This window comes from Canis lupus, chromosome 17 (assembly GCF_011100685.1).
Source record: "Canis lupus familiaris isolate Mischka breed German Shepherd chromosome 17, alternate assembly UU_Cfam_GSD_1.0, whole genome shotgun sequence".
In the NCBI taxonomy this organism is placed as follows: Eukaryota; Metazoa; Chordata; class Mammalia; order Carnivora; family Canidae; genus Canis; species Canis lupus.
Window position 1 is genome coordinate 30,092,693 of NC_049238.1, and position 72,089 is coordinate 30,164,781.

Genomic DNA, 72,089 nt, shown 5'->3' on the forward strand with positions numbered 1-72,089 from the left:
TATACTCACCTATTATTTTCCCCAAGTATATACAATATAACTGTAAAATAATGAGACAAAAAAAAGTGACAGGCATACTAAAACCTTACACTAACAAGTTTAGAATGTAGTCATTCTGTTGGTATAATAATAACAGTTAATATTTATTGATTGTTTTTTAAGTGTGGGCAACTTTTATAAAACTTTTATTGGCATTATCTGAATTAATACTCAGAGCAAGTAGTTGGCAAAGTAAGCCCTATGTGGGCCAAAGCCAGACTACCGTCTGTGTTTGTATAGTCTTATTGAGACCCTGTAATGTCCATTCACTTATGCATTGTCTACAACTACTTTCACACTAGAAAACAAATAATTTCAACAGAGACTGTATGAACTGCCTAAGGAATTATAATCTGTTCCTTTATAGAACAAGTCAGCTGATCCTTGGAAAACAACCCTGTGAAGTAAATACTATTATCCCCATTTTTTTTTTTTAATTTATGATAGTCACAGAGAGAGAGAGAGAGAGGCAGAGACATAGGCAGAGGGAGAAGCAGGCTCCATGCACTGGGAGCCCAACGTGGGATTTGATCCCGGGTCTCCAGGATCGTGCCCTGGGCCAAAGGCAGGCGCCAAACTGCTGCGCCATGCAGGGATTCCCCTATTATCCCCATTTGACTCCAAGGTCACATACTGGTATTTTCAGGGTGGTGAGTCAAACCCAAATCTGTCTGAATATTACGTTATAATCTTTTTAGATATTTCTACAGCAGAGAACACAGGCCCTAGAGCCAGACTATTTGGATTCAAATGAGACTCCACCACTTAGAAGCTGCAAATTGGTCTTTTTGTTTAACTGCCCTGTGTTTTAGATTTCTCCACAACTCTTCAGGTTGTTAATAGATGTTGCCGGTCATCATTGACATCAGCACAGCCCTTGGACCCCAGCATGCGTGTTCCAGGCCCTGTACTTCAGGGCCTCCCATGCTTTGGAGTGACTTTCTCAACATTTTCAAAGTTTTCCTCAGGTATCTGGGAAAAACTGGGATGGCTATATTATCTGGTCAGGATCCTAGGATCAATATCCTTATGGATTCTTGTTCCCATTTCTCCCTCTTGGGGGGTTCTTTGATCTTTACTCCCTATACACCATGTGGAATCAACCAGATGCCCCAAAGAGCTCCAGGACTCTTATCTATGGGATCATTCTGGGAGGGTGGCCTGACAAGCAATTGCTACCAGCATAGCCCAGTCTGTCTTTGTTGAGACTTCACGAGATTGAACCACCATACAAGGGCAGACACACTGATTTTGATAACTTTCAAGTAGGAGACACCAGTTCAGGGCTCCAGAGTACCCATGGCATACTGCCAACTCTTGGGCTGCCACATGTTGCGTGTATGTGTCAGCTCTCACTCCCCATGTTCCAATATATAGCAGCCTCTGGTCTGTAGCACCCCAGGATAGTAAACATGGCAGCATACATCCTTAATTTTGCTCACCTCTCATCATAGGCACCAGAATGGTCAAATCTCCTCCCTGAGTGGTCCTCCAGAGGTGGCTATGTCATTCTCTTCTGACAGCTTTTAAGCCATTGCTCTGTAATGGCAGCAGACTCTTCTGATGGATGCCCTCTCTAGGTGCCAATCAATGTGTTGACAATGAAATCTTGTTTTAGCCGTTTTGGTGAGAGACAGATATTCCTTGCACAAATGGGACTACTCTTCTTTGTCTACTCACAACTCCTTCTCCCCCCCTCCCCTCCCACTGGTGGTGGAAAGCAGAGGTGGTGTCAGCATTAAAAGAAATCACATTCTAGGAATTCAGTGATTACCCAAAGGAGTTCAGGAGAAGATAAGGTTAGAAAAATGTGCTGTTCTATGTCTATTGTATACAGTTTTAAATAGTGAATTTCACATGATGAGAAAGTAAATTAACATTTGATATTTCCCTTCATACTCCGGGTGAGACTGCCAGAGTACAGTCATTATTCTCAAAGCCAGTTGAGAGTCACTGGGAACTGAGATTCATGTGTGGCAAGATAGATGGGGCATCATGAGTGATGATAGATCAGCATTAAATAAAGGGTCCTAGGGAAATGCAAAGGCAAGAAGATCTATGTTGTTTCAATACAAACATATTCTGAAGAACCATGGTGTGAGTGATAACGATGCTGTTACCCTTTCCTCCCAGTGGGAAAAGTGAAATTAGCACATCTAATGCTAAAGAACAGAAATAGATGGTTCTGGCATCTGCACAGGAAACACTGGTACTTAGGCACTATAAATAATCCTCACACACGCTGACTGGACAAGAAACAAATATGAATAATAATCTGTTATTCTAAATCTCCATTGATAAACCTTATGTGTCACATAGGTCCACCATTTTGTATACATTTTAAAAATCAAATTGTTTGTATACACAGGAGCCCCACAAAAATATATTTATCCAGGGACCCATAGTCTAGGGACAGTCCTGCCTACGATCACCTTATTTTCTTTCCAATTAAGTCACTCTTGATTCCATTTGTAGTTTCTCTTACATCTTTTCAGGTTTGTGCTTTCCTGTATATATTCTGCTCATTTAAGCTGCTCTTTCTTGTCTCCCTTGGAAAAATCAACTTAGGCTTTGTAGTATTGTGTACTCCTTGCTTTCTTTTCAAGCAATTTGCCACCCTGTCCCTCTGTCTCTTTGATCATCTGCCTTTGCCTGTCAGCCGTTCTCTGTCTCTCTCTGTCACACACACTCGCACGCACGCTCTACCCGTACACACCACATCATGCAGGCATGCACACAACTAATGAACATAATGCTTTGATGTGTAGGCAGTGCCATGAACTTACAGTGGTTAGTACTCTGCATTGTGATGTGCAGGCAGCATATTTTTATGGGATTTGTTCTTGCTTTAGGAACTGTGAAACTCATGAAATAAAGGGCTTCTATTTGATACAGGAGAGTCCAGGGTTACTTACCCTCATCCTCAGCTCTAGCGTTGGGACAATGAGGTCATCCATAGCATGCTAAGAATGCCAAGATGTCAGGATGGCACAAATGGGAATTCTTTTAGATGCCCTGTTGTGTGCTTCAGTCTGTGGTTAGAAGTTGGCTCTGTAAATCTTTACTGGCCTGTGGATCAAGTGTCCTGTGACTTGTGACAGCTGCAGTGTTGGGGGAGATAAGGGATGCTATGTGTAATTCATGGCTGTGTCTACATTTTCACTATAGAAAGCTAGTGAACTAAAATCACATTTTGTGGCATTTAAAGATATTTGGATAGTCCAAGATCCAATTTTTGCTTCTTACCAGGAGACAATACAATCAATTTTACACATTGTTTCTCTTTGTTATTATGGATAATTTATATGTCTTTATTCCTAGCACTCTCTGGCTGTCCTAGAAACAGCCAATGCCACCAATTAGGACATAAAATCAGTTGCTGCTGACTCCCTGTCCTATTATGTGTTCATGCATCAGCAGGGAAGGGCACTTGAAATGCATTTGCTTCAGCACATTTAGATAATGTATGGTAAAGGTGACAGCTTTTTTTTTTTTCTTTTTTGCCAACTTGCACATTAGTGTCTCTTAAGTGGCAGATTAAAATTTTCATAAAGCACTAACGCTGATTAAAAATGTTTGTTTAGGCTTGTTCCGGACTGTAAGTGCCCACAGGCTCCAAATCACATTCTTGTCCTTCTTTAAACCAACAACATTTTAAAACCTTGCTATAATGGTTCTGTCTTATTGTAGCAAACAATAATACGTTTTTATAGGGCTATATCCCTTTATACGATAGATAACAAAAATGTGTAAATATGAAAAAACAATCCATTTTTCCACTTGCGGAAACATTTGCAAGTATATATATTCTTTTAAAAGTCTTAGTTCTGCTAATCTATAGCTCATTTTAATACAATAGAGACATGCATCATACCTTGTTTTCTTTTTCTCAGAAACTCTTTTTCAGAATTTATGGCATGGCTCTCATCTAGTTAAGGTTCCTGATAAGTCTTAACTTTCTGTGGAATAATAATAAAAAAATTCTTTGTCAAGCATTGATTTTAGTTGTCTACTTCTTATCCATTTATTCATTCTTTCATCTTTTCCTTCATTGAACAATAGCTCCTGCACCTGGCCAGGGGTCAAGTGTGAGGATGGTATCATCTCTTCACAAAGATGGACTCAGCTAGAATATTGTGGAAGTCCTGCAGAAAGAGGCCTGTCCAAAGTGCGATGGGTCAAGAAGGAGAGAGTGGCTGACCAGCAGGGTTTCTCACTCAGGCATCACAGAAAAGGTGCCAGTGGGTTTGGAATAGAGGAGGAGCTCCTGCCAAGGCACAGAGGCTGAGAGGTTTGGTATTTGGGGAGGTCTGTGGTAGTTGATATGACAGAAGCCAGGAGTATAAGTGAGGTTGGTTCATCACATCTTCAAAGAGAAGATAGGTGGGTGCCTAAGACCTCAAATCCTGTGCTAGACCCTGTTACCAGTCCCCAGCAAAGGGATATGCTGTTACCTACCATCCAGGGCTTTAGCCCTCACACCAATCTGGCCCCCCATACCTGTGGGATGAGCCTTGTGGGACATGTAAGGACCCCCTGCCTCCTCTAATCTCAAGACCAGTAGCCGGTGAGAGATGTCCCTGGCTTCTTTCTACTGGACTCGACCTGGTTCCTGATTGACTCTCTAGGACAGGGAAGAAAGATGATGCTTCTCTACAATCATGAGACCCCAGACACGTTTATCCCACCAGCATCTAGGAAGGAAAGAGAAGTGATCTAAATTTTAAGAAAGTTGAACTTCAAAGATATTTATTTATTTATTTATTTATTTATTTATTTATTTGAAAGAGAAAGAGTACATGAGCAGGGGGGAGGGGCAAAGGGGGAGGAGACAGAAGAAATTGCAAGCAGATTCTGCGCTGAGTGCAGAGCCCACCAAGGAGCTCGATCTCATTACTCCTAGATCTTGACCTGAGCTAAAACCAAAAGTTGGAGGCTTAACTTACTGAACCACCCAGGTGCTGTAAGGAAGTTGAGCTTTAAAGGAAGAACTTCTGAATGAAGAACTACCCCTCACCCTCAGAAGCCAGGATGTTTGTCTTCTAAACTTAACCCTTAGCAGCATAGATCCAATTTTTACCTCCTTGAATATGGCTTAGGGTGTTGTGGAGGGGGGTAAGCATTAGACTTTGATTTGTGAAATTTGGGTTTTTATGTACAGGTTCGGCTACTCACACAGTGAGTTCACGGAGAGCCTTACATGCCTGCTTAGGAGTTTGGACTTTATATGGTAAGAGGGAGTCTCTGAAGGTTGTTAACTTGCAACTTTATGGGTTTAGATTTTCATTTGAAGAAGTCTAAAAGATTTTTTTTAATATTGAAAAACACTTTGAAAACTTGCCACCAGCAAAATAACATGAAACCATTGACAAGGGTCAATATGAAAACAGGGAAATCGTTAGGAGCTGTTGCTATAACAGAAGCAAGGGAAGATGAGGAACCGAACAAAGTTAGTGGCTATAAGAATGGAGAAAAGAGGTTGGATGTGAGAATTATTAAAAGGGTGGAAGGAGAGGATTGTAGGAAGGAGTCAACTCCCATATTTTTGTCTTGAGCAGCTAGATGGCTGGTGGTATCATTCACTAGGGTGGGAGAAGGGGAGGAAAGCATATTGTTAGTGATGGTGAGCTCCGTGTGTTTGCAGGACAAACAAGTGGAGGTGTGCAGTGCTCAGGTGGGTATTCAGGTATGAAGCCCAACTGGGCAGGAGATATAAACCTGGGAGTCATCAGTAAGTAGCTGGTAGTTGAAGCTATTCCATAAACAGAGGGACAAAGAGAAGGACAGGATGACCCCCAGGGGAACAGTAGCGACAGTGTGACTGATCGATCTAGCACAGCCACTAACTCAGGAAAGGAATGGTGAGCCCTGGCCCTGCTGGGGCGACCTGCTCCTCCTAGGGAATCCCAAGGAGGCTGGACAAATTGAAAGCATAGCTCCTGGCTGGACTCACTAATGCTACTGCCAAACAAACTCAGATAAACTCACTGCAAGAGAAGCCAATAACTCAAGAGGTGAGGGTTTGGAAAGGAGAAAGGGAGAAATTTATTTCAGGTGTCAGCAGCCCGGGCAGGTGGCAGGAGCAAGTTTTAACCACAAATCTCTGCCTGCAAGATGGACACTTCTCTAGAGTTTTATAGGAGAGGTTCAGGGGGGTAATTGCAAAAGAACAGGCAGAGAGTGCTCTAGAGGGCAGTAGGTGTTCAACTCATGATCTTGAGCAGAGAAGCAGACGTGTGGTGTGTGGGCTTCTAGGCATTGTGTTGCTTTCAGAACTTTACTGGTCTGGTGGTCAGAATGTTCTGGTCATTGCAAAACATTAATTGTCTCAAGAAAACTCAATGAGAAATAAGCACAGTGACTTTTAGGGCACAAGTGAAGCGGTCTTGTCTATTTCTGGTTTTGGCTGTTGAGCTCTATAGTGCTCACTGAAGACTCACTGAAGAAGGCTCACTGAAGACAGGGCAGGTCACGGAAGAGGGACCAGAAAGGACCCAGAGTGGAATGGAGGGAGTAGGGAGGAGGACAATCAGGGGTCCAGTTGAGTCAAACGCTGCAGAAAAGGAAGGGAGGTGGGAACAGGAAACACCTGTGACTTTAGGAACAGAGTTCATTGGTGACTGGGTTGAAGCCGCTTGGGTGGAGTGTGGTGGTGGAAGCCACAGGAGAGGGCTTCAGTGACCATGAAGTGAGGAATGGAGACAAGAGTGCAAACTACCCTCTTGAGGCTGTGAGAATGAATCACAGGTTTGAGGTGGGGCTGATTGGTTTTCAGAGTGAGAATTTAGCATACTCTCCAACCCACTTTCTCCAGTGGTCAATAACATCGATGAGCTGTTTCGGCCATGGGCAGTCACAGGCAGACTCCGTTCTGCTTCTCCTGTCATCAGATGGAAGGCTTTTTGCTCTTTTCTTCAACTCACTGTGCTCAACTCCTGGGCTCCCTTTCCTGATATGGCTCCCTGAACCCTGTTACAGGTGAAGGGTTTGTGTGTCCCTACTGCCCCTACCACCACATAGCAATCAGGCCTCCCTTGGTGTGGCATTCAGTTATCTCTCTAGAGCTACCTTTCTCTTTCATCTGCTTGTGCCATACATGGGTCTCAGGTCTTAGAGTCCTATGAAGAGCTCAGGGTGGTCGTATAGTCAGAGGAGCCAGTGGGATGACAAATTCTCTGGGGTGGGACTTCCCATAGTGCCACTCTTGGGTGTTCACAGGTTACCAGGGTGTGAGGCATTGAACCCATGGCACCTGTGGTAGGTGGGGCCTGCTCAGCTGTATAGTCCTTTCATTTCCCCAGGATGTCCTTCAAATGCCTCCATCTCCTTTGTGTGCCATGATGTGGGGAGCACTGCGTCGAAGGGCTCCACCTCCAGCACACCGGCTGTCTCTTTGCCAGTGGAGGGTAGTTACCATTCCCTCACGTCACCCCTCAGTTTCAGTGAGCTCTCTGGCCTCTTCCTAGATTTGGTCTCTGCAGAGAAGCAAAGGGAGGTCTATTTAAGTTTGCCTGCATCTGGGTGGGGAGGAAGGAGGAACAAGGAACACGTCTTTGGCAAAGAGCTACTGAAGAGTATGTCCCTATCAACAACTGAGTGCCCCTCTGAGGTCTTCTCTGCTTTCCTTTTGTTGTTGTCTGGATGACAGGGATAATCTGGCCCCTGCCCACATCAAATACTGCCTAGGCTGGAAACAAGCCTCAAAACATGTTTTAAATCCTTCATTTCTCTCCATCTCTCCCAAATCTGCCCACCAAGCATACACTTGACTTACATTACATAGCAACAATCAATTGTGAGTGACAGTGACCCTCCTGAAGGTAGCAGACTTGGCCCCCATGGGCCCAGGAATCACACCTGTGTCTGATTAGACACTGTGTTACCCATCTAAACATGTGGCACATGAAAGCAGCTTTCTCTCGTGCACTTGTAGGGGGATGCTTCCTGGAAATGGTAATGCAGGACCAGACTTTGTTCCTACTGATCTCCTGCCTGGAATGTTCTCTCCTCACCCTTGCTCACTGCCAGCCAGAGCACCACTAAATCAGTATAAAATCCTAGTCTTACGGTGGAGACTGAGGTCCAGGGAGGTGGGGTTATCTTGGCCTTATCCCCTTAAAGAAGCAGTCTTAAAGGCTGTCTTCTTTGTTAACTCTCTATTGGTCTGCTTGGACCACCATAACAAAATGCCATATACTGGGTGGCTTAAACAACAGGAAATAATGTTCTCACTGTTCTGGAGGCTTAAAAGTCCAAGATCAGGGTGCTGGTGGGGTTGTTTTCTCTGAAGGCCTCTCTTCTTGCCTTGCAGATGGTATCTTCTTGTTGTGTCTTCACATGGCCTTTGCCCTGTGTATGGGGTGGGGGGAGAGGTGGTGGGGGAAGAGATCTTTCTCTCATCCTCTTCTTGTAAATCTTCCAGCCCCAGCAGGCTAGTATCCATCCTTATGGCCTCATTTAACCTTAATTATCTAGCCAAGACCCTATTTTTCAAATAGTCACACGGGGATTAAGACTTCAACATATGAATTTAAGGGGAAACACAACTCAGTCCATAGCATTCTCTGTCCTTAACATACTCCATTTTTCTGTCTTCTGTCCAGTGCTTCAGTATTACATTCATTTCCTACGCTGCTTTAACAAATTACTACCAACTTGGTGGCCTAAACAACAGAAATGTTTTCTCTTACAGTTCTAGAGGCTAGGAATGAAAGTATCCCTGGGCTGAAATCAAACAGTCAGCAGGATCACACTCCTTCTGGATGCTCTAAGGTCTAAGGGAGACTCTGTTCCATGACTCTTCCAGCTTGTGCTGCCAACTAGCATTTCTTGACTTGTGGTCATACCACCCCAATCTCTGTCTCTGTAGTCACATTGTTTCTTCTTCTTCTGTATGTCAAATTTTCATCTCTTTCTTATAAGGACAATTTTGATTGCATTTAGGGACCACCTGGATAATCCAGGCTAACTCCCCATCTCAAGACCCTTAACTTAATCATATCTGTAAAGATCCCTTTTCCAAATAAGGTAACATTTTCAGTGATTAGGGTTCCAGGGATTAGGACTGGATATCTTTGTGGTAATTATTCAGCCTACCTCAGATATAGGAACATTTGGTGTTTTCATAGGGGAGTCCATCTAGAGATGAGCCCTTGTTGGAAGGGCAAGAGACCCAATCATGTCTTTCTTGAGCATGTCCAGGCGAGGTCACACCCTACAAAGCATCCTCCAGACAGCTGGCTCTGTCGTCTCCCACGGCATTCTCATAGGATCGAAGGGAGGGCTGGGAACTGGGATCCGGGGGCTGGGGAGTCTCCCTGGAGAGGAAACACTCAGATGATCAGGTGTAGGAAGGAGGGTGTCTTCTCTGAAACCTCATTTCACAACTGCTTAGAAGGGTGGGCTATTTCACTTGTTGCACTTTGTTTACCTCTGGTTCAAGTAATCTCTGAGAGTGAGGTCTCCATCAGGAAGACCCTGCTTCCTCTCCTCTTACACAATAGAGTCTGCCCCCCAACCCCCCCCCCGCCCCGCCTCAGTTCTCCTTTCAGGACACAATTTCCCCTCTCAATTACCTAAAACACCTGATCAGTTTTCAATGTGCTTATGAAGTCCAGAGAGCCAACTGTGTTGAAAATTAGCAATTTTAATAACAGTGAAGCCACCACTTTATTATTATTTTAAAGAAGGGGATTACTGCAGAGTGAATCTTCACAAACAGTGCTTTATTTGGTCACAGGACCAAATGGTCCGCTATGAGGGTGGGAGAACTTTATTGGTTGCTAATCTAATACCTCAGCTTGTGTTTGTCTGCTTTTCCTCCTGGCCATTTATGGAAAAAAAAATCTGAGACCAGAACACTATAAATGTTTTCCTTCTTGTTTCTAGTCCCATCCCAATTTCATTTTCATGCAATGAGAGTAGGGGTTAGAAGATAATTAGCAATTTTCTTATCCTACTTTTAACAACGCCTCTGCTTACTTTACAAAGAGATGTTTGAACGTTACTGCTTACTCTGAAAAATTCAATATGTAATTTTAATGTTTCAGGCTTTTCAAAATTTCATTGTGTTTCTGGAGCATTGCTAATGGTTTACCTCAGAATGCAGAAAAACTATTATGAAGGAGAGTTTACGAGAAAATCATAATCTCCTTAAGGAAGCCATGCTAAAATGCCAGTGTTTAGGGCAAGAGGGGAAAGGCAGAGGGAAGATCAGACAGTGATTCAGAAATATCAACTCTTGGCATCAAGACATTAATGTCTTGTATCCTGTAGGGTGAATGGAAACATGTAACTCACTGAGAGCTTTACTTTAATCTCTTCCTGTACTATCTAATTTTGTGTTGATTCAAAATTAGATTTAATTGCAGTGGTTGCATTTACTCCTCTGGCACCAGGGAGACCAGCCAATTATAACCTTTATTATCTCTTCTGGTGAAGGCCACATTTGGTGAAAGGTAAGTATCTTGGAAAAGCTTATCTCCCCAACCCCCTTTTATTAGATTTCAGGCAAAATTCTGCATTAAGTGAACTCATTCTTCATGCTTTACCAGGTTTCTCTTAACTCTTTGTCTCCCTTGCCCCAGCCCATTTGCTAGAGGCTTGTGTTCCTGGGGTAGATGTCTGATAAGCAAGTTCACATCCCATTGTTAAAGGGTTTAAGCTGCTGATTCTCCAGGGAATATTCTAAGGGGACCCCATGCCTAGCATAATGTCTTATCCAAAAGAACCCATCTCCATTGGTGGATTTTCTGGCGTGGGGTAGCTACATAAAGGAGAAATTGTTTTGATCAGGATTATCTTTCTGGGGCCACTCAAGTTCTTCCTACTTGACTTACAAACAACTCTGGTCATGGGTACAGAGACAACACATCCTTTGGGGATTTGAATTCACATTTCTTGTGACTCAAATTAAAGACAGAATTTTCCATGGAAACACTACCTCAAGGGTGTCTTTGTTCAAGACCCAAATGTAATGGAAAGATCTTCCCACTTCCCACTGGTGGTTATTTGTGGTGTAAATGTTGGGGACTTGATGCTGTGCTTAGATGACGCTTTTCTTGATGTGCCTTGTAGGATAAGGGCTAATCCAATGAGTGGATGCCATCATTCCTGAGGGGGGAGTGGCCCAGAAGTCACCACTGGGAAGAGACACATACTCAGGCAGGAAGGCGGAGTCTGGAAGTCCAGGACTCCTGCCTGTTTCTGAACCTCATTTTGTGAATGTGGACTTCAAGGAATTTGTGAGAACGTCAAGGGCTATTTGCTTCTGCTCCATTGAGCTTGTTTTCCTTTCAGCTGAGACTCTTCAATGGCATTTAGACTTTTCTTTCTATTTTCCAAGGACCTTTATCCCTTAATCTTGGGGATGTTCAATCAGAAATTGCAACCCAGCTGGGAAAAGATGGTTGAGGGGGGGCTTGAAGAAGCAACCCGGAGGTTCTGCCGGTGGGAGAGCTGCCTAAGTTGGTTCAGTCCAGGGAGTGTCCTTGCTTCATCTGGTGCTGTTTCAGGAGATTCTTTGCGCCTCTTGCTTTTTCTATCATCATGAGTGACTTTAACTGAATACTCATTGGCTTCACAATTGAAGTGTCCCCAGGCTGGCCTTTGGGTTAACTGGACATGAACTTTCATCTTTCATAAGATGGTGGCTTATTGTAGATAAATTTTTAACCTTAGGAGCCAACTGTTCAGTAATCTCAAAGTCTTCTTACTGCACTGGGAGACCATTCTCAGGCATGGATGCAATTCTTTCAGGCACACCAGCATTTTCTACTTCAATACCTGTTCCTGGACTGTTTTGAGTAGAAAACTTCCTAGGATGTTAATGTATTCTTCCTCCTGAGTATTCTTCACCTCCTGAAAAACAAATCTCACTATTTGGGGCCTTTTCTTCCATGAAGCCATCCAGGTCTTTCCCTCCCCAGAACTCAGAGGTCTTTTTTTCCCAATGATCTTTTGGCAGTGAATCACATATGCCTTATTGACTTACTCCAGTAATTGTTTTATGGCAAGCATAATACTCACTTTACTTATTTTGATGTATGGCAGGCATCTCTGTCTGTGCAAGGAGACTCTGGAATATTAACTGTATTCAGCAAAGTGGCTTCAATTTGGGCAGATGTTTTCATGTATCTATCACCAGTATTTATCTACTTTCTATAAAAGAAATTTGGCTGAACTTCAAAGTATAATTATTGATCTCTCTTGGAAGCCAATGGAAGTGAATTCACTATCAGATTTTTTTTTAAATACAAATGGAGGACAATTAAATGCAGTACATTACAGTTGTCCCACTTTATCCACAGGGGATACATTTCAAGAACCCCTGCGGATGCCTAAAACCACAGATAGTACCAAACTCTATGTATACTGTTTTCCTGTACATCCATACCTTAGTTTGTAAATTAAGCAGAGTACAATTAACAACAACAATAATAAAAGAGAGCAATTATAACAATATACTGTAATAAAAGTTATGTGAATGTGGTCTCTCTCAAAATACCTTGTGTTATAGTTACTCTTCTTGGGATGTTTGGTGATAAAATGCCTACATAATGAGATGAAGTAAGGTGAGTAGGCATTGTGACACATGGCATTAGGCTACTATTGACCTTCTGGCAATTGGTCAGGAGGATCATCTGCTTCCAGTCCGGATGGCTGTGAGTAACTGAAACCACAGATAACGGGGACTATTGTAGTGAAACAGACTTCCCTGTGTTATACATCTCTTCAGAGAACAAGCATGGTTCCCATTCTTCCACGTGACTTTCTTTGCAGCATTTTACCACAAAATGATGACTCTCTTACAACTCAAGTAAGAAATGTTTAGGCCTATTTCTTAATAATCACTTGCTCCAAGAATAAGAATTCCACATTCTCAGATGAAAGACTGGATGGATGAAATCGTGTGCTATCCCAACAAAGCATGCAGCTTTCCAGGTATCATCAGATGAAACAAATATGTCAATCAAGCAACCAATGAGGGAGATCATCTTCTTCCCTAGAAAATAATTATATTGCTTAGCCATATGTAAGTTAATGTCTGAATATCATTCTGGGTATTGTGACATTTTCAAGTCCCATACAGCCAAATAAACCAGAAGGCTACCTATCTGAGTCAATGCTGGCGTATCATTTAGCATATGGAAACTTCTCTTATTTTGCTGGATCTGGCCCTAAAGTATGGGTGGAGACACAGGGCGATGGCCAATAACCTAATTATGTATATGGTTTATTGACTTGTCCAAAAGAAAATAAGTCAATCATTCATATTAGTCCGGTAAACTAATTCTGAAGTCTGAGGATTTTATTAGAACTGATAAATTAGGTACTAGGTTGGCAATGGTTTCCCAAAGAGAAACTCTTATTGGGGAGAAACCATCACGTCAACTTGTTTTATTGTTTGTATGTTTCACGGCAAAATGATTCAGTCTCACTAGGTTTCACATTAAGAGGAGTGGAGCCATCCCAGAATGTATATTTAGTTGTCTGTTTAAGAACACTTATCAAGTTAATGGATTCATGACTTCCTCCATTCCATGACTTCAAGTATTTCGTGGGTCAGGAGACTTGAAAAATTTAACTTTGAATAATATAAAAAAGACTGTGATTCTGGAGATCTGAGTTTCTGTTTTACCGGTTTAGTCTACTGTGTTTGTTGACAGTGAGCTAACTCACTAAAATGTGCTAAGTAATGACTTTATATCCATGAAGAGCTAAGTTACCCTGATGTTTTGATTTTTTTAACCAAATAATTTGAGGCAAAAATAATATATTGTGTCCTTTGTTAGGTCTCATTGCCCAAGGAAAAGATTACCTTCAAGAATCTTGCCTACAACATAAAGGGTCTTACTTTGACTAACTGCAAGATCTCCTTTCTGGTTGTTGGATCACAGATGGCTCCCCATTCTGAGTTTGCAAATAAAGTGCATCTTGATAAGTTAGGTTAAAAGTGGTAGAATGTTCGTAGATGAGAACATCAATTCAGCTCTCAGCAGGTGCAAGTTCAAAGTGCCTTTTTGCCGAAAGCCACCACCAGCTCTGCACCTGCTCCTTGGAGAAGGAACCAAGTATTAGGAGGGTTGCCATGGGAGAAATGACTTAACAAAATCATAAGCCGGATATGGCTGTTTCCTCTCTAGTAGGCGCATGTGTGCCCTCTCTGTTACACCCAACCCAGGAGACTGCATGTGAAAGTTGTCACAGAAAGAATAAAGGCTAAATATCTGCGAGGATGCACTGTTACTTTGAGTCTATCAGACAAACCCAAGCAGAGGAAATGTGCACAAATTCTGCTTCACCTAATAATCTTTTCCTTGAGGTCATGCTGCAGGTGAAGAGTAAACAGAATAAATCTGACTGATAATGAAATGAGGAAAGTGTTGAAAGGGTCTGGCTGACAGAAAATGAGCACTGGAAAATCACAGGATAGAATTGCAGCTGGGAAGTCAAGGCAGGTACTCTGGTGCTCCAGGGAAACTGGTTTCCTCTTCTACTTGGTCCTGTGTTTCTCTCCAAGTTCAGAGGTTGTTCCAGATGATTGGATGATACAATTGTCCCAAATCAGGTGGGACAATCACTGACGTGTTTGGGTGAGGAAGTAACTTCAGGGATACAGAATTCTAGGAGAAGCGAAAGTTATTATGTCCAAGTGTTTGACTTTGAAGGGGGCAGGGGTTGTTGACAGCAGGACAGGAAGTGCTGTGTACATTTCCTGTTCTTGTTTCCTTAGCCGACATCCTTGGGCATCTCTCCTCCTTGGCGAGGCGGTGGGGGAGGGGGAAGTGTTCTCTACTGCCCTGTTTTTAGTTTTCTTAATCTTGTTTAGGACACCTGCAGCAAGGAAACATCTGTCCAACAGGGATGGGTCTAGGGTTGCAAGAGTGCTATACAGTGTGTTAAAGTAAGGTTAAGAGATTCACAGAAATGAGTTTTGAGAGGCTGGCATCAGTGTTGACTTCAAACAGAAATCTGACCTCACATGTCATGTTTATTCTTCCTAACACTGAAGGGCTTCAGGAATCTCACACCTTTGGGAAATAATCAAAATTACAGAGTGGATGGCAATCACCTCTTATTATAAAGGCTCACGTACACTTTAGAAAAGCAATTTTTCTAGTCGTGGACTTAAGGAAAATATTACTATTCTCTTATGTTTTTATTACTATAAACAAGCAATTTCATTTCAACATTTACTCTTTATTGTGTTGCATGAAGTACCTATGTAATGCAAGTATGTACTGTACTAAAATACCTATATTTCCAAATAACATTATATGGTGTAGCCCACAGTCTCTGCAGAAGCATCATGAGTAGCCTGTGCCTTTATACTTTACAATCCATTGCTGGGTGCTGTGAAAAGTATGCTGACAGATGAAGAAAAAGAAATAAAGCTAAGTATGAATACACTTTTCCAAACATATACATACACAGCTTACAATGGAGCCCCAATGGTAACAAGTCATATGACAACATTGGATGTAATATCTATAAAATGTAGACTCTGCAATAAAAAGCCAAAGGCACATAAAAATATATTTTAACTTTAAAAATAACTTAGTTACAGTAATACTTTGCTTGTGTCTTACCAACATGTAGCTGACAGTCAAAATTTCGCGATATAGATATAATATATAGGGATATATAAGAGCTACAAGAAAATCCCCCAAACCCATAAGGTTGTTCAAATGTGAAAACAGAGAACAGTTTTAACACGGAAGAATTTGCTACTGTGAGCCCAAATAATGTAATATAGAAAAGAGTCTAGAAAAAAAGGCCTAGGCGTTAAATAAATGGACTTCTTCTTGCTCAGAAAATGCTGGAGTACTGCCAAGTTCTTTAATGTGATTTGTGCAGCCCTTCATAGCTAGTGCCAAATCCTGGCCAAGCCAGAGTTCTCACATGTCTGGAAACAAACAACAAAAGAAGTGAGCTGAACATATGCAAAACCTGCCGAAAGTGGGTTCTGACCCACTCCCTTCCTTTCTGCCAGGATAGTTTGTTTTTGCAAACAGGGCATTAACAGGTACAAAAAATACTTCATTGGAACATTATTTTAGAAAACCCATCACACACAACTGCAAACATAGCCGGGGAAGCTCTTGTCTTCGACTGCGGTTAGTTTTGTTTTTATTTTTTGATACCTTTTTACCCCACAGGCCAAGAGTTGGCGCTGTTACTTATTTTTATCCATGACATTCAGCACCTCATCCAAAAACGAGGGCCCCAGGTCGAGCTGCAGGGAGAGGAGGGAACCTGTGAGATCAGAGAGGGACTCCTCTGACTTGGTCTTCTTGACGAGCTCGCACGCGGCCGAATGCTCAAACATGTCCTCGGCCGACCAGTCGGGGTACTGTTCCGAGAGGCTGGAGGAGTGGCTGTCCCTGCCCTGGCTGGACTGTGACGCCGACCCGCTGGAACCCCACGAGACGTCGCCCTGGTGGCCCGTCCCATTCTCCAACAGGCTGCTTTTCTCCGGAGCCTTTTCCTCCACGACGGGCTCACAGCTAAGCCGGGGCAGCTTTGCTGGCCCAAAGGACTCCTGTTTGGAATTAAATGTCACTGGCGACAGCAGGGGCAACATGAGTGCTTGGGACCCCCCAATGGTAGGTAGGGAGATGGCGTTTTTGAGCACTGGGGAGGGCGTTTCCGTGAACATGGAGTCGGACGTGCTGTTGGCCCGGAAGAACTCGCTGTGCCCCGGAAACTGACCTGCGCGCGCTTTCTCCTGGTTTCCGGGCAACAGCTCGTAGTTCCCTTGCAGGAAGGAGATGTCACCAAAGACGTCGTGCTGGCCCTCTTTGCCGATGTGGATGGTGTGGCGGAAGTCTCCAAGCGGGGGGCTAATCATATCGGGGGACAAAATGTCCCTCAGTTTAAATTTCTTGCCTTTTTTGTTATTGGCAGCTTTTAGGTAAATTGGGGTCTTGGCTGGCATTTTGAAATTTGAGGACGTCTACTGTGCCAAAGGGAGAAGGGCCACTTTCTTCACGAATGCTGCGTTTCCAGAATTCCTTTTTTGATAAAATCTGTCACATCATTTTTCTCAAGTAGCTTCCAGAAGTGGCTCTGCAAGGACACTGGGGTTTAAGACGCCTTCCTGACGCTATAGCCAAGTGGGGCGTCCTGGAGAGCCAGGTACATCATCCAACCCCTTCCACGTTGGGGAGAAATCTGGAAAGGAAACCAAAGTGGGTTATAGTTAGCTGGCCAGTCAGGGTTTACCGGGGCCACCTTCTTCACAAGAGCGTGCAAAAATGGCATGACCAGTTCTATCTAGAGCCAAGCTTTATTATTATCTTTTCCCTCTATTGAGTAGGATAAAAACTTTCATTGTAGGGTCTTTTTTTTTTTTTTTTCATTGTAGGGTCTTTTATGAAGGGTCCACTAATCTTAGTCTTATTTAGGGGGAGAAAAGAAAAAAAAGGAAAGAAAGAGATTTAAAAACCTCCTACCTATGACGTCAGCACTGTCTAAACATGGCCATGGACACAATTTTCTGCACGTGTCTGAGACTTTTGATTTTTCCTCTATTAGAAGAACTGCTGTCAGCACGTGACCAGATTGATTTCAGCTCCTTACATGCAAGTGGATTTGCTTTAAAAATGTGTTTTCGCTTTCGTTTGGCGTTCACACCAGCAAAACTGATAATATTTTGTTGTTGAGTTCCGTGTCTAAGTAAAATTAATGCAACAGAGTAAACAGTCCTATGGAAAGGGGCTGGAAATATTTACTAAGTGACAGGGGTCAACAAAGTCTTAGCGAACTGCATTCTTACAAATGAGAAAAGAGGGATTCGTGATTCAGAAAATCACCCTTTCTCAATCACCTGTGGCCAGTAAATAGAAGGGCTGCAGCTGGAATCAAGTTGTGGCACAGAGAACTGGGCTGTAAAGGGTTTCAGGACTTGAGGCATTCTGAGATGGAAAGAAAGGAACAAAACGGTTTCTTTGCAAAGAAAACAAAACAAAACAAAACAGTGTGATCATCTGTAACAGGTTGGGCTTCACTTGGGAACTTTGGAACTTTTACTGATAAAGCTTGTATCCTCTCCCTGGTCGTATGCCTCTCCCCTGGGGGAGGCAGAAGCTCAAGGTAACCTCCATGATGTAGCTCCTGAAGTTAACGCCTTTGGAAGCACAACCTGGGACCCGCTTCTAAGGTACAGAATATGGCAAAGGATGGGATACCCCCCACCCCCGCCCCGACTCCTGCCATGGTCAGGTTACATTACAAAAGAAGCCATCTTAGCAGACTGGAGAAAGACTCCTTTTACTGGCCTTGAAAAGGTAAGCTGCCATGCTGAGGGAGGGCCAACAGAGAGGATTCTGCCAACAACCTGAGGGACCCGGAAGTGGATTTTCCCCCCAGCTGAGCCTCTGATGAGACTGCAGCCCTGACAGCTGGCTCACAGCCCAATGAGATCCTGGTGCTAAGCCCTGCCTGGACTCCCACCCCACAGAAACTGGAGGACAGTAACTAGGTGGTTTTATAAGCCACGAAGTTTGTGGTAATGTGTTACCAGCATGGAAAACTTGCACGTGCTACTTATACCATCAGAAGTGCTAAGCTAGGCAGCGTGGGGCTCCAGGTTCTCATCTTACAGATGAGAAACTCTTCTCTTAAAAATAAGCTTCTAGGGGATCCCTGGGTGGCTCAGCGGTTTGGCGCCTGCCCTTGGCCCAGGGTGCAATCCTGGAGTCCCGGGATCGGGTCCCACGTCGGGCTCCCGGCATGGAGCCTGCTTCTCCCTCCTCCTGTGTGTCTCTCTCTCTCTATCACAAATAAATAAATAAATTAAAAAAAAAAAAAAAAAAGCTTCTAACGCTTCAGTCACATCAGCTGACGTGGGGAAGTTAAAACCTTTCCCGCTGCGGGAATTCCTGAGGTGGCTTGACGGAGACCTCTCCCATCGGGCTCTCTCCCACTGGCAGCCGAGCAAATAAATAAATAAATGCTCTGAGGGCTGAGTCGGGTGGCGGCTTGAAGAGAGTCAACCACGTTGGCTCTGTAGCAGCTGGAGGCTGTATGTATTTGTTCCATACTTCTCTCCTTCTGGCGAGAGTTTTAAATTCATCTCCCCATGGCAGGTGGGAAGAACTGTGCCCCGGCACCCACCAACCAGGTACCAACTAGCTCTGTTTGAGAAGTGGCTTGCACCCAGGCCCGACAAGGAAGAGAACAATGAGCCGGAGGAGAGCTAGAGCTTCGTGTGTGGGGAGGAGGCCCAGGCCGCCTGAGGGAGTTTGCACCCAGAGGGAGCTAACTTTGAAGCTGCCACCCAGGACCACACACTTGCCATCTCTCTTTCTCTTTGGTCCCAGCTAAGGCCCTGGCTCAAACAGGCTCCTTGAGGTGCTGCTGCTGTGGCCGCATAAAGGTGCCCTGAAGTTTTGCTTCCTATGTGAAGTTAGGATCCCATGGCGACATTGTGTTACTAACAGAGATGCTTGATAACGAAGAAGGGGAAATCCTGGTGTAAAGAGCCAGGCCAGTAGGTCCGGATGTTCTCTCAATTTTAACTCAAATTTGGGTCTGGTGGCAGTCACAAGTGTTACAAATCCAAAACCTAGGAGCCCAACATCAGAACTTCCTGTTAAGTGTATAACAGCCAGTTACACCCTTAACCAGCTACTCAGGGTGGCAGGTGCCGCCTTCCTGCGCCTCTGGGCACAGCACAGTGGAGGACAGCCTGCAGGAGACATCAAGACACGGAGCCCACATAAGGAGGGACAGCTGCCTTCTGGACTGGTGTCCACAGCACACTCAGCCAGGAGGACAGCTGCCATGGAAAGATACAGTGTGCCCACAGCAGCTCAGGGGCAGGGGAGGGCTGCTCGTGCTCAGCTGGTGGAGCCAGGGTTAGAGGCCAGAAACTGAGGCAGGACACTTCAAACTATGCAGAAAAAGAAAAATGTCATGAAGATGCAGCCAGAGGCCGGTTCTCTGCCCTGCTGGCTGGATCACTCACACACATAGCCCTTCACTTGAACACTGGGTGAGCTGGAGAGAAGGGAGAGGAAGCACTTGCACCCGGAAGGCTCAGGGGAGGAACACCCAGCCCCTCCTCCCTGCCTGCCTGGCCACGGCCACTGCAGGCCCTTCGCCAGAGGCTGGCTTGGCCTGGTCACCTGGTCAAAGCTGGGTTTTAGGTCAGTGGCATGGACACAAAGGTGGAAAGGAAGTGTCAAAAAGGAATGAAAAGGGCTAGTGAGTGAAAGCTCCATAAGCTGCAGGCAGGGAGTCTGGAGTGCAAGAAGGGAGAAGATACCGTAAAAGGCATTTTTCTTTCTCTAAATATTTACATAGTGTTTACTGCCTGACAGGGATGTAGGCTTCTAGGACTTTGCAAATAATAATTTGTATTGAATTTCTACTATGTGCCAGTGCTATGAGCTCCCAAATACTCTAGAAATTTGTTTTTTTTAAAGGAATTTTGGACAAAAATGTCAGTTTTACAACTTTAGATGAATTGCTATTTGCGATGTAATGCTGGGGAGTGGAGCTCTGACCCCAGGCCTCTATCCTATCTATCCTCTTCCAGCTCAGGGGCAACTGTGCTTGATCCCACAAATAATCTAATAGGGAGGATTTCTTACATTGGCTGCTTCCTCCCCTCCTTTTTAGATATTTTGGGCTCCTGGGCTCATGAGCTGATGTACATCAGTGCCCCTTTCCCTTTCTGGCCTATTCTTTCCACATCTTCTTTCCCATTGTCAGTGCAGAGACCTAATGGGCAGTTTCTCCACTGGTGACGATGTGGTGTGTCCTGGGGAGGGGACATGCATGCTCCTGGGAACCACCAACACTGAATATTACTGAGAGCATCTCTGCCTTCTGGGCCCTGTTCCCACCTTGGATGCACACTAGCTCATGCATGAGAACCCACGAGGCTGCTACTATTAAAATCTCCATTTTACAAATGAGTCACTGAGGTACACAAGATGAGCCCTGAGTCACTTTGCCAAGGCTACATGGCTATAAAACACTAAGCTAAGTGGCCGGTCTCCAGAGTCTAAGGTCCCAACACTTAATGAGCACACTGGCTGGAAGTTCAGTCAGCTCCCAAATTAAGAAGGGGGTACATTCCAAAGCCTGTTCGAGATACAAATGTGTGATAACACATGGGGCTGATAAGGGTGGGGTCAGGCTTTGCACATACCAATGGTGGGAGCCCCAACAGACCCCACCCAGGTAGAAGGTGGCTTGGTAAGATCTATCAAAGCTGCAGGGCACCTGCATGCCTCAACTGATTAAGTGTCTGCCTTTGACTCATGATCCTGGGATCCTTGGGATCGAGTCCTGCCTGCACTGAGCTCTTTCTTCTCCTTCAGTGGGGAGCCTTCTTCTCCCTCTCCCTCTGACTGCTGCTCCCCCTGCTTGTGCTCTGTCAAATAAAATCTTTAATTAAAAAAAAAAAACAACCCAAACTGCAAATCCTAGGCCTTCAACACCGGAATTCCACTTTCAGATTTATCTAACTTACATAGATGGGAAAGAATACATGTACGAGATTGTCAATCTAGGAACTTAAAATAGTCTGGAGTTGGAAACAACCTAATTGTCCACTGACAGAGGACTGGTTACACCAAATTAAGGTGCATCCAATACAAATGAATATTATACAGGTCTTCAAAAGGATGAAGCAGCTTTTTGTATGCTGATATAGAAAGAACTCAAGATATCTACCTTTAAAGGAAAACCAGAGAGCTGCTGAAGTACATAGATATACTTGTCTCGGCTTGTATGTCTGTAAAATCTCTCTGGAAGCATACACAGGAAACTAATAATGGTGTGGCCCACAGGGAAGAGTGATGGAATACGACAGGCAAGGGCGGGAGAGAAACTTCTCGCTATTATGATTTTGGGTTTTTGAACCATGTGAATGAATTAGCAATTAGCTATTTAAAAAAATGTGCTGCTTAGGGCTCAGGCTGCACCTTGGAGCTAATCTTATATATATAGGTCCCAAAATGCCTACTGAATCTGAGTTATTGGATCATAATGCAAACACTTCTGTGGAGGTTGTGTCCAAAAGCCAAAATCTAGGGTGGCAGCGTGTGGATGTGACCTCATAAAAGGCCTGACCTTATCTCACCGGAGCGTGGCCAAAGGACAGATCACCTCTTCCTGCAGGGACCAGGCATTCATGTAAGAGGCAGCACACTGGTGTTATCTTGCAGAATGAACAAGATCTCACAAAAGAAGGATTTTTCATCAGAAATGAGAAAAAGCAAGAGGCAAGAGACATAAGGATGCAGCAAGTGTCCATGTGGAAGGAAGCAAGGGCAAGAAGAGGTACTGGGGCGTACAGCTCCTGTTCAATGGTGGCTAGTGATGCACTGCTCTATGATGGGACGGTCCTACATGCCCAACACGAAATCCTGTTCCTGCTCACCATTTTCGGAAAAGGAGACCTGGGCTCTAGGAGGCTGCTGGCAGCTGACCCATGTGGCAGTAGACGGAGCAAGGATGAATCCCAGTGGGAAAGCCCGAGTTAGGGTGACACCTGAGAGGCTTTGCCTTCTGCCTCAAAGGAAGCGGGGATTGCTTGTTGTAGGATGGGGTGGGAGAGAGGAAGGAAGGGCTAATCGGCCAGCTGTGAACTCCTCAACCAGAATCAGTGAGCTGGCCCTCTAGGGTGTCCCACAGGCCAAATGAAGAGAATTGCTAGCCTTTCCCTATCAGTCCCGACCCTCCCAACCACCATGAACACTTAGTACAGAACCACCCACAGGATGCTGCCCACCCACACCTGGGGATTCTCCTGGGATTGCCATCATTCCTCAACTCCCACTGTCTTCCTCAAATCCAAAGACAGAAAGTGAGAGAAAAGGCAGAAAGGCAAGAAGGAAAAAGAGAGGAAGATGGAAAGAAATCTTCCCATGTGTAGCCTTTTCACAAAAACCCTCCTCTGGACCCTGAAATCTGAATGTTCAATGATTGATAATCCCTTTCTCTGAGTTCTTGGATCACTCTTTACTCCTCCCCCCCTTTAGATGACACTTGAGATAATATTCATCTGGGAAATTAGAGCCCTTAGAAAACAAAGGTCCTAGTCCCTGGGCACTGGAAGAGGACAGATTTGCCAACAAAAGAGGTCAAACTTGTCACCTCTATCAAGGTGAGAGAGAATGTCTGGCAGATGTGGAGGCATGGAGTCCAGCTGCAAATGCACAGGCCCCCACTTAAATGGATTTATGAGAGCTCCAAGGGTGCCAGGATACAAAAGGACTTGAGGCGAAGTTGAAGTCATGGTCTTGATAAGAATAGCAGAGTGTCAGCCCGTCCTTCCGGCACTAGACTAGCCCATTCCATTTTCTGGTAACTGAATGAAACATAAGTGATAGTGATAATAGAAATCATCCCAGCAGTGATAATTCAATGAAAAAAAAACCCCCAAACCTGAAGCGGCCCTTTGATTCATTTCCTTACCATCCTTTTGGTAAACAGAATGATGCCCAAAAAACCAAAGCAGGGCAGGGGCCAGGAGATGGGGAAAAACAGGGTTTGTTAAGAAGTGACACATGAAAAAATCAGTTCCTGAATCACTTAAGAGTTGACTGGACTGGCAACTCATCTGAAAAGAACAAAGAGGTTTAGATTTTTAAAATTCCATTTATTTTAAGAAAGGAATGTTTGGTTTGTCTACTAATTGTTTTTAGAGTAATTCTTAGTGGAGAGAGAGGGTAAAAAAGTTCTTGCATCCTGCAAAAAAGGTTGCAGTGCTAATTTGAAACACACATGTACAAAAACAGGGACAGGTAGGGGGGTGGGGAAGGAAGCTATCCCAAGGGACCTTTGGGCTTTTTCCTTTCTTCTACTTTCGGGAAGTGATTATGTGTGCAGACTTCCCCTTTCTTGCTTAGCTGTCACATCCTTTAAGGACATTCTAGCTTCTGATCACTTTTCGCTTTGCCTCCCGTCTTCCTAGCATTCAGACACAGCACTGCCACACCACCTGGGCCCCAAGCAAAAATATGAAATGGGTCCTCCTTCAAGTCTGAACCATCAGCCCCAGTGACGGATGGTGATTCAGTTAAGAACCTCCCTGCTCCCAACCATCTTTGGGGTATTTCTCTCTGCTGCCAACAAGAAGATAACTCTACTGTAATAAGCCCTGGAAAACTGTATTTGACCTTGGACTCCACACAATATTTATTCATTGATTTTTTAAAAGATTTCTTATTTTAGAGAAAGCTGGGGGGAGGGGCAGAAGGCGAGGGAGAGAAGGTCCCAAGCAGACTCCGCACTGAGTGAGAAGCCCAACACGGGGTTGGGTCTCAGAACCCTGAGATCTCGACCTGAGATGAAACCAAGAGTCAGACACTCAACTGAATGAGCCACTCAGGAGCCCCTGAACTCCACACTTTAGAAGGAAGAAAGGTTACTTGAAACATGTTTCTGTATGTTCTGAGGAGTCCAACATGGAGACAAAGAACTTGATCATGACATGTGAGAAGCTGAAGGAGGGGAGCAGCTGAAAGAAAACTCAGATGGAGGGAAAACAAATCTTTAGGAATCTGAAGGATTAATTTAACTTGTTCTCTGAGGCCCTAGGATTACTGGGCAGAAGCTATAAGGATGTAAATTTTGGCTTCTCCAAAGGAGAAGTGGCTCCACAGTGGCTGTGGGATGTGTGACCAAGTCTGAGGACGTGGCAGGGAGCAGCCCTGATCCTAAGCTGCCTCTGGGGGCACGGCGGTCGGTGTTTTGTCCCTGCTCATTCTCAGTCTCCAAACCGGGAAAACTATCACCGCTCATTTCTTCATGGACTCCTGTCACATTCACCTGTGAAAACGCTTACACACTTTACCTAGAAGACTTTCCATTTGAAGATGGCCATGTTATTACTAATTGAGGGACAACGAGCCAAACTTCTGGATCAGAAACAGTAAAGTTACCACAGTGTAGGCACTCATGCCAGTCCTTTTGCAAACCTCTGTAAGACAGCTTCTCTGAATCAGACAAAGAATTTGAAATTCATGGAAAAAAATAAAGTCATAGCGTTAAGAAGTTTCACATTGAACTTCAATCAATATCTATGATGGAAAAAAATGTTACCAGAGAACACCCAATAAACAGCATCCTGAGGGGATGCTTTTCATATTTTTAGTCCATTTACTCCACCCAGGAGAAGATAAGAAGATGCCATTTCTATTTTTAGATTCTTATCCTCTCCCCTATCATCCAAACTGAGGAGGACATAGCTAGATGCTACAGACTGTGAAACTCTATGAGCTCCACCCCCAGCTGCTCAACTTTCATGAAAATGAACTTATAGCCAGACTGAGCAGGCTCTATTTTGTGGACCCACTCAAAAAGTCTAATGCATCTCACCTTCGCTTATTTATAAATGGACTTCTCTTCTCGTTTATGATTCAGCAACAGCTTGTATTTATTTTGCTTTTACGACCTGCTTTGTAGAAACCCACAAAACACCATATGGGAGATTCACTACTAATTTGTGTACACACCTCACATTTATAGGATCTAATTGAACTGGTTGAAAGATTTTTTAGAAGCAAAATTGGAAGACGGCACATCAACCTCACAAGTCTGCACTTTTGAAGATAGGCCATCAAACACCCTTTCTCCCTATTAAACTTGGTTATTGGGGAGGACTCGATATGGGAATGGATTCCTGGCAGTTGGAGCAAGGCAGGAGGACAGGTTCTCTCAAGATGCCTAGCTCACTTATCACTAGTTTTACATGGAGCACAGTGTCAGGCTTCATCCGATGGACCAAGGTAGACACTGTAGTTTGGTGGATGTGAATCAAATGACCCCATTACCATGAACTGCCTGCATGGTTCCATAACTAATGCATCCCACCTGATCTGCGAAGCTCAACGACATTATCAATACTGAAAGAGAACTTGACCCCAGAGTTTCGGCCTCTTGATTACTCTATTTCCCTAACAGGGTGAAAGGACAGATATAGGATTTTCCATGTCATTCTCTCAGCCTGCTCGGACCCTTGATAATCATTCATTTTCACCGGATGGGCTGAAACATGGCTTCTCCACATCATACCAGCACTGGGTGTATTTGGAAGCTGGCAGTGGCCATTCCCTTCTCCACCCACTTCCAAGGCAGGCTCTCCTGTGTTATTTGTACATAAATAGCTGTACACAAATATTTGTTCAATAAATGAATGAACATTCCCCTCCCCCCACCACACCAGATTGAGTGCTCTTCTATGGACACTAATTGGTTCTTCTCTTTTTGCCTCCCACTACACAGAGCACACGGTAAACATTAAGTCAAGAAGTTTTAAAATCCATAACCCCTGCTACCCTTCCCTCATGAATGATGAGGTGGTCTGCTCCCAGGTGCCAACAACCAGTCCAAGCCTATAGGGGATCCTCTAGGAAGCAGCAAGTTTGAAATGCCTGTTTCTCAAAGGAATTTATACTTGTGATAGGAGTGGCTAACCTCTGAGTGTTTGCCATGGACCAGGTAGGTATCAGAACACATCTCTTAGGAAGCAATCTTAGACTATGCCCATATAACAGCTAAAGCCGTGGAGGAGCTAGAATTTTTGCCACCATCGGGCTCCAAAGTCTGTGCTCTTCATTGCTGCTGGTTGGCTAATGTGACGATTTGCATGCAAGTGAGTTTATTTTATTTTATTTTTTAAATTTTTATTTATTTATGATAGTCACACAGAGAGAGAGAGAGGCAGAGACACAGGCAGAGAGAGAAGCAGGCTCCATGCACCGGGAGCCTGACGTGGGATTCGATCCCGGATCTCCAGGATCACGCCCTGGGCCAAAGGCAGGCGCCAAACCGCTGCGCCACCCAGGGATCCCTGCAAGTGAGTTTAGAATGGGATGGCCACTGCAGGTTACCTGCCTTGAGGTCTGACAGGATGAAGAAGAAATGATACACTGTGATCTCAACACTAACAAGAGGCAGGGATAATAACTTCTTCACCTTGTCGGGAGCCAAGAATGAATAAAATGGTCCTAGACAGCAGCCAATAGAATTTTGTCAAAAAGAATCTCAAAAGGAATTTGACTTGATGTAAAAAAACAAACAAACAAAAGATTAAAATTTTGCAGTAATAAAAGCCCCCTGAGGCTCAGGGAAAAAAAACAAACATCCTGTTCTAGAAAATAGTGTTCAGTGCTGTTAATTCTTTTCCCAGAGGAAGCACGTGCACCGGGCCTCACAAAACCACCATGTGGCTTTCACTGGGGACAATGGCTCCCTTCCCTCACTGGGGACACTTCACTTCCCCCGTAGCTTTCTGAAACTAAGAACCCTGTGTTCCTTACATGGAATGTCCTCCCACCTTCTTACCATCAACCCCTACTCATAACATCCCCCAAGGTCCGCTTTTAGTCACTTCCTTCCCAGAGAAATTCTCTAACTCCCCTCACGCAATCCAGGCTCAGTACTGCACTGGCCAAGGTTTTCTTAGGACTCCTATGTTATTATTTTTTTGTTTTCTGGTTTTGTGATTTTATGTCTGTTATCTCCAAGTAGGTGCTAAGCTCAGTAAGAATAATATAGACAAAGGTACTATGAGTAAAAGCTACTGTTGATAAAAATCTCTTCTTTACGACAGATCCCCTACAGAGCCTCCTCCTGGCCTATGAATACCAGAAGGCCTCATATTTTATTGAATAAAAGCCCTTTGAGTACTCCCTCCATCCATCCGCTAGACCCCAGGTCTGCAAATTATAGTCAACGTGCCAAATCCAGACCTTGGCCTGTTTGTGTAAATAAAGTTTTATTAGAACACATGCATGCCGATTCATTTATACATTGTCTATAGTTCAGTAGTTCTCAACTGAGGGTGCTATAACATCCCCCACCCAGGTGTCATTTGGCAATGTACAGAGATATTTTTGATTCTCATGACTGGGGGGTGCTGGTGCTATTGACATATAATGGGTGGGGCTAGCGGTGATGCTAAACATTCTACAATGCACAGGACAGCCCTCCAAACAAACAATTGTATGGCTTTAATTCTCAGTAGTGCTGGGGTTGGGAAACCCTAGCAGAGATGCTTTCAAATGACAAGGTCAGAGTTGAGTAGTTATGACAGACTATGTGACCTTCTAGGTCTAAAATATGAACTTACCCCTCAGCGAAAGTCTGAGCCCCTACCTTAGATATGGCATTTCCACAGGGTTGGATGGTTGTTGTCGATCCCCCCAACCCTCAACAATTCCCCCTGTAATCACAACCATGCACGTGGCTTCAACTTTCCCCTCTAACAATAACTTCCACATCAGTGTCTTTAGCCCACATAACTTAACTCTCAAGTTAACTACTCAAGGTAGCTCTGTAGACCAGGGCCAGCCGATGACAAGATTTTAAAGAAATCAAAAGTGAGCTACTGGAAACCTTTGACAATGCTGTAACAATCAACACGGCCAGTGGATTTTTCTCCTTGGATAGGCTCCCGACAAGTTTGGGAGCTGTGTAGCATTTGGCTCACAGGGGAGCTGGTTGTGTGCCCAAGGGCTTACTGTGCACACTAGTATCAGTAGACAGTGGACTGGAAATTAGAAAATACATACTAAAAAAAACCCTGCTCCTTCACAAATAGCATCAGGCTTTTCTCCCCTAGTTTTTTTAGACTTCACCTGGCTCCCCCCAGGCACTTCCTGTTCAACCCAGCCCACAGGCTGTACCATCTTTCCTCCTGCCTACCCTGGTATAGGCCTCCTGTACTGTCCTCTCAGTAAAGGGCAGGAAGTCACCCAACTCCAAAACCCGGTTGTCACCCCTACTTCTTCCCCTGCCGTGTTCTTCACATCAAGGCCCACTGATATCTCCCATCGCCAATCCCACTGTCTCAGCCTTTTCTAGCCCTCGAGATCACTCTCCAGCATAAGGGTATTGGCCTCCCCATCTGTCTCCTGCCTCCAACCTTGTCTCCTAGAGTTAGCCAGCTACTGTGCCCAAGTGACCTAATCACTCTCAGTCTTCAACCCAGGCCCACCCAACAGCCTGGTTATAAAATGACTCCTGTGAGGCTGGGTTTTGCAGTCTGGGTCCTGCCCACCCCTGCAGCTCATATTTCCCACTAGCTCCCCATGGCCTCTCTTATACCTTGCTTATACCTCAAACCCACCAAATGTCACATTATACTGTAATCACTACTGAGTCTCCTACGAGGCTGCCTTCTTTGGGAGAGAGACAACTAGATTTAATTCAGAGTTGGCACTGAACAAATGTTTGTTGAATGAACAAATAGGAGAGTTTGAAAGAGACTGCCTTGCACTTCCTTCCCTGCCCAGCCTGCTGAAAATGCATGATGGAGTCTTTCTATGAGTCCTACGGGAAAATAAATAAATAAAATCATTAAACAATGGAGCAGTGGCCTCTTGTGCAAAGGCTTTCTTTCCTTGTTTCCACCTGTAAGACATTTTAACCTTTCTCTATCCATGTAGGCTAAGAATCTCACAGCCTATCACTGCAAGCCCCAGTAATTCTGCAGGCTTTTAGAGATCTTTGGGATTAAGGCAAAGAATATTTGTTATCATGCTGTTTGAGAGGGAAAGGGCTTCTATCCTTGACTGCAATGTGCAAATAGCGTCTCAGAGAAACGGGCAAGACTCAAGAATAAATTGACAATATGTTTCCCTGAATGCAGACTCGCTAGTTATATGGAGGCCCTGGAGAAACTATGAGCTCGCTCTCCTGACCTTTCTTTTCAAAAGGAAATGGGTTAAGGGGGAAAATTTGGATCATTTGGCCCAAGAGGTACAAAGAAACCTGACAAAAGTATGATGGACATTCTACAGGAAAGGATTGCTTTAAGTATTAACTGGGACTAGCACAGAGAGCACATAAGAAAAATACTTATTGAATGAATGAATATCCTGGCAAACAAAACAGCAGACAGGGCTCTCTCACTGTGGTTCTAGCCTGAGGGGAGAAGACAGCTGGCCTAAAACTTGCTGCCAAGCTTGCATGATCCTTCTAGAACTCCAGACACACATGGGTGCCAGCTATCTGCTCTGGAAATTGAGACAATTACTCCAAGCCTGCTTCTCTTACAGGTGCCTACCAGAGCTGAGTGCTGCACAACACAAACCATCATCTTCATACCAAATGAAAAGCCAGAGCATCCCCTGAAATTCAAATGAAGTAGGCGAAGCATGCTATTGACAAAAAACCAACTTTCATTTTCTCCTTAAATGCTATCCGCAGCAGTCAGCAATAAAATGGTTTGTGTGTCCACCCTGTGAACCATCTCCACCACTGGAAGGGGTCCCCACCACCAGCCTGCTCCGAGGATCATTTCTTCCTCTGATGTGGGGCTGGCCTCTCCTATAAGCGTACAAGCAAGCGTCCTTTCCTCTCCAGAGGCAACTCTCTCTGTCTTGAGAACAAGTGGGGACTTCCTGGAGTTGGGAAAATGGATCAAGCGTTACTGATCAGATAAAGAAAACTGCTCAGGGCCTCTAGCTATTTTCTTTAAATGTCTAGTAAACTGTCAGGTGAGAGGGAATCTGGAGGGTCCCAAGGAAAGAACAAGGCATGTGATGCAAGTTCATAGCGAGGCCAGGTGGGGCTGTGTCTGAGGAAGGAGTCTAAAACAACTCGAGTTAATCAGCTTGAAGAAAGGGAGAGGCTTTCCCCGCTGAGTCTGAGATCTGAGTCAGGATTCCAGGGGTGGGGGGCGGGGGGAGGACGCATTCCTGCCCGGGGAAGTTAGGGTAGCTGGCCCGGAGGCCACACTCCTAACTTAAAGGAGCCGTCCCTGGCCAGGGTGTGCCAGCTACGCTGACATACAGGCTGACATACAGGCTGAGACAATCAGAGACTTGTGTGTGAGATTTATCTGTCCTCAGTATTACAGATGAGGTACTTTACGACAGGGGTTCTTCACGGCGTAGGGCCAACTTCTACCCCTCCTTTCCTCCTCTTTCACAAAAAAAAAAGAAAGAAAGAAAGAAAGAAAGAAAGAAAGAAAGAAAGAAAGAAAGAAAGAAAGAAAGAAAGAAAAAAGAAAGATCTAAAATCTGTTAATATACCAGGTTTATATTTTCTTTCTTTGCTTTGGGTAGAAAAAAGAAGTTTGAGGGAGACTGGGCCAAGAAGGAGGACTCGTGTTTTCTGTCATTCAACTCTTGGGGCCTGAGTTTCATCTTGTCAGAACGAGAGGGTGGCCTGAAACAAGGACCCCTTCCATCTATGAGATGTTGTTAGGGTCTGTGATTCTATGTCTGCAGAAACATCTGGTGTCCAGGGAATTTTAAGGAAAAAAAAATACTTTTTAAGAAAGTTCACTAAGACTGCCCTTAGAGTCAAAATACTGGTTACCAGCTTATAAAATGTTCATCATCTATTCCCATCCTTCTCGGTACCAAATTAAGGGTGCAAAGCAATGCCAGTAATTTTCTCTGGGAGCCTCAGCGTACTTATCCACACAGTGGGGACAGTAGTAATGTCTTCTCGGGAGGAGAAAACACACGTACCGCTTGACAAAGTTCCTTTAGGCTGTGAGCTGGCAAATCAGCAACTATTACTAATTATTCCAAGAAACTAGAGCAAGACAGGCTGCAGGTTCACTGTTGGGATGTTTCTCCAATCTTATTTCCTTGGGATCTGGTCATGTACGTAACCTGATTGTTTAAGTAGTGTGAAAGCCCCCCAGATGTGTTGGTTCCAAGCATAATTCCTCATTCTGAGAAAAAACTGGACTTGGAAAGAAGTCCCGGACCATTTCCCTCCCCACGCTGCCCCAGGGACTTGCCAGGCAGCATCCACCTGGCTGGCAAGGGAAGCCCCACCTGCCCCCTCAGGGCAGGCCACGGCCAGAGGTTTCCCCACCAGGAAGACAGAACAAAATCCACCCGTGAACAGAAACTTCATACTAAACTTACAGGAAGCCAAAAAAATCAACATTACTGTGGAAGACACTGCACTCTGAAGCCATCTGAGGGCAAGAAAACACTTTGCAATTTGGTGCTATGACACGCACACACTGGCACAGGTGGCTCGAGCTGACGGACGCAGTGAGAAGTGGGCTTCGGAGAGAGAGGCTGCCTTTGTCCAGCCCCTGGTTGGGATCAGAGGCTCCCACACAAGGACCTTACTCGCCTCAGTCCTGGGCTGACACAGGGCACGAGCAGCCACCATGGCACCTGGGCGCGAGAGAGCTCTGGCACAGGTGGAGCTCCCCCGCCAAGAAGACTCACAGGAAGATCTGGTGCCAGCCTGCTTCTCAGAGCACCTTGCATCATCCTCACCACCAGACCGAAGGACCCGAGGTGCCTCCCTGGGGATGTGAACAGTCTGTAGCCTGGGAAAGGGTAACTTGACTAGAGCAGGATTTGAATGTGCTGCTAAGTGAAAATGACTTCTGGCCTGACAACACGAAGAGAAGACCATGCCATAGGCAGAATCATGTCACAGGCTAGGACGAGACTGTCTACTTTTCCGTTAGGTCTGCTGGAAGAAGATGAAAGCTGATATAAAAAAAATAATAATAAAAAAATAAAAAAATAAAATAAAATAAAGTAAAGTAAAGTAAAGTAAAAGAAAAGAAAAGAAAAGAAAAGAAAGCTGATATAAACTAAGCTCAGTCCCTACTTTCAAGGAGCCGGCAATAAATGATCTTTTACATGCAGTTAAGTATTAGAATTCAAAATATAAGACACTGTGGAAATGCCTCTGCTACAAGGGGAGAAGGAGTAAGAGACTGACAGCAGTCCAGAGCTAGAGAAGAATCTGGAAAAAGTCCATCTGCTTCCTCTGCACCCACATCCCTCCCCTTCCCCTGCTTCACAGATGAAGGGGCACAGCCAACCCAGAGAAGGGTCGGGGTGTGCCTTGTGACACAGCCGCTCAGTCAAGGGCTTAGAGCCTTGTCTCCTGCTGTGTTAAAATCAATGTTATGTGTCTGAACTGACCCTTGGCAAAAAAAAAAAAAAAAAAAAAAAAAAAAGTTAAGAAAGTAAATTAATTAAAAGGGAAAGAAATCAAATATGTTCTAAATAGCAAAGCCACATTAAGCCAAAAAAGCCTTGTTTAAAAAATGTGTGTAGCCAAAATGATTATAATGAATTTGAACAGAACAGGTCTTTTTCAACTAAACACACAGTGATTTATCATTGGTGTGATGTGTCCACAAATATGACCTTCGAGCTGTCACCAGAACATGACAGATTCCCGAACGTGTAAGCTGTCTAAATAGAGACTTGACTTTGAAGTTCTCTGCCTTGCACACTGGCTCAGGTTGCTTTGCTGCAGATCTGCACTGGTCTGTTTTTTAACCCAGGGTTTTATACTATTAGTAGTTAAGAGTGCTATGCTGATAGATGTCACTGATCTGGGCTCCCTGGATGCTACAGCTAGAGGTGATCCAGCACCAAACGCCTCACTGAAGAGATGAGAGAAAGACCCTAAAGTCCATTACACCTGGATCAGTGCTAAGACCAGAACCTATTGTCTCACATCCAGGACCTTTGTGATGGTTTCCTTCGGTTTTGCATTAATTTAATCAAATACCAAAATGACAGGGGTGCTTACATCTTCTAGTGTGTTTTTGTGGCTGGCTCTAACCCTATGGTTCTCTAATCTCTTCATCCTTGGGTTTCTTCTGCTCTGGAGGGCAGGCTGCAGTGTGTGGCTTCTGTCTCTGGCTCAATTACTCCCAGAGTGTGTTTCCTGCCAGACTAACCCCACCAGCTGCTCTGTGGGCTAATGATTTGAGAGACTCTGGACATCGTCTCCCTGTGGAGATTCACCGAACACAGTGACATATTAAATGGTCTGGAAAGTCCTGCAGAAAGGGACCTTAATCAAACTAGTTTCCCATAGAATCCTTTTCTGATGCTATTCCTACCTCAGGGTAGAGTTAGGTGGTGCTATACTAGCTCACTGCAGATGTATTACCACTGCAACAGGGTTTAACAAAGAACCAAAAGCTAGAAGGTGAATAATGACTTTTTCATATGCAAACAAAACCCAAATCACTGAAAGCAAGTTCTTCTGATCTCAAATTTGAGACTCAAGGATTCTACTATTAATCCATGACGTGGGTGAACAATAAGGATTCATCAAATACTAATTTGGAACTCACTAGCTTTCAAATTCATCAGTTTGCTTGGCTATTCAGAAACAGAACTATTAAACTATCAAGATTCATATTATAAAACTGTGGTTTCATTTTAAAAATGGCTTTTCCACCAGAGGTACTGTCGAACTCAGCCCATCATCATGAGACACTGGTGAACTTGGCATTGAAGAAATGTATCAAGGCCAAGGAAGGCATTCTTTTCTTTTCTTTTTTTTTTTTTTAAAGAAAAGAAACATACCAGACTATTGCTGTAAAACTATTTGGCTATTTATATTATTTATTCTGGTTTGTGGGGGTACTGTTTTGTTTTGTAACCTTTAAACGGGGCAGGAGAAGGGCAGATTCCAAATGGAGGCGGACAGCTCAAAGGCTACTGCTCTTGGTTTTGAGTTAACCTGAGTTATTCTGGGCCACACTTTCCAGAACCCCTACTTCGGTCTGAGCAGCCTCCCCCAGCTAATCACAATCCCACAAGTCCAAGACAGCGGAGGCCAGGCCAGCCCCCACGGGTTATCCAGGGCACCTCTGGTAGGTTTCCCAGGCCTCCTTGCTCTATCTGTCATACCAGAAGCTTATCTGGCAGGACCCTGGGCATGTGCAGTGGAACTGTAATGAGGCCTGACTTCCACCAAGGACAGAACCTTCCTGCCCAGCTTATTGGCGGCTCCTGCCACTTGCTTAGCACCTCCTGAAGCAGTGTCTTTATGAAACACGAATTAAAGTCCACTAGTGCCAGGGGATGACAGGACCAGGCCCTGTGGATGTGGTCACTGGCCTGAAGGAGGTGAGCATCCAGCCTGGTTACGGGACACCTGCAAGCCCTGGTTCTTCAAAACTTGAATGCAAGGATGTGGTCCACACTGCACTCCACTTCATCCCTGGCCCCGGAAATTCTCTGCTCCTGGATGTTGCAGGGTTCTTTTTTTCCTCTTCATTTCTTAGTCCTACGTTTTCATGTAGCAAATCTCTTCATTTATGGTATAAATGAAACGCTCAGGTTAATTCTAGCAGTTTGAAGCTGGGTCCACTGCAGAAGAAGACTGTTGCTATACCTGTGAGATTAAACTATTTTCAAAAATGAAACCATTCATATGGTATTCCCCTGGGCTGGCAATTACTGCCATCTTCCTTTGAATAGAGAGTACTACGAAATGAGTTCTCTGCCAGAAGCCAAAAACCCTCAGAAGAGTCAGATTTAAGAGCCTCCTTGCCCCTTCTCCCTAGTGGTGGGGGTGTGGTATTTAGTACAAGGTCAATTAGACCTGAATTCAAACCTAATTCTGCTACTTACTCAGCTGTGTGGCCTTGGCCAAGTCACTAAACATTTCTGAGGCTGCGTTCTCATCCTGAACATAACAATACTATCTACCTCAAAGAGTAGTTATGGATATTAAGCAAGAGAGCCAGTATTAAGCACCTAGGAAAAAAAATGAAAGCATCAACCTTTTTTGTGCTTATTCTGGACCGGGTACTTGTCAGTGCATTACATTTTTTTTTTAATTCATTTCACTCTCATTGTAATATTATTACCTCTATTTTATAATTGTTAAACTGAGGTATGCAATAAGTAATTTGCTCCAAGTCGCACAGGTATTAAGTGCCAGAGACAGGCTATAAGCCCAGGGCAGCCTGACTCAGTGAGGCTTCTTAACCTCAGGGTTTTCTCCTCATCTCCCTACCCTAAAGAGGTGCTGACATTCATGCAGGATTAGCCACTCCTGCATGCCAATTAAATTGCATATGCATATTTAGGTAGGTTCCTTTTACTGTAATTTTGGTCAAGTACAGAACAGGTCTGCCCTCAGCTTCCACATCTATAAAAAGAGGATATTAACAGTTTTCCTTCACAGCATGATTGCTAGAAATAGATGAGTTAAATCGAGGTAAAGGGCTGAACAGAGTGCTTGGCATTTACAACAGGCCCCATGTAGGAAGTGCCTTTATCATCCAAAGTCCTGAACAATGCGATGTAATAGCAGAATTCACTTGGTAAAGGAGATTTTGTACCTGGCTATCCTTGTTCTCTGGCAAATGTATGGCATTTAAAAATAGACCGAAGGTCTTATTTAATCAATAAGTAATCAGGTCCACAGGATTCTGGTTAGAAAGAAATTAGGCCAGGCTGAAATGAAATTAGACCAAAAATAAGAATTTTAATAATTAAAAGGAAAACATCAGAGCAGTCTTTCTGGAGGGTGCCTTCAGATTATGAATTGTACTGTACCCATTGGACAAATGCTATGGCTACTGGGCACGGAGCTTGTGAAAAATTTATGGCCTGGTAAAAATCTTTGGGTGATATAGGTTAAAACAACTTTATCCCCACTGCCATTGAATACCATGAATTCTAGAAGCAAAAAAGGGCAGCTTTTGTGAACATGTTGGACATAAAACAATACACCACATTAAAGGAAAAGCTGGACAGCAGATAGACAAACTAGCTCATGTGAGCACTCCAGCAATAATTTTTAGGGCTTTGTATTTACTTCTCTTGCACATTTAGATTTGCAATGAAAAGCAAAAGAAAGAAAGAGCAACACTCCTTACTTTAGCTGTCTTTACATGTTACATTCAGATAGAAAACAGAATTTCACTGCTCAGATTTGGAGGGAAGGGGGAGCTCATCTTATTTCACGTCTGTAGCTGCTGCCACAGCCACAGCACCATGTTCCAATCATGGAATTCATAATGTAAATCTCTTGCAGATGATACCACTGGAAAACAGAAACTGCCATGGATCCAGAAACACATCCAAATTTCTGTAAAGTTCTTATCTGAGAGCCCAGAGGCTGGTATTCAGTGTTTTTCGTTCAGTGAGTGAGGCCCATTGGGAAATCTACATTCTTTGGGAGACTTAAGAAGAACTTTCAACCATTCTTTGACTATACAAATACCTGCTATCCCTTCTTCCACATGTGACAATGCTGAACATTTCACAACTGCCCCAACTTATCTCTTGAACGTTTAAATCTATACTGAAAAGGGTTTGTGTCACACACATACAGTCTAGCTTATTCTTTAACTGTCAATCAGAGCCCATACAAATTACAGGTGGTGTCAAAGAGAAGACCTCTAGAACCGTCCAGAAAAAAAAGGAGAAGTTGCATTTCTTGGTTGTTAGACACAAGATCTTTCCTAAGTTAGAACATTATAGGGAATCTTTTAAATCACCTTAGGGATACCCCTGGGGCATCATCACAGCTTCACGTTGAGCCTTTTGTCTCCCTGTGATGTGGGGGGGGGGGGGGGGGAGTCTCCAAGACTGGCTTTGCTATTCAAATACAGACATCTGCTGCACTCCTAATTCCTCCTTCTCTTTAAAAGGCAGCACCCCCAAGAAACTCTTGAATATTGTGAGGCCTAAAAGTTGGGGGTGGGGAGGAAATCTTTGTCTCCCTAACACATTCATCAATTCCCTCCTCCTTCCCAGCACCTCCCTCCCCAGAACCCCCTACACCCTCAGGACACATAAGCAGCGACTCCCCCAAATACACAAGGGCTGGAAAGATTCATGTTGCAATACCCTCCTGACATTCCTCTTCCCGCCCTCATTTTAATTCACTCACTTTTCTTTTTTTTTTTTTTTCTTTTTAAACAAAATGTAATTACTTGACTGTCAGCCTGGGCTGCACTCTGGGGCTTTTACTCTTTTCAACACAGCTGCGCTTCGGGCTTTGATGCTGCTGTCCACGCAGCTTGTCCCAGCCACAGCCTGGCTCTCGGTAATTCAACATTCAAGTGCATATTTATTTTTAAACTGACCTCTCCTAGACTGTACAGTATAAAGGAGGTCCTGCCAAAAAATATGCTACTTTCTATTTATAAGATGAAACACATGCCTCCCAAAGTCGAGAGGAGGATGGAGTACAATAATTCATAACAAAAAAATGACTGGCCAGATCCATTCGTCCTCACATGTCTGATACTTGTCTGTGTCAAGACAGTTTCAAGGAGAAAGAAAAAAAAAAAAATCTTGAAAACGGTTCAGCTGTTCAGAAACCACAAAAAAAAAAAAAAAAAAAAATTAAACAGCCAGACCTGCAGGTTGGATGGAGCTGCAGCCAGTGCCCCCGTGTCAAGGGGGGCGAGGGCACCCGGCGGGCACTGCCCCGGCAGAGCGGCACGGGGCACCCATGTGCGGCCCTGGTGCCCACCCACGACGGGAGCGGAGCGGCGGCCATGTGCGGTTTGTTCTCCGATGGAAAAACGCAATCCGCGCCCAGAATGGCTGTCAATAGCTCGGCGGGTGCAGTGCAGCCGTGCAGCCCCGCCCTGGAAAGCGGTGGCCGCGGACGGAGGGGCCCCGCGTCTCGGCCGCGCCGCCCGAACCCCTCCCGGTTTGCTTTAGGTCCCCTGGGGTCCCTGAGACACCAGCCGGGAAGGCGACGCGCTCGGAGCGCCCCGCGCACGCCGGAAGCGGCCACCACCGCGGATCCGAGCCGCTCTCGGGCAAGGAGGAAGGCGCCCCGGGCAGGCAGCAACTCACCGGCCACCCCGACGATCCCAGCCGCGGCCCCAGAGCGGGACCCGCGCAGCCCCGGCCCGCGGACCCGGCCGCACCTCGCAGCGCCGGGCACGGGGAGTGGGCGAGAGGGCGCCCGAGGCGGCGGGCGTCCAGGCTCTGCCCCCGCTGCAGCCCCGCCGCCCGCCTCCGAGCCCACGCCGGGGCCGCCGCCGCCGCCGCCGCCGCCGCCGCCGCCGCCGCCGCCAGGGAAGGTGCGAGCCCGACTGTGCGCGCGGCGACCGGCCGCGGAGCTGAACCTGCGAAGGGCGGGGCGCTCGGGGCGGGGCCGGCGGCGCGGGGGGCGGGCCGGGGCGGGCCGGGCCGGAGGGCGCGCGCGGCCGCGGTACCTGCGCGGGGGCCGGGCGGGGCGCGCGGGGGTCGGTCGCTGCACGCCCGCGCGCCCCCGAGTACAAGGGGCGCCCATTGTTACCGCGCTGGCGCCGCCCGCAGGGGGGCCGCTTGGGCCCGAGCAGCGGCGCCCCGCTCCCTTGGCACAAAGGGAGGTCGCGGGACGCTTGCTGCAAAGAGCGCCCCCGGGGTGCTGGCTCCCCGGTGCCCGAGGACAAAGGGGCCCCGCCCGCGCCCGGACACCTGCACTACACCTCGCGCCCACCCCTCCCGGTCCGCACGGGCCAGTCGGGCGCGGCGGGCGGGGGACCCTGGAGGAGGCGCGGCCACCCGACCGCGCGGACCCTGCCCAGCCCCGGGGCCCCCGGCCACCCGGGCCCCCGGCTCCAGGGGCAGGTCGTGTTTTGTCGGTTTCTCGCTCGCTCCCTTTGGAGCTGCTGCCAAAACCCGGAGAGCGGATTGGGCGTCCCGGCGACGCCCGGGGCTGCCCGCTGAGCCAGGGGGCCCGCGAACCGCCGACGCCGCAGGTTTTTCCAGCCCGGGGGAGGGGCTTCCTCTCCCGCGGGGTCCCCAAAGAGACCGGCCTGAAGCCGGGGCCGGCGGGTGGCGGCTGTCCCCGACGCGCGGCGCAAGTGGCGCAGCTGCCGGCCCGGGAGCCTAGAATTGGGCCCCGGGAGGCACCTGCGCCCGCCGGTCATCCCGGCGCCCGCCGCGGCGCGCCCCGCCCCTCCGCCCGCAGGCTCGCCCTGGACCCGGTTAATTAATTTTCTTAATCCGTCTCCGTCTTCCTTCTCGAGTCCTCCGCCTGGGTTAACGAGTAGGCGACAGGAAAGGGCGGTGTTTTCCGGCTGCGAGGTCCCAGCCCGCACGGGCGGCCCGGGGAGGCGGCTGGAGCCCCCCGGGGTGGAGGGGAGTCGGAGGGGAGTCGGGCGCTCCGGGCCTGGCCCGGGCCCTGGGACTCTCGGGTTGGACGGAAATCCTGGCACAAAGCAGATACCCTGCAGAGGCCCTTGACTTTCCCCGAGCGCGGTCAGCTTCAGGTCCTCGCCGCGACGCGCACCCCCGCCCCCCGCCCCGCGCACCCCACCCCCTCGGGTCTGCAACCTTAGAGGATGCACCGTGAGCCGCGTTGGAAGCCCTGGGCTGCGTTAAGGTGAAGGGAAAAGGGAAAAGGAAAGGCAAACTGCTCTGGAAAGCAGAAGGCTTGGGTGGAGTGGTAAAACCCTCAAAGAAAATAATAGTTGGCAGGTCAGATGGCCGTGAGGCTGGAAGTCAAATACAAAACTCAGCTGAAGAGATGTTAGAAATCTGACCAGCAAAACAGTCGTGGAAGATAAGAGACCCAGCGTTGTTTCTTTTCTTCAAATGACAACTACTCCAAAGTTTCCTTTGGCAGATACCTGGATTTTACTCCAGATTCCTCGGAGTTTTACTTGGTTCATATTTCAAAATATATGTTCCATTTGGCACTAATGTATATATTTTATGTATGGATTTATTGAAAAATATTAAATGTTACTGGCCTACTTAGATAAAGGGATTTTTATAAATATTTATGCATAGCTTTCATTGCATGTGGTATTTTTATAAGTACAAATAATATGTGTATATATTTATTAAGTACCACATGAAAAATTCCTTTTGCACACACAAAGGCATTCTTTACACATATGTCTTACGTGTAAAATTTCTTTTTCATTCGCTCTATAGTTGGCTGCTGGTAAAAACACTTTATTTCCACATGACTAAGTAAATAGCTTCTTTTACAGCTTGTGCAAATATAGAACGGCAGGTTGTTTGGGATAGCTATTTCATTCCAAAACCCCATTTTCACTTTTCTACATCATTCCTCACCTTCTAGAAACTTTCCCTCTCTGCTCTTCCTAAGATGTCATTTCTGAGCTCTAAACAATTTATCCAGAACCTGCCCCTTCTAGGGCTGCTGGTGCTGATTTGATTTATCTTGGTCTCTTTGATGCTTCTCATTATTTATTTGTACCAGCCGTCTTCCTGATACTGAACATCCTCAGGGTGAGTCCCCTTAGATATACAGTGAATTATTCTTCCAAATGAGTGCATTTCATATACTAACTCTGAAGGCTTTTAGGTTTGGTGGATTTTTATTTCATTTATGGGGAGAGAAGAAGTTTGAGGAAGATTTTAGAGGTTCTAGAATTCTGCTCTGCATTACGGAAAAGTTTAGCCTTGAAAACTTGAGGGAATAACCTTAGAAGCCTAAGAGACTAAGAAAGTGGACATACAGAAGATGTTCTAATCAGGCTAAATTAATGCACTCATATCTGTAGAGCAAGCATCTGGCAGGCCCGATGGTGGGTATTTTTCTTAGTCCCAACCGTAGGAGAAGAGCCAAGAACTGTCAGCAGTACCCTTGCTGTCCAGAAACCTGCAGTCTACTTGAGGGGCAGAGCAACATGCCATTGTATGCAGGCAAGTGCTGGCTAGAATTATTCTAGCATTTTGCCACCTAGTGTGGCCGTGGGACCCTGGGAAGAGCAGCACCAAGCCTCAGTCCAGGGCTACTGAATTGTAGTCTTCATCGTAATGAAACGTAGAGGGTTCGTGTGCGCATTTGATGTTTGAGAAGCACTGGGCAAGAGTAGTGGTTCTCAATCTTTTTAAATCAGAGATCCATTTAAAAATCTCATGGGACTTAGGAATACCCTTGTCCAAGAAACACATGCACTTCCCTACACACCGGTGCTTCAGCATTCAACTTCCTAGTTCCTCTGAACATCAGTCTATGGGTGGTGAGCAAGCCCTCCGTAAAAGCCTCCAGTCACAGACCCAGAAGAGCCTGTCACCATCGGCATCCTTACAGGAAGCAGAGCTTAAATTATGCTTTGGAATATGGGAGAAATTAAATAGGGAGAGGAATCACGAAGGGCATTTCAGGCAGGAGAAACGTAGAGAGAAATGGGCCCAAGACATAAAAGACTAAACATGCATTTTTTTTTTCTATGCAATAAGGTGAAATTTAATGAGACTGTTTGGTAGCCATCTCTCCTTGCAATTTATTTTCATTGTTTGAACCTCCAGAAAATGAAACTGGCCTCAGTGGCCCTTTCACTTCGGGAACACCAGGAACGCTATGACATATGGTTTCCTGTAAGACCTCATTTCCGATTACTAGCCATCCCTCTCACTCACTGCACATGGCCTTCAGGCTTTTACAGGAACTCCAGCAGTGCCTGGGGCACTCCATCTGCTTGGACACTTCTTCCCCAGATAACCAAATGATCCATTAAGGTCTTTATTCAAATGAGACTTCAGGGGAGAGATTTTTTCACTAAAACAGCATCTCTACCACATTCTCATCCTGGGCTTAAAGCAAGAAGAATTTCATTACCTGACATTACATTATATTTATTTATAGAGTCATTTATGGCCTGTGTCCTCTGATGTGTGGACTTTGTTCTTGCATCTCTTATACCTAAAACGGGACCTGGCACATAGTAGGTACTCAACAAATATTTACTGAATAAATGAGTACAACCAGTAATGAATGTAAAAGCCATGTTCACAAACTCCATAGCTCCAGAAATAACAATATATTAAACATTCCTGAAATATGCCACACATATGTTGAGACCAAATTTTTGACCACTTTTCTTTAGTATAGCTGAACAAGAAATTCTAAACACATGGAACATTTTAAGATCTAAAATTCAAACACTGAAAAGTAAGGCTTACAAAAAATGTCTTTATAGTCCATGTATAATGCATAACTATTTCTCTTCTAGCAAAGCTGAAACACACTCTTGTGTACTCAGCTGGGGCTTTCCTCCAAAATGCCACATTCAGACTGAATTTGTGTGTGTATGTTCTCGATTATCCCCCTAAGTTCGAGTTAAGGCAAAACGTAAGAGAAGTTGGAAGGTTAGAACATTCTGAACAAGAATGTCCCTGTGGCTGAAGGATTCCCCTCCTTGTTCCCCAATTAGAATTTCACCCGTCCTGGAAATAAAGCTAACCAAGGCTAATGAATTTGGTTGAACAATTGGTGAAAGTTAAGGGATTTGCAAGCCAGTGATTTCCTTGTAAATAAAGAACCTCAGGTCACATCATTTCGCCTAATCAAATGCAGCAGGAAATGGTATATGGGGAGACTACATCAGCATGCAGACCGCAGGCCTAGTATGTAGCTCTGGGCAGGTTAGACAGTCACTCGCAGACCCTGCCAAATCCTAGGACTGTCTTGGCATTTGAATTAGTTTTTAAACTCAGACAGCACCAATTTTATTTGTGGATAAGGCCTTCAAATATAGATGCATATTTGATTGTTGCCTGGAAACCCGTGGCCAATAAACAGCCTTAACCTTACATTAATATCACCTTCCTCGCTTTACAAAACCCTTTATGTTCATCTGGTTTCTTCCTCTTCTTCTTCGGTTGTTTTGTTCACGTCTGGTAGGGAAAGGCCCTTATGGTTAACTCACATTTAGCCTGGTCCCAGAAGGGACTAGAGGCAATTTAAAAGGCTCATGTATATAATGAGTCATTCCTGTTGTACTCTTTGGGATGTTCTCTTTCTCCAGATAGCTGTATGCCTCCCTCCTTAGCTTTTATCAGGCCTCTGCTCAGATGGCAGCTTCCTGGACATTCTATATCAAATGTCACCTGTGGGCCTTTTTATCTCTTTACTGCCTTTATTCTTCACTTATCATTTAACATATTGTGTATTTATTTGTGGGTTGTCTCCTTCGCCCCATGCCCAACATACCATATATTTATTTGTTAATTACCTCCTCCACCCCGCACCACTCTACTATCAGCTCCATGAGGGCAGTAAGTTTGCCTAATTTACTCACTGCTTCATCCCAACAATCTGATTAGTGCTTGGCACATGGTAGAGACTTACTCAATATTTGTTGAACAAATGAATGATTGACTCCTCAGTGCTTAGTACAGATACGTGGCACACAATATTGGATAAAACAGTATTTTCATGAATGAATTTGAGGAAGGTCTGTGATTCATTCAAGGTCATGCAAATAGTGATACTTTGATTTATAAAGATTTCAATCCCAACTAATTCTTTATCTGCAGCTTCCTCATTTGCATACCTGCTAGCAAGTCCTAACTCTGTATTGTCAAAGTTTCTTTGTTCATCCAATTTCTACTTGCCCAAATGAACATTACAGAGCTATTTCAGTAATTATAAGATGAGCAGGAAATGCAGTTGATCATTTAAGTTAATGTTCTGGGTTAGCGAGAAACAAGATGAAAACACACAGGGGAAGAGAGAGGTCACAGTGACATCCCCCCATTTCTCCTGCTCCCCCAAGTGATTCATACATGGGCATGGAACCACATGTACCCATGTACCCCTCCCCAACCCATGAATCAAACTTACACCTACCTGACAGGTGCAAAATGTCTTCACTGTCTCTCCTTGTCTCACGTTACTCAGTGTTACAAGTCCCTGTGCACAACAGATAGACTATCTTCTGAGGGGCTTACCACAGGTCACTGAATTTGGAGTCTCACAACGAAAACCAGGAAATGTGCAGTGGGGGAAACACCTGGGATTGTCCTTACATTTACTTCACAGAGAATGTTCCACAGGGCTGTTTGAAAACCAAATCTGACAATAGTCTCCTACTCTCAGGTCCTCAAAGTCACTTGGGCTCAGGGCTGCAGCCCACCCTGCTGAGGAGTATATCAGACTCTCGAGGACACCTCTCCCTCCTCCTCCGGGGCTGCTCTCCTTAGCCTATGTCATCAACTCTCTAGAAACAATGGTTGCGGTATTTTCCTCAAGAAAGATAAGAGATAGGCAGGCACTGGCCTTGAGAGTGCTTTAAGTAGCCTGAATTCTGACTGAACAGGTTGCAGCAGGAGGGGAGGGGGGCCATTTCACACATTCAACACATTTATTAGGTACCCCTCTGTGCCAAGGAATCAGGCCAGTAATGCTGGCACTCCTCTCAGGCTGACCTATATTTCTCTCTTCTTTCCAAACCTGCTTGACTAATGTGGAAACTGTATTCCAGAGTCCTTCATCATAATCCTCCAGGGACATCTAGGGGGCCCTGACTGTGGTCAGGTCATTTGTCTGAGCAGAAGGCCATATTAGGTAAATTAGGCACCCACCTCAGAGTTAACACTTGGTGATACCATGCTTTGCACCTTAACCCAGAAACACTGAGATTTACGTAAACAAGAGCCCAAAGGTAGGTATCCCATTCATGGCACAATATTAATATCTGTGTTCCTGCCGTGGCCTAAGACTTCTTTTTAGGCTTGTAAGGTTTTTTAAGGTCCTATCTTCAAGTTGCTTCTGTGTGTCTGTCTAGAAAGCAAAGTTTTTAGCACATTCATTCCATAAATCTGCTTGCTAGTAAATATGATCTGACATTCTTATTGTCATTCAACTTGTATTTGTTGAACACCAGAGTGTAAGGCTCTGGGACATGTTGTAAAGGATGCAAAGAAGAATATGCTTCCTTCATGTAAGCTGTTTAAAATTTATAGGGATGATAAAACAAGTGCACAAGTAACTATAATACAGACAAGATATGATAAATTTCATCAACTCCCTGATATTTTCCAAATGCCAAAGGAGGACACATACTCTGATATGTTATCTGAAATAGGACAACATGTATCTCAAGTGAGACCATCTGGGTTATCTGGGATGGATGACCAAGTAAGATTGATTTCACTGTACATATGTGGTTTCAAAGTTTCTCCCTTTTTAAAAGGACGCTGATGTTTCTGACAGGCGAAAATGCAGCTGTTCTGGAACCCTTCTTCTCTGGGCCTTCCACCCTCTCATCAAGGAACTTCTTGAAATTCCTTCCCAACTCTCCTGGGCTCCAAAAAACACATTAGAAACCATGGAAAGATGATCAGTAAGTAGAGAGATTGCTTCTGGTCGGAGTGATTAGGATGGCCTGGTGGAGGAGGCATTTGAAATAGGCGTTAGGATAGGGTGATCATTGGACTTTCCATTATGTAGGGCTCAGGCATGAGGTCTGACTACAGCTGTATGGGTACTGAGATCTTTACCACCCAGTAAATGACCACTGCAGAGGATGTCAGTGAGGATCCAACACTTGATTTGTGAGTTTCGTGGTGGTGAAGTGTCTGAGGTTCACCTCTGGCCTCCTCTGGCCTTCTGTTCTTCATTCTTTGTCATCCTTCTTTCTAACCCACTATAAGAGACTTTCTGTTGTTCCTTTGTAAGCTTAGAGCCCCAGCTCTTCTGGATATTTATTTTTTGCCAGCATGAGCACTGACAGTAGATTCTAGCATTTTTTCCTTTAGCAACGGACTCCAGCAGCACATACCCAGGTCACTGTAATGACGGGTGAACACTGACATCCTTAGAGAGTGCAACACTTTCTTCCAAGGAGGGCAGGCTTGGGAGGGAGAATTTTCTCAGAAGCCATAGAACCAATGAACTAGAATCCTAATCCTTTAGCGCGGCATTTTGGCTAATCAAAGTTTTAAACCACCTTGGAGTATAGTTAACATTGCTTGGGAGGTGAGCTGCTTCCTGTGAGATTCATGCTGTCCTGAAATACCTAAAAATTAGGATTAACATGGAGGAATGACCAAGTCAGAGACATCATTCTCTTCCTTCATTGCTTTATTATTCCTTGTCAGGTGAATGACCTGGTTAGTGGTGAAAGAAAACAGAGTTTATGGAAGACCCAAAGATGGAGCTCACATTCAGATTTACAAATATGTGAGGGTTGCACTAGAAATTCAATTCAATTAAGACATGTATTTGTTGAGTTATTTCCTTTATTTTCTAGTCTTAGTGGAACAGCAAAATTGAGCAGAAAGTACAGAGTTTCCATATACTCTCTGCCTCCACACACACAACAGCCTCCCCCACTACGAACATCCTGGATCAGAGTGCTATGTTTGTTACAACCAAAGAACCTATATTGACAGTTATTATCACCCAAAGCTCATAGTTTATGTTAGGGTTCATCCCTGATGTTGTACATCCTATGAGCGTGGACAAATGCATTGCCTTGCTTCTGTTTTACCCCTGGTGTGAGCACACAATGCTTTCAATACACTGAGTCTGCAACACTGAAAGACATGTTTTTTTTTTTTTTAAGATTTTATGTATTTATTCATGAGAGACACACAGAGAGAGGCAGAGACACAGGCAGAGGAAGAAGCTGGCTCCCTGCGAGGAATCTGATATGGAACTTGATCCCAGAACCCAGGGATCACGACCTGAACCAAAGGCAGATGCTAAGACACTGAGCCACCCAGGTGCCCCTAAAAGACCTATTTTGACAGAAAGCCACCTAAGAAGATTTTGAAACATTTCCTGTCACCAGGTGACCAGGAAAAGCTTTCCTTCTCCCATTTGTCTCAACCTCAAAGCAAACAGTTCTCCAAAAGGGTGCTGCAGATGTGTCTGGTTGATTAAAAGAACATCAGAATTTCATGAGACTTTAGACAATCACTAGTTCTGCCCTCCCATTTTATAGCAGAGGAAATGGAAGACAAGAAAAAGTTAGTGATTTTCTCAAGATCATCCAGTTAGTTAGTGGCAGAGATTGCTAGTCTAGAAAGGTTTTTGTTTGTGTGTTTACTTGTTTCTAAATAATTTTGCTTCTTTTTTGAAAAAGATGCTCATCTCTGCACAGATTAGAATGGGAAAGTGCCCTGAATTATGTCTCTGGGAGGGAGGGCCATGGCATCAAGGTGAAAAGCATGTGTTCTGAAGTCAGACAACTAGGTCCCCCGCTGTCCATTAGCTAGCTGTGGGACCTTGGGGCCAAGGCTTACACTTTCTAAGTCTTTGTTCTTAATCTGTAAGAATGGTGGGTGGGTGGGGAGGTCATCCTAGAGCACATTTTGAGAGTAGGTATGAAGATTAATTGAAATAGTTCTTACGAATGTGATTGGCACATTCTCAAATCTCAAAAATGTGTTCAGATCTATTCTACCTATCAGGTAGGAGGATTGTCTCTGTGTCCCTGGGACCTGGCACAATTCCTATCACAGAATCTGGGTGCAACAAGTGTGTGTTGAGTGAATGAAGCATCAGCAGTGGCCTAGGATAAACAATAGCACAAAAAGCTGGGAAAAGAAAAAGAAACATAGGAGTAAATATATGGATTAGGGAGATCTGTAAATGTTTAGATTCTTAGGCAAGTGGAAAGATTTGAGAAATGTTAAATGGCAGTAAAAGAGCCAGAAGAATTCCCCACCTCCAGGGTCACATGCACCCACACAACAGGTGTACTTGACATGCCTTGCAAAGCATGAAGTTTGAAACAGGTGTGCAGGGATCATCACTGCCAAAAGCAACCTCATCTTACTAGGATCTGAAGAGGGAAAGGCTGCCCTAAACATCCAGAGAGGCTCAGCCCTCAGGAACCAGGGAGGTCAAGGGGGAGGGGGTGGGAGTCTCAGGCAGTGGGGGTGAAAATAGACCTAACAATAAAGACTCTGCAAGATGGGGTGTATTAAGCATGCCTTTTTATTCTTGTCAACACTTTTCAGCACACAGAGTGAACCTTAATTATGCAAATTTAAAAATCATTTAGGAGGTTATAGGATCCCAGGATGGAATGCAAAATATGACAAAAGAATGTAACTGTGTTATAAATGCATGGACCATCAGGAAAGAGAGGGTGGGGAAAGTGCTGACCTAAGTAACTTTGGAAATAAATGGAGTTAGAAAAAAAAAAAGGCAAAAGGAATTGTACATAAACACTCCGGTTTATAAAATTATGTTCTACTGAAGTTAAGGGCTAATAATGATGTAAACATAGTACACTAGAATTGAGCAATTAGGTAATGGATAGTTGATGGTGAGAGCCAGGTTTCTCATTGGAAGGGAGAGGATGCAGATGAGCAAGGGAAGAAGGCTAGAATGATCCATGTGGTACTAGGTTACAGTTGGAGACATCAGTATGACCCATATTTAGCTTAACATAGATATAGAGAGTTACCTTTAGAAATATTTACAGGTATATACGTGTATATATACACGCATATTCTTCAGTCAGCCAGGAGGGCCTAAAAGCAATAACACATCCAGCACATCCAGATCATGATCTCCAACACCATTCTCCAATAAAAGAACCAGAGCTCCTTGGAGCCATGCCTAATTCTAGGATGGGAGCAGGAAATATACAAGATAAGCCTGGAGCACCTAGTAGTTCTAAAAGTAAAGAAGTACACGGTAGAACACAGGGACCCAGGAGTCGACCAAAAGAACTCTCAATGGCCAAAGCTGGAACAATCTGAGCAACAACAACATCAAAAAAGGTAATACTGGGTTTTAATTCAAAGGGTAAAATAAACATCCATGAATCCATACTGATGTAGATAAATGATTGAATAAATAAATGGGGTACAATAGATAGATGGCCCCTGCAGAATTCCAAATAATTTATATAAATTTTTTTCTGTCGATGAGGTAGAGCATTAACTCTCCACTCCTTAATTGTGGGCTGCACAGAGTGATTTCTTTTAAAGAATACAATACACAAGGGTCGGGGGAAAGTAACTACGATGGAGAAACCTGACAAACACTACCTTAGCCAGGAGGTCAAGGTCAACATCAACAGTCACAGAATCATGTTGACAGTATGCAGCCTTGATATGATGTGATGAGAACGGTACTTCATCTCTGTGGTCTTCCTCCCCAAAAACTCATAGTCAGAGTCAAATTATGAGAAAAACGTAAAACAATTCCTAATTGAGGGATATTCTACAAAATATCTGGCCAGTATTTCTTGAAAATGTCAAGGTCAAAAACAAGGAATGATTTAGAAACTGTAAAAAGAGCCTAGGAAACATGACAACTAAATGCAATGTGTTGTGCTGGATGGAATCCTAGAACAGGAAAAAAAAAAAAAAACTAGGTAAAAAGTAAAGAAATCTGAGTATTTTATTCAGACTTGAGTTAAAAATATTATGTATAGATATTGGTTCATGGACTGCCACAAATGTCCCATATTCATGGAAGACATTAACAGGGAAATGGTATATGGAAACTCTGTATGATCTTTGCAATTTCTCTGTAAGTCTAGAACTATTTTAAAATTAAAAGGTTTATTTTTTAAAAAGTTCTAAGAGGAGGATCTGGGCATAATCATTTTGCTTAAAGTTGGTTTCCGTCTTTCACTTATTATTCTTTAATTTAGAGCTTAGAAATTTAACTTTTGAAATAATAAAATGAATAAATTTTAATTCATTATACGGAGCTGAAAATCTTTCAGAAAATTGGAAGTAAACAAACCAGTATAAACAGGAGTTTATATGTGTAAAAAAGTATAAAACTGTATTTTTTCTGGACTGTATAAGTTCATCATTGCACTATTGATGTGCATTATTGAAATGAATATATAAAAGTTAATTTTACATTCAGCTATACTCCATATTGGTATCGCCTTAGGTATACAAAATACTGCTGACTTTGGAACACGGCTTAGAAATGGATGTCTTGAGAGAATCCTGGTGAACATGAATACTTAGGTATCAATAAATAGGTGAGTGGATATCTTGAAACTTTGACAAGAAACTCCTGTTCACTTTTGAACACTGGCAAATGTATCTCTGCCAGTTTTTGGAATTTCCTAGAAATTGTATAGACTCTAGTGCCCATCATGTCTAAGATGGGCAGCTCAGACATTCTGAAGTCTTTGAAGGTCTCTGGTGGCCCTAACTGTCTGAAAGAAGGGCAGAATGGCAGAGAAATTAACCTCTCCGCACAGCAAGTAGCTGAAGGATTTCTCTTGTAAGTACTAACCCTAGCACCACCTCTTTCCCTCGCCATTCCCAAACGCAAATTCTGTGTTTTCTGTTAATTCAACATACATTTAGAGAACAGTATGTGTGAGGACAGTGCCAGAAAGTGTGAATAGCACAAAGTTGCTTTAAACATGAATCTCTCTGGTCTTCCCTCAAGGAACAGAAAATCCAATAGAGGAGATAACATTTGCATAAATAGTGAAATAAGAGGGGTGCCCAGGTGGCTCAGTTGGTTAAGCGTCTGCCTTCGGCTCACATCATAATTTCCAGGTCCTGGGATTTAGCCCTGCATCAGGCTTCCTGCTCAGCAGGGTGTCTACTCTCTCTCTGTCTCTCTCCTCCCTCCCCCTCCCACCCCTCATTCTCTCTTTCTCTCTCCAATAAATAAAAATCTTTAAAAAAATGAAACAAGATAGACAGTGAGCATTGCAAAATATTATTACTGAATAGATAGAATTATTCCATTTTTTTCCCTCCTGCCTAGTAAAACCTGTGGAATCCTATAAGACTATTTACTTCTCAGCTATACTTCTGGTTTAAGCCCTCATCACATCTCACTTGGAGCTTTCATCCGAGCCCTGTCTCCAGATTCAATTAGTCTCCAGGTCAAATAGATTGGACCACCTCATGCAGCTTCTCATAGTCATAAGGATAAAATACAAAGTACTTAGATGGCTAAAAAACCCTTCTGTCATGCACTGGTCCTTGCCTTCTTCTCCAACCTCCTCTTCGAAACTAATAGTTTCGAAGGTTCCAAACATACTGACTTACTTGTATTCAGAACTGCTGTCTTCCTTCACCTCTCTGGGCTGTTGCTTCTTTCTGGAATGCCCTTCCCTCTGCCTTCCATCTGAAGAGCACCTCTATAGTCTTGGAGGCTCACTTCCTCTGTCAAATGCTCTCGAGTCCTATCGTCTGGACTATTGTCCCTCCTCTGTGTTACTATATATCCTTGCCCATGGCTCTGTCTCATTTCTAATCTCCTGCAATATTCCTCCCTACCCATATACTCTTACTCATTCTTCTAAACTCTTCTTTGGTAGCCCTTCTCCCAGAACTAATCTCCCCTTGCTCCAGTGACTCATTCAGGTTTTATCCCTCTATTATGATACTGAGTTTCATCTGATATGCATTTCAGCAGATGTTCCCTTATCAATGGGGTATACATACCAAGACCCCTAGTGGATGCCTGAAACCATGCATAGTATTAAGCCCTATCTATACTATATTTTTTTCCTGTACATACATATCTATGATAAAGTTTAATTTACAGATTAGACATAGTAGGAGATTAGCAACAATAATAATAATAAATAGAACAACTACAACAATATACTATAATAAAAGTTGTGCAAATATGGTCTCTCTCAAAATATGTCACGTACTGTATCCACCCTTCTTCTTGTGATGATGTGAGATGATAACATGCCCACATGGTGAAATAAAGTGAGGTGAATGGCGTAGGCATTGTGATGTAGCATTAGGCTACTGTTGACCTTCTGACCATATGTCAGAAGGAGGATCATCTGCTCCCAAAGTGCGGTTAACCAAGAGTATTTAGATTCAGAAAGTGGACCCTCAACTAAGAGGGACTACTGTAGTCACTGGCATGTTTGGTCTGGCTTCTCCACCTGATTGCTAACCATTTCAGAATAGGCAGTTCTTCATCTTTTAGTTTAGCACAATGCCTGGCACAACACCTATTTATTAAGTTAATCACCCTTTCTGTGGTTACTGGGGCCTCTAGGCAACCAAGCATCTCAAGGCTGATGCAGAGGCTACCCTAGTTGGCCACATTTCTGGATATTCTGAGAGGTAGGCTATGCCAGTTTTTATACAACTTAACGAGCCTCCAACAACCTGGAAATGGAAATTACAGCCTGTTTATGTGTCTTCTCTAGATACCTGTTCTGCAGCCATGACCAAACAGGAATAAATCCAAACCAGAGTCTGAAACGTAAAAAGGCTACTTGTCAACTCCAGCATTGTTTTCTGCTGGAGCTAGCAGAGCAGCCTCGGCTGCACATTCCTGGGACATGAATAATATCAGTTGTGATTACACTTCAGTATCTCATCCATCACCAGCCTCTGAATGCTGAATATAACCTAATTAGGAAATGTGAAGGTCCCTTTGCTGGGGATGAGTGCTGGGGAAACACAGGTCCACATACCTCTCCCAAAGATGGGGCTCCTCAAGGCTTACACATAGGTTTTGATCCTGCAGGGCTCAAGGGCCGACCTCACCCATACATCCACATTCCTCACATAATTGCCAGTAAGCTAAGATCGTGACACCTTGGATTTCACCCTCTATTACACTCCTCCTTAAATGCATTGCAAAGGGCATATATCAGGACTGATAAATCAGTCACCTTCAAGTGGATAGTAAGATGTTAACTAAGTAATTAACTCTCTCTGCCTAACAAATTTTTTTGTTTATTACTTTTGCCTGGGCTCCAATAGGAGCTCTGAATTTGTTGACCATTGACTTCTCATCTTTTTTTTTAAAGATTTTATTTATTCATGAGAGATACACAAAGAGAGGCAGAGACATAGGCAAAGGGAGAAGCAGACTCCCAGCAGGGAGCCTGATGCCAGACTCCATCCCAGGATCCCTGGATCACGACCAACTGCTAAGCCACCCAGGTGCCCCCCAACTTCTTGTCTTTAATTGGATTCTTTGAAGTGGGTCTGTCTTCCTCTACACAGCTTTTAAAATGCATGCAGAGGACTGCCTTCTCTCTTCCAAAGTTCCAAGAGCAGAGGAATGAGGATGTCTGCAGGCTTAATTGTGAAGGATGAGACACCATCCTTAAAATTCCTTTGCATATGAGAAAAAGCACAGGCTCTTCTTTGCACAAAAAGCGGCAGCATCTGAATTCCCACTTGGTATGCGTAGACTTTAACTTGTATTCAGTATTCAATCCTCTGTCCACACACTCATCTGCTACTCATTGAGCATCTGCTGTGGTGCCAATCTGCCTCACCCCCATGGTGCCCTGGCACTCAGCATTTACAAGGTAACTGACAGGAGCAAAGGAAAGGCCTGTGGCCACAAGGCAGTGAGATGGATTCACCTGCTCTGAGAGTGAGTGCCCAGCCAAACACACAGAACCTCAGCTGACTCAACTATGGGATAAGTCAGCCTTCATTCTACTGGAAAATGTTTTTTCCTCTGCCAACTCAATGCACATTCCTATAGCCAATACCTAGCCCTGGTAATGTGTGAGCTTCAATGTCATGCACCAAGGTTCTTTTGTTGCTGGGCATGGGGTCTCAGAGATGACCTCTAGAATTCTTTATTTGCCTTGAATCATGGTTAAGCCACTCTAGAATGTCATGATAGTTTGCTACCTCTTTCCAAGTGTCCCCTGGCTCCCCTCATTTCATATAACTGGACTTCTCTTGGATTCCTGTTCTGGGTTTCTAGTCTACCTTCATATAAGGTTGAATACTAGGTTCTCTTCCCAAAGGATTTAACCTGGCTTTGGTAAAGACCTCCAGGAAATACTGAGATGGTGATTACCACACACTCAATTTTGCTCACCAGGCTTTGACCACAAGGCAGGACAGCCTGTTCCTTTCGCCTTCTGACCAGACGGTTGCCTGAATCATGTCTGGGCATTGCTTAATTCCCTTGGTTGCCATGTCCTACTGACTTGTTTGAATTTCTGTAGTCACCATAGTCCCCACTTGTCTCAGCAACTCCACTCTTGCTCACAACTTGTCCTGTTGCCATACCTTCTGAAGAATCATGAAATTCGATAGGCAAGATATTGTTATTGTTACTGCTCTTGCTTTAATGTTAGGGAAACCAGGGCTCACATGGATTAAGTGACTTAGCCAACTAGATGTCTAATACATAGTAATCTTCACCTAGTCCTCTGTCTCTAAATAGTTTGCTCTTTGCCCAAATCTGCGCTATTTGCTCTAAAATCTTGAGTTATTTTGAAAATTAGATGTGATAAAAAGGTACAGATATATAGAAATAAATATTTTATTGTTCCTTTCATCAGCAAATGGGCTTCCTCCAGTTTCAGCAATGCATTTTTGGAAGGGAGGGTCTTTAAAACAGAAAAGATGCTGCTTCCTGGATCAGATATAGTGCAAGTAGAAGGGAAATCACCATAATGTTTATAGATGCCAGGTGTGTGCCAGTCACATTCCAAAAATTCATTTGTGGTTATTTAGAATGGAGGCCTCATTTTCTCAAACTGATAACATTATAAATGGTGGTTAGATTCTTGGGTTATCCCACAAAGGCTGTTTCATTAGTAATGCAGCTGGGGTACATTTCTAGTTCATAAGGTAGCTGAAGTAATGCATATATTATGCCATTGCAACACTATCGACAAAGCCCTGATTAATCAAGTCATGTTTATTTTGAGCCCTGTAGAACTGTCTACTGACAGCAGTACTGATTCTGTCACCATTGGCTCTGCAGTGGTTGGGAAATTTCCTGAATTTTAATAGCTGAGAGAGCTGGTGTGTCAGGTGAGGAGTGAGAAGGTATTCTAGAGAGGTCGGGTGGCTTGAAAAAAATGTGCAGCTATGGAAGAGAGAAAGGGCAGGAAAAGAGGAAGTCTAGGAACAAAAAAAGATGTGAGCAGAGTAGTTGGAAGAAATCAGAGTTATGTGAGGATGGGAAGTAAAATCTGACACAGAAATGGGAATTTATAAAAGGACTCAGAATGTGGATTTAGGAAGTGAAGGATTTATTTATTTAAAGAGATTTTATTTGTTTACTTGACAGAGAGAGAGGGAAAGAGAGAGAGAGAGAGAGAGCACAAGCAGGGGGAGCAGCATGCAGGCAGAGAGAGAGAAGCAAGCTCCCTGCTGAACAGGAAACCTACCAGCAGGACCCTGGGATCATGACCTGAGCCAAAGGCAGACACTTAACCTACTGAACCACCCAGGCACCCCAGGAGGTGAGGGATTTAAAATGTGAGAAACAGAAGATGTTTGGGCAGAAGATGGTTCTAAATGGCTTTGGATAGCGTCAGCTCAGATTTAGAGAAATGTTTTAAAGAGAAGCTATACTGACAAAACTCACTTAACTTGACTCTAACTAGGCATCACTAGTGGGTTACCAGATTAGCCATGGATTGTCACTGTGGGGGGACAGGGTACAACCCAGGAAGGACATGAGGTCTGAGAACTGATGGGAAAGAGCCTTGCAGTGAAGCTAAATGTTACTCTACACCAGTAAATAGGAAAAAAAAAAAAAAAAAAGCAATCCTGTAGAGAGGAAGCAGATGGTTTTGGTGGAATATGCATCTCTATGTTCATTTTTTCCCTATTTCCAATACTAGCATGGGAAGAAATCTTGACTAGAATAGGATTTGGTACAAGGTAAAGAAAAACTATGGAGTAGCTATTAGGTTGATGACTTGCTTATTCTCAAAGATGCTATAATGGGCTCCTTGGTTGGTTGGTTGGTTGGTTGGTTGGTTGGTTGGTTAGTTGGTTTGCAAAGGGAAAAGCCTAGAAAAGGTCTGGAAGCAGGAGAATAGAAACAGGGGATTGACAACTCTTTATCAATAATGTAAAAATGCACTTCCTTTGTGACCTAGGGCAAGTGGTTCAGATCCTGTTGCCTTTATAGAAATTTTTTTCTCCTTTAAAATGGGTTTTGACAACATTTATTCTGTCAGTGTGCATGTTGTTTGACTGGAGGTGGAAAGTGTTGCTCCACATTGAATAACTCAACCTTTGGGGGCAGAGACTGATGTGACTATGATGTCTCATGGATTGCCCTTATTGGACTGGAAGAACATATTCTAGGATGAAACTGACCTTCTTCTTCTTCTTTTTTTTATTTATTCATGAGAGACACAGAAAGAAGGCAGTGACATAGGTAGAGGGAGAAGCAGGCTCCTCACAGGGAGCCCGATGTGAGACTCAGTCCTGGAACTCCGGGATCATACCCTGGGCCCAAGGCAGACGCTCAACTAATGAGCCACCCAGGCATCCCAGGACTGACCTTCTAAAGTAGAGGGATAAGTTTTCATAGAGGAAGGTAGAGGTTTGCAACATGATGGGTTTAAGAATTTTCTTTCTCAAATAAAAAATCTTAAAAAAAAAAGGCGGGGGGGGGGGGCAGCTCATATGGCTCAGTGGTTTAGCACTGCCTTCAGCCCAGGATGTGATCCTGGAGACCCAAGATCGAGTCCCACCTCGGGCTCCCTGCGTGGAGCCTGCTTCTCCCTCTGCCTGAGTCTCTGCTTCTTTCTCTCTCTGTGTCTCCCATGAATAAGTAAATTAAAAATCTTAAAAAAAAAAAAAAAGAATTTTCTATTTCTGGGGGAAGAAAAGGGAACCAAGGCTAGGAATCAGGGAACCCAAGGAGAGGATCTGTGTAAAGGATTTAATTTGAGTTTTTTTTTTTTCCATAGACCATGGGAACAATGATGTTCCTGGTCATTTTTAATATAAAAATGATAATTATCTCCATCTCCAAACCCCTGATCAAGTCCAACAGCCTTGTGTTGTTAATGGAATGGCATGAATCAAAGAATGTGATTGTAGAGGAAATTGCAACATTTTGCTGAGGTCAATGTAATGGCATCAGAGTTCTAGGGAGGAGACAGTGCCTCAGAGATCTAAGTGGTGAACTATCAGTGAGTATGTAGAGGCTCAAGGTGTAGCTGACAGAGGCAGCTAGACTATTTCAAGAGCAGGTAAAAATTCGAATGAACTTTAATGGGGGCAGTGCCCGCTGGGAATTACACAAATCAAAAAATGGAGGGTTTTCCATCTCCCCTTCCATTAAGATGTTGATAGGGCAGATTCCTCAGGATCTCAGATGACTGAATGCCTATGCAGCTGAGGATTTCCCAGAAATACTCTGCGTGTATTCTAGAAGGGTTAAAGATGAATGGAGAAAATAGTATCCAAGCGGGATCCACCAGAGGAAACCTAACAGAAGCCAGTGGGGAAGCCAAGTCAGGAAATTGTTCCACCTCATTGGTCACTGGGATGAGATAGAAAAATGCAGTCATAAAGATGTAGGATTTTGGTAGGACTAGGAATTGCCATTCCTATCTGCTATTTAGGGATACTATTTATTGCTTCCTATTAATTAAACTTGTATTAAAATAATCTTGTGATGACACTGTTGGAAAGAGAAACACCTGTTCTTTAAGCCAATACTAAGCAGATTGGGGTTATTGGTAGAATATTCCAGTAAAAGCAGTATTCTGTGAAACTAGAGAACATGTGGGAGAATGTCTGTGGTGGGTGTTACACTTAGATGAGGAATTTTTCAGGAGCCTGGAGGTCCCAAAGGATTTATTTTTGAGATAGGATAGCTGCAGAAATAATAGTTAACAGTTTCGGGTGTGGGAAGAGGAAACAGAGCCTGAGGTAGTGTTGTCACTGCAAAATTAGAACGAGGTTTTGGCAGTGCTTCCAGCCATATCACATCATCAGGCAGGAGGAGACCTGGGGAAGGGAACAACTGAGAATTGTGCCTCAATTGTATCACATTTGAAACGTTGATTTCAATTCCTGTTTGCATTTTGCTCCATTTGTTCTTCCAGCCTTTGAAAATGGAGTAATTTATCTACACCCAGGACTTCAGCCCCATCAAAATCTCTTCTTGTTCTGTCTGGGGACTGGAACCTAATCCAGTCCCGGATGCCTTAGTTGAGATGCTGGTTCATTGCCTTGGGGGGCTTTTCCTCATCTCTAGCTCCCACAAATGCCACTGTTTAAAGGGCTCTTATTTCATGTTCCTTCTAGAATCCCACATCCCAATTTTTCTGCAAAATGCTGTCATTTAAAGTCTTTACACAATGTATTTAATGTATTAAATAAACTCCTATAGTTTTGTTCTAATACTCACCTTTCATAGTTTGTCTTCATTATTGTCAAGAGAACCACTTGGCTTTTCCTGGTACCCTAAACAAAAACTTGGAGCTTATTGATGTCTAATATCCAATCCCTTATCAATTTTGTTAATTCCTTTTTACATAAAGTTCTACAGATTTAGCCCCTTTAATTAGACTTTAACAAAGACCTAGATACTTTGTATGTTTCCTGTCTCAGTCTTGTATATTATATCTTACAATCAGCAGTTAGCTGAACCTTGAAACAAGATGTTCCAGTTTCCAGTTTCTACATGCCTCTGGATTCAGTTCATTCATCCATTCCATTTTTTTCCCCAATATTGTTGACCTACTTATGCCAGCCTGGTCACTTGGAAATAAAGAAATATGATCTCTTATAACAACATGTGTCTGTAAAGCAAATCATCTAATACGTGACCAGTAAATAGAAGAATAATATCAGAATAAGGCAGAACTCATGTTGGTTTATGTGCTTTCCATAGAGTAACATTTGGCCATTCATTGATTGTCTTTACACGAAGGAGAAACATTACCTTCTGCAGCCAGCTCTCATCAAATTCACCCCGTTCTGACTCTTTTCCCTGCTCTTTCCACATTCTCTAGACATGTAGGTATTCGGTTTGTATCTTATTAATTTACATTTGTAGAAAGGTTTTCTTTTACAAACTATGTATTGCCAAATATTGCAGATGTGTATCATCAGATCAGATTGTAAACCCATGGGGACACAGGCTCATAGGCTATCTTAGTTTTGCCTCTTCCCAGATCACCTAGGCCAGTTATTTTGTATAAGCCAGAGTAGTCACGTGAGAGAGTGATTCTACATGAAAGTGAATTTGAGGCATTTCAAGAAGTTGCAGCATATCTAAACAGCAGAGGTCAAGAATGCTAGGTAAATAGGATATAAATATTTAGTAGGCATTTTATTGCTGAATGAGTAAGTGAATGCCTACATGCATGAAGGCCACTGGGACTTGGCAAATTCTTTTTCAGTGGAAATTATTTTGGTGCATCAAATATTTATTAAGCACCTAATATGTTCCTGTCACTTTGCTAGATCCACAGATGGAAACGTAAAAATAAAATGTATTAAAAAATGTAAAAAATGCAGAGCTTTGACCTGCAGGAAAATAGATACAGGAGAAAGATGCATGCACACTCACATGGCTAATACAAACCAGGCAGAGGATGCTGGGAGAGCACAGGGAGGGTTACTGAGCCTGGCATGATCTCTCAGGAAATGGTTCCTGGGTAAGATGAAACCAATCAAAGCTTAGTGTGTAAGAGACAACGAGGCAAAGTAGAGGGTAGAGTGAGGAAGGGCATTTGAAGCTAGGGGAACCACAGGAAGAAAAGCACAGGATTATATTAGCATGGTAAGTGCAGCAAAGCACAAGTCATTTAGAGCACAAAACAGGAGGGAGCAATTTAGGGGAGGTAAGAATGAAGAGGTAGGCAGGGACAGATCAAGGAGGGCCTATTTTCCCTGAGAGGTAGCTCAGCTTGGGAGAGTCACTGCACCAGTATAGACAAAGAAGTAACATGGTCAGCTCTCTGGCAGCTGGGGTGGAGGATGGTCTTGGGTGAAATAAAAACAGGAAAGAAATATGACCATCTAGGCGGGAGATGATGCCTTAAACTAGACTTTAGAGTAAATAAAAACAAGGAATAGGTTAGAAAACTAGTTAGCAGGAAAAGTGGTCAGGGTTTGGTGAACAATAGAATGTGGAAGATAAAAGAGAACAGTGAGTCTGGTGGATCCCCAGGTTCCTGGCTTGGGTGACGGGGTAACTGCTGTGTCATTGTGTCATGGAGGTGTGGGGAAGAGAATGAATAATACAGGGAAAATGACAGGTTCAACTTTGTCTTTGTTGAGTTTGAGGTATCCAATGGGATATTCAGGAGGATATAGGGCTCTTTCAATTGGAGAAAGCTACTTGGGAGAGCTATGTCCTCAAGGGAGAGCCCAGTTTCAGTTAAGATCAGGAAGTGGAGGAGCATCTGTGAAGAGTCTGAAGACACAGGATGGTTGAGTTATCATGAAATGGAATTCCAGAGGGCACTGTTGAAAGCTATAGGGCAGGAGGCAGAGAGGAGTGGTGGGACAGACACAGGAGGCTTAGAGTTCCATGAGATGAGTGTGTGAGAAGGTTAAGAGAGCATCCATGGCATTTTGTTTGGTGACCAAAGATGACATAATATTCAGGCTTGGTGGAGTCAGCTGGCCTTAGGAATCCTCCATGGAATTTGGGATTTAAGGCAGGGCAATGTTTGGGTTTGGCCTTGGGCAGCCCCAATCAGGGGTGATGAATAGTGGTGGTGATTTTAGCTTCATGTAACAGTGATGCCACTGTAGTCTGCGATGGTGGCCTCCAGAGTACAGCCTTCATGAACTTTACAAGCCCTGTGATGAGTAGAAGCCAGACTGGTAAAAGATGACTCCAGCATATCTATTTATGCAATTTTATCTAGAAGTATACATCAACCAGGAATTTAGCCAGAAGATACTCATTTAATAGTCAGAATATTTCAAATTTTCTTCTATGTCAGTAATGGGGAAAAGTGGGGAAAAATAAAAGAGGTTAAAAAAACATATAATACTAAGAACCATGTAAGTTAAATCATCTCAACTCCTGCTTTGTTACTCAGAAATGTTTTCAGTTATTTGCAAGAGTAAAATGAGTTTCCTCATACATTCCAACTTCTAGTGACCTCTCAGGCCTTCTGATTTTTGCATGTGTGCTCCTAATATGGATATTGCGGATGGATATTTGACTAACTACAAGCTACAACAACAGATAAATGTTCCAAAATAGACATTTTAGCACAGGAGTAACATGTTAGTAGGGGCCACAGCATCAGGAATTTAAGAGGTGAATCTTCTGGAATGTTCCACGGCTTTGTCCTGCATGTAATGTCTTTCAATGGCCTCCCATAGTCCCCTGTATCAAAGTCTTAGCATTTCTTCCAGTCTTTCAGGGCCTGCGATAATCTGGCTTTAATCTCATCCATCAAGTGGGAATAATAACAGCTGCCCTATTTATCCCACAGGTTTTTGATCAAAATAAAGGAAACAATACATGTGAAAGTGATTTGAAAGATATAAAAGCTGTATGTGTTTAAAAGGTAGTTTCTTTATGACTATGTTTTTTGCGTTATTCTCCTTCCTTTAGTACCAGGATTTCCTGTCCTTAAACCACAGGCTCCCCAATACCTGGCGCAATATTTCTCTAATGCACAACCTCACTCAACCTCTACTGCTGACCAGCACCACCACCGCTTGAATATTCACCTTCTATCTTGGACTTCAAAACAACGGTTTTTAATGACCAGCATATCCTTGCCCTCAAGGACTGGCTTGTCTACTTCAGACTCATCTTCAGTCTCCTTCCCCATGTTTCTGAACCTACAGTAATAAATCTTCAACTTCCTAAAACAAACAAACAAACAAACAAACAAACAAACAAAAAAACCCAAAACCAAAACCAAACAAACCAAACAAGCAATGATCTCCTCTGGCCTCTGCTATCTCAGCATATTCTGCTTCCACCCAAGTTGTGAATCTGAATTATTCTGTTTTGTGAAACAAGCGTTGTTAGTGTGAATATTGGGGGTCTGAATCTAACAAAGAAACCATCTCCCCCAAAGGTACTGGAATCATCAAGTCCTGCGTAAGAGTTAAAGTCTAAGAAGAAGCAGGGACCAGTGAAAGGCAGCCATCTCAATAGATGAAGAGAATCAACATCTATTGAGAGCTGGGCTATGGAGGCTAGATTCAGAAGGCTCTGGAGGCCAGGGTGAGGAACAGAGGGTGGACCACTGCCTGGGACAGGCATTGTTGGTGAGCTGGCTCTGGCATATTCTTTGACGTGGTGCTAGGGTACACTGCTGGCTGCATGACAAAGGCCAGGGCTGGGCACACACCTGGCTTGAGAATCACTGTCCCCTAGTCAGCAACAGCTTCACTGTCTATGGAGAAAGTCCTTAACCTGGTGTGAGTGTTGTTTCAGGTATCACGAGCTTGGGGATTGAAATGTTCACATTTCCTTTAATGGCTGATTTTTATGACGATATGGTTGATGGCAGGCAGTTGCGCTGGCCCCCAAGTCCTCTGCCCCTTGGAGCCAAGCGCCTCCTTCTCAACCTCAGCCCTACTCTTCAAATTCTTTTCTGTCTCTCATCTTCTCAGAGGGAATCATGGGAGAATGGCCTCAAAAGATACAGTCATGCTTTCTCCTGGATTCAGTTTCATTCCAGGGATGCTTTACATTACAGTTTAGCTTCAATTTGGCCACGGAGTGAAACATGTTATGGCCATAGTTTCTGGCTCTCTCAGCCATTTCTTTAAACCTGCTCATAATCATAGACCCTTAGACTGGAAAGCACCTTAGAGATCATTGAGTCAGACTTCCCTGGTATTTTTAAATAAAGAGAAAGGTTCAGTGACTCTCCTAAATGACACTGACTTAGGGATAGTTAGTATTGGTGTTCAGGTTTCCTGGTTTCCAGCTCAAAATGCCTTCCCTATACCACCCAGTGTCTTCTTAATTAGGTAGCAGGTAATTTAAAAGAATTTTTTGAAAAATGCAAGATTTAGTTTTATGAAGTAACAGTCCTTTCATTTGTCTGTTTTGTAAGATTTCATTTTCATATATTAGGCTCCTAATGATAAGATACCTACATATCTGATTGAGATAAAATGTTTTGCTTTTGAATGATCTCAAAGGAATATAGTTCTTTTGGCTCTGCTCTCTACTGTCTAAGTATGAGTCTCAGAGACTACGAGAGCAGACTTTAGAGTTACTCCAGAGTAGAATTGTGGGGTCACAGGCTGGGAGGCAAGAGCTGTGAGTGAGAAGGTTTACTTTCTTACAAAGTGCCCCCTCCACTGACCTAAGGGTCACACGAAGCAGGTGCTCTGTCCCGGTCTCCCCCATGTTGCCCACGGCTCACACAGTGCCCAGGTCAGAACAACGGCTTGAGAAGTGCATGCTGGACAAAGAGGAATGAGGGAAAGAAAGTTTATTTTTCCTCAACCAATGATGTTTCTGAAAATGAACATAAAAGATGGTCAGGGATAACTGAGTTGGTGAGTGGAGAGATGAGGGTGAAGAAAGGAGATACTTCTGTTTTAGTTCTCTGTTACTGGGTAACAAACTACCTCAAAACTTAGTAGCTCCATACAAGAATAATTTATTATTTCTTATTATGCTGTGGTTTGATTGGGCTCAGTTGGGAGGTCCTTCTGCTACATACGGCATCGGCTAGGGTCACTCACAAGGTTGCACTCAGTGGGGAGTTCTACCCAAGATGGCCTTTCATCCTCTGGGAGCATCCCATCCTCTTTTGGTGGAGCCTTGTATTATTCAATACTCAAGTCTGAGTTTCTTAAGTAGTGGCTGGAACCAGGAGGGCAAGGGTAGAACTGCCAGCTCTTGAGGCCCAAGCCTAGAAATGGCAAGGTGTCACTTCCAGTACATGGTATGGATCAAAGCAGGTCACAAGGTCAGCCCAGCTCAGCAGGAGGGAAAACAGAGTCCATTCCTTAATTGAAGTGGTGGCATGCACAGACAGGAACAGAATTGTTGCAGCAAACTACACCAGGAAAGGAGAAAAGCTGTCAATACTCAGTGCCTTGGCTGGCTAAGGCACCCGGAGATGTGTGTAATGCACACCCCCAGACAATAGTCCATCTTGAAGGCAAATGTAGCTGTCCAAGGCTATGAAAGAGGCACAAAAATTGAAATAGATTTGCTCAGATTACCGATAAGGCTGCTATGTATGCTTTATCACCTGAAGTCTCTGACTTAAGAAATGCCTTACCCTGAACACTGTTGTCTACACCCAATGGGTTTTTTTTTTTCAAGATGTGAGCTCTGAGGGCAAGAGTCTAATAAAGATATTCGGCTACTGCAACTTTTCTTCAGAGCGTGCTTAGGGCTTTAAATGAAAGCAGTAAATTTTCTTCTTCAGCAATAATAAGAAAGCCTCGAACCATTTATGTAACATAATTCAGAAGTTATAGGATGGTTTACAGTGAAGCATTTTTATGAGCAATCAAACGCAACAGTCAAACGATTTTTCCTTATTCCAGCTTGAAAATGCTAAGACTTCCAGCCACACTGTGAACCAAGGTCAAAAGGAAAGGAAACAGAACACACAGGGAGGGAATCGAGAGGCAAACTCTGCTCTTCACTAGCTTGTGGCCAGGGCCACTTACCCTGTCTGCTCCCTGCCTCTGTTTCTATATTTTTCAAGTGGGGATGATAAAGTGGACTTTGCCTTGGCTGGTCCTGCCCCTGTTGGCCACAGCCCTGCCATCATAATAGATGTGAATAGTCTGAGTACTGAGAAGTGTTCTGAATTTTGCTATTTGGTCTCAGGGAAAGACTGGATAGATACAGAGTATCCGTCAATATCTAAGGTGAATATTGTTGGGTTTTTTTGTAGAGGCTTTATTACTATTATCATCTCTAATTATGAAAGTTATCCATGAACGTGGGCTAATTGCAAGAAGTTCAGACCCATATAAGGCAAAAACAAAGACAAAACCAAAACCAAAACCAAACAATAACCCAAAACACCTTTTCTTTACAGCCCACCTTTCACCCCACCCTGTCTCCCCAGAGCTAACCACAGTTATACTTGATGTGTATCTTCTAGATTTTTGCATACTTAAAAAAAATCCATAAAGAGGTATGCAATTTGACGTAAATAGTATTAATTATTACGAACTCCCATACCATTTGCACACAGCTTCTTCAGAAGTCAATGAAATCTTTTCCATCTTTCCTAATTAAAATCTTGACCAAAACCTTCACACCGAGTCACTACAGACTCTTTGTAAACCTCATGCATACACATTGCGTTTCTCACTTTCATTACTTCCTGGAATACATTTTATTTTACTGTATCCTATGCCTCTTTGTAAGAGTGCTTAAAAACCTCAGGTAATAAGATTTGAAATACAAAAAGAACTTGTCAAATGTTGGTTGCTTCTGCTTCTTCTTCCTTATCCTTGATCACTTTGCCTTTTTTCTAAACAAACCCTCAAGCTGATAGGAACAAGAGACTTCCCTCTCCGCTTGCGTCCGTCCACTGTTTCCCTGGGTCATTCCAAGTTCAGGGAGAGACTTTTACCTCAGATAACCCCTTTCTCACACACAGATCCACATCTACCTTTGCATTCCTCCAGCATTCTTTCAGAGTTACCTCAGGAAAATCTCCACTCTTCGCCCCTCCCTGATTCACTCGGGCTGAAACTGAAAAACGCAGCCCTGCATTGGGGTTGTACTAGTGATTCGTCTACAGGGATACAAACATGTGTTTGCTCATTTACTTGTGCTAAAATATTTCTCACGTGCCTACAGATAGGATCACCCATGTATGCAAACATGGACCTAAGGGCCTGACCCGGTTTAAGGGATCATAGGTGGCTTCTCTGAAAGAAGAAGGGGGCCTCAACAGGGAATCTGAGAGATGAAGTGTAGGAGGAGGTAACTAGGCCACAGTGTGTGGGGGGAATGGGGGTGGGGTGGGGTGGGAGTGTAGGGGGTACATTTGCATTTTGAAACAATACCTCTGACTTGTGGGGAAAACAAGTTGAAGACCTGCAAACGTGTTTCATGGAAAACAGTTTCAAAAGACTCAAGTAAGAATAGTGTTTTATGAGGATTAGCAAGATTCTGGTAATCTTGAAACAACACAGATGTTCCCTTTAAAATCTTAAAAAATGTTCATTTATCACCTAATCCTCTGACGATTAAATCCATTTCAAGTATTTAAGTGTTATTTAAGATAAAAATTGGAAGAACTTTCTTCTCAATGATGACGATTCATATTATACCCAGAAAGTTTCTACTGTATTGTGTGTAACTTCTGATGGTCCTGCCACCGTCCTTGCTCTGGAAGGTGGAGGGAAAGAAGGTCCAGGTGAGGCCTGGCAAGGAGGAGGTTCCCAGAGGACCTCCAGGAGGCACCCAGTGCAGCTTACCTCGGCATACCTACCTGGGCCAGGATATAGTTTAGGTCTTCAAGTCCCCAAACTTGATTCATTACCTTCCTGCCCTTACTGCTCTAGTTTCTCCCAATTTTGTTTGAAATAATTTATTCATGATCCAGATTTTCACATGATCATACTTATCAATAATTTCTCAGGAACCATTTGTTGAGGAGGCAGTAATCAAAATATATCAATGCGGTATGAGCCAGAATCCTCAAAGCACCCGCTTTGGCAGTGTCAGAGGCATAAAAAATCAGGAACATATTTCATTCTTGTCCTCAACAAAAGGCTCGACAGAGCAATATTAACAATCATGGAGACAAACAGACGCTTGCAAACATAGATCAGCTCTTGGCATTTAAGGATTGTCTCTGAGGACAGGATTCTGCATTCTAAAAATTTCATGATTCTGATTTAATCCACACATTTAAAAATATTTTAAACCCCACTGAAGAATATTGAGAATGGGTGCTGTCCAGGTAGCTTCGTTAAAATATATCTTCACTCATCTTTGTTTTATTGGATATTGATTTCTATTTTATTCAAGTTTTAAACTATGGCTTAATGTATTTCTACCCCTTTTTTTCCTTTGCTGTGGTATTTCTGGACTTCACCTTCCAGGATGCTTGGATAATTTGTGATGGGTTATTTGAAAATTTCAAAAATAAAGGAAAGAGTTTAGGTGAGTGAATTGTTCTGCTTGGAAATGCATTCTTGGTTGAATTTGGAAAATGATAAGGAAAAAGAAAAACAGTGAAGATGGTAAAGCAAGAAAGGAAACAAGACACTATGGATAAGCAACAAACAGTTTCATTTACAGAGAGAAACAGATAACTTATGTCCTTTCTGTAGAAGGCCACCAACTGGAAATTAATCCATTTCTAGTTTTTTTTTTTTTAAGATTTTATTTATTTATTCATGAGAGACCAGAGAGAGAGAGAGAGAGAGGCAGAGACACAGGGAGAGGGAGAAGAGGGCTCAAAGCAGGGAGCCCAATATGGGACTTGGCCCCGGGTCTCCAGGATCACACCCTGGACTGAAGGCAGGACTAAACCGCTGAGCCACCCAGGCTGCCTATTTCTAGTCTTTCCAACCACTGATATGGCTAGTCCAAACTGGAGACAAAAATTAGATTGAAGCCATTACACACAAGAAATCATAGTCTGAGTGTCTCATTGAAACATGGAACAAGGGATCCCTGGGTGGCTCAGCAGTTTAGCGCCTGCCTTCTGCCCAGGGCATGATCCTGGGGTGCGAGGATCGAGTCCTACATTGGGTTCCCTGCATGGAGCCTGCTTCTCCCTCTGCCTGTGTGTGTCTCTGCCTCACTCTCTTTCTGTGTTTCTCGTAAATAAATAAATAAAATCTTTAAAAAAATAAAAAAAGAAAGGAACATGGAACAGAAATGAGAGACAGTGGGGTTAAGCAACATTGGCTTAGGAGATTTAGATCAATAGATGATTATATAATACACCTATAGATGTGCGCATATATATATGAATATGTATATATGTACATACAATCATCTATCAGTCTAAATGTATACATATATATGTATGTAAAATTATCTCAGTCTCCACATCTATACTTACATCACATAGTAAACATTCAATGGCTAGATCCTTTTGTTATTCCCATGGTTCTTGAGGTAAGATTGTATTGGAGTTGTTGAGAACTGTTGAATAATGATCCCTCAAAGATGCACATGTCCTAGTCCTTGGAGCCTGTGCATGTTACATTTTATGGCCAAAGAGGCTTTGCAGACATGATCAAATTAAAGATGTTGAGATATGGAGATGATCTTGAATTACCAAGAGGTTTGATATAAACACAAGGGTCTTTATAAGAGGGTTGTAGAAGGGGTCAGTGTCAGAGAGAAGGTGATATGACTGAAGCTAAAGGACAGAGAGAGATTTGAAGATGCCAGCTTCAAAGTTGGAGAAAGGGGGCCATGAGCCAAAAGATGTTGGCCGCCTTTGAAAACTGGAAGGACCAGGAAACAGATTCTCTCCTGGGGCCTTCAGAAGGAACATAGCCTTGTGGATCCATTGTAGGCTTATTACCTCCAGAACTGTAAGATAATATGTGTTTTAAACCACTAAGTTTGTGATAATTTGTTATGTCAGCAATAGAAAACAAATGCAGTTGTGGTTGGAAAGGACCTACTGGAGCTTCCCCCAGTCCCATCTGTGGTGAGTCACTGCCCCAGTTCTACAGGAGCTAGAGCTTTGAGGGGACACCTGAAGGCAGTCAGAGACAGGTTCCCCAGGTCTGTTCTCAGAGATTTCAGACAAGTATTTTGTCCTCTACATCACCTGCATACAAACTGTACCTGGTCCTAAACTCCCTTTTCAGCAGACCTGGGCTTTGGTAGGAGCTCAGGGGAGCCAAAGAAGAGAAGGAGAAGCAAGAGTCCGCCCACACACATTGCAAATGGTGAATTGCTGGCTGTGGTTTTCCTGGAAGGCTCTTAAATGGCTTTCAGAGCATTCTTTGTTGAGCCCCTACATTCTTTGGCAGCACTTTCGTGACCCATGGGGTGTGGCCAACAAGCCACATCCTCTCGGGTGTTTTGCGGGCTGCTTTGCTGCGTGGCATAGGGACCCTGGCTTGACAGACCTGCTTCCCCCTAAACCTATTTCTCAAGAAATGTTTGGCCCTTTTCTGTTTATCCTTGAGATGAACAAATCTCTCCAATCTTCCACTATGAAAAGGAGTTTGTCTTAAGTTTTAGGAAATGTTATTTTGATGTCTTACACCTGCTAAATATCACCCCAAGCCCCAAAGACCAAAAGTAAAAGGCAACATCCCTCTCTCCTCAAGCAATGATTCAGCCACTGTGTTCAGACAAGAGACCATTATCCTATTCCATAATGTCTTGCTCACTCCTATCCACAGCCTTAGTCAGTGCGTTATTAAAGCACTTGTTCCAACATTCTGGAATCTTTGACTCCCTCTCCTCCAAATCCATGTGTTCTTCAGTGCTGGGAGCATGTCTAACAGTATCTGTTATGCCTAAAGATTAGCATGATACTTGGCACATAATAAGTTGTTGATAATGTTTGTTGGATGGATGAACTTCATCCTGTGTAGTTATTTATGTACGTGTTACCCACCAGATGTAGTCACTTTTTTAAAAATTAAGGTATAGTTTTTATATGTAATCCACCAAAAAATATTAAATATTCTCTTCAGTGATTTTGACAATTGAGTACATCATGACAATTGAACTCACCAAACAAAACATAATGATTGTTTAGGTATTTTTTTTTCCCACTGTGGATGAATTTTGCTTATTTTGGACTTCATATAAATGGAATCATACAATATATATATATCTTTTTGGTTAGCTTCTTTTGCTTAGCATAGCCAGAAGTCTTAAGATTTGTCAACCTGTTGTATCATCAGTGTTTGTTGTTATTTTATTCTGGTTACAATTCCAGGTTATGAAATTATCACATTATGTTTATCTATTTCCCTATTTTTAAAAAATTTTATTTATTTATTCATGAGAGAGAGAGAGAGAGGCAGAGACACAGACAGAGGGAGAAGCAGGCTCCATGCAGGGAGGCTGATGTGGGACTCGATCCCGGGTCTCCAGGATCACGCCCTGGGCAGAAGGCAGGCGCTAAACCGCTGAGCCACCCGGGGATCCCTATCTATTTCCCTATTGATGAACATTTGGTCTATTTCTAATTTAGGGCTATTGTGAGTAAAGCTTCTCTGAATGTTGTTCTACAGATCATTTTGTAGACATATGTTTTCATTTCTTTTGAGAAATATTGAGTATGGAATTTCTAAGTCATAGTATAGTTGTGGAAGATAATTTTTGTTTGTTTGTTTGTTCATCTAAATTTATCAAAGTAGATTTTATAAGAAACTGAGAAACTGTTTTCCTGAGTTGTACCACTCTCCATTCCTACTAACAATGTGTGAGGGTTCCAGTTTCTCCACAACCCTGTCAACCTTTGGTATTGTCATACTTTATATTTTAGCTATTTTAATGAGTATAAAATGACAGCTCATTGTGGTTTTAATTTGCATATTAGTGATGATTAATGATGTTGAAAACATTTCATAAGCTTATTGGTCTACTTATATCTTCTTTTGTGAAATGGCTGCTCAAATCTTTTGCCCATACTAAATAATTACAATTGTCTTGTTACTGGTTTAGAGGAGTTCTTTATATAAACTGAGTATAAACCTTTTGTCAGGTATATGGACTGGCTTTCCTATTCATTTTCTTAATGGTGTTTTGATAGGCAGAAGTTTTTATTACTTAGTGCTTTTTGTGTACTTTCTAAGTATTCTTCACCTACCCCAACATGGCAAAGATATTATGTTTTCTTATTTTTTAAAGATTTATTTATTTATTTATTTATTTATTTTTAAAGATTTTATTTTTTGAATTTTTATTTATTTATGATAGTCACAGAGAGAGAGAGAGAGAGGCAGAGACACAGGCAGAGGGAGAAGCAGGCTCCATGCACCGGGAGCCCGACGTGGGATTCGATCCTGCGTCTCCAGGATCGCTCCCTGGGCCAAAGGCAGGCGCCAAACCACTGCGCCACCCAGGGTTCCCTATTTATTTATTATTTTTTTTTTTGAGAGAGAGAGAGAGAGAGAAAGTACACACATGAGCAAGGGGTGGGGGACAAAGGGAGAAAGAGAGAGAGAATCTCAAGCAGACGTCCCTCTGAGTGAGGAGCCTAATGCAGGACTTGGTCTCACAACTCTGAGATATCATGACCAGAGGTGAAATCAAGAGTCTGATGCTTAACCAACTGAGCTACCCGGACACCTTTATTTTATGTTTTCTATTAGAAACTTTATTGCTCAAGGTTATATTTTGTTCTATGATTCATTTCAAACTAATCTCATTGTATGGGGTGACATTAAAGTCAGGTTTATTTTTGTTTTTCATATGGCTATACAGTTTCCAGCAGCATTTGTTAACAAGTCTTCCTTTCTTTATTGCATTACCTAGTCATTTTTACCACACATATAGAGTCAAAAATCAATTGACTCTATATGTGTAGTTTATTTCTGCATTCTGTTCTTTTGGTATTTGCCTATCCTCATGTCAGTACCACAATGTCTTGATTCATATAGTGTTATGTTCAGTACTGAAGCCCCAGGTATTATCAGTCTTTTTTTTTTAAAGGTTTTATTTATTTATTCATGAGAGATATATATAGAGAGAAGCAGAGACACAGGCAGAGGGAGAAGCAGGCTTCACGCAGGGAGTCTGACGTGGGACTCGATCCCGGGACTCCAGGATCACGCCGCCGAAGGCAGGCACCAAACCGCTGAGCCACCCAGGGATCCCTATTATCAGTCTTTGAACTGTGTTCTATTTTGAAATTATTTTGGCATTTCCATAAAGGTTTTAGACCCAACTTGTCAATTTCTCTTTAAAAAGTCTCTTGTAATTTTGATAAAGATTGTATTAAATCCATAAATCTTGGAGAATCAATGTTTTAACATTAAGTCTTCCAATCCATAAACATATTATGTCTCTCCATTTTGTCT

At 43.6% G+C, this 72,089-nt stretch overlaps 1 protein-coding gene across 3 annotated transcripts; it reads right to left on the minus strand.

Moving 5' to 3' along the window:
* Window positions 1-15,180: 15,180 nt before the first annotated feature.
* CDC42EP3 (CDC42 effector protein 3) lies at window positions 15,181-38,831 on the minus strand. 3 transcript variants are annotated; one of them, XM_038561285.1, is made up of 2 exons: window positions 38,580-38,831; window positions 15,181-17,214 (listed from the first exon to the last, which is right to left on the minus strand). In XM_038561285.1, the coding sequence occupies exon 2, from the start codon at window positions 16,976-16,978 to the stop codon at window positions 16,217-16,219; it is 762 nt and encodes a 253-aa protein (XP_038417213.1). In that variant the 5' UTR covers window positions 16,979-17,214; window positions 38,580-38,831; the 3' UTR covers window positions 15,181-16,216. The 3 variants fall into 3 exon arrangements, with proteins under 3 accessions (XP_038417213.1, XP_038417215.1, XP_038417214.1); XM_038561287.1 differs by having other exon boundaries at window positions 38,654-38,677; XM_038561286.1 differs by lacking the exon at window positions 38,580-38,831 and adding an exon at window positions 17,870-17,976.
* Window positions 38,832-72,089: the final 33,258 nt, after the last annotated feature.

Bases quoted from the DNA above. Each gene is read 5' to 3' on its own strand.
- CDC42EP3 (XM_038561285.1), bottom strand. From the start codon at position 16,978: ATGCCAGCCAAGACCCCAATTTACCTAAAAGCTGCCAATAACAAAAAA.